This window comes from Pavona decussata, unplaced genomic scaffold, assembly GCF_977016875.1.
Source record: "Pavona decussata unplaced genomic scaffold, jaPavDecu1.1 SCAFFOLD_254, whole genome shotgun sequence".
NCBI lineage: Eukaryota > Metazoa > Cnidaria > Anthozoa > Scleractinia > Agariciidae > Pavona > Pavona decussata.
In genome coordinates, this window is record NW_028145657.1 from 713,412 (window position 1) to 785,330 (window position 71,919).

Below are 71,919 nucleotides of genomic sequence, written 5' to 3' on the forward strand. Positions count from 1 at the left end.
TCTACACTGCGATAATTATTATATGCCTTGGTTGAAATTAGATAAATAGATCCAAACAGAAGCTGTTTAGCAGTGCTAACATGGTGTGCTCTCTGTCATGCAATATCATTATGTAAATTAAAATTTGGGTGTTGGTTTTGTTTGTTACAGGTGGAAATGTACTCCTGCTTAACACCTGGGGCAAAAAGTCACGACCATATCTGCAAGCTCTTCATTTCCTGTTTGCCTTGGGTGCTTTTGTAGCACCACTTACTGTACAACCATTCCTTAGCGACAGCTACTCACCATCTAACTGTACTGATCCTAGCTTTCAGAATAACATCACCAATGGTCCAAACAGCACTGTTCACAGTACCCAATACACAAAACATACCAGTAACACCACCAGTGGGGATACCATGCCTGTAACTTGGGCCTATTGGATTAGTTCAATTCCTCTTGCCGCCACTGGCATAGGATTCCTAGTCTTTGTATTCATCAAAGCATGTAGTCTGCAGAACACTGAAACCCAGAAGGAGGAAGGTCCAAAGACCAAACAAGGTAGCTTGATGTACAGGATCATCGTTCTGTTTCTTTTCTCTGTATTCCTGCTGCTTTATGTGGGTCTAGAGGTGGCCTATGGGGGATACATCTTTACTTTTGGTAGAACAACTAGGAAAGCGATGAGCGAGGACAGTGCAGCATTCTTAACTTCTGCATTCTGGGGCAGCTTTGCATTAGCGCGGTTAGCATCTGTACCCATATCAAGGTACCTTAGACCATCAAAGATGCTGTGGATGGACATGGCTGGCTGCTTGTTAGGATCAGTAGTACTATTGTCGCAGTTAAAAGATGGTGACTGCAGAGCATCTGACATGACAAAGCTGTGGGTTGGAACTGTTCTTTTAGGCATCTCAATGGCATCAGTCTTTCCATCTACAGTTAGCTGGGCAGAGTACTTTGTAACAGTGTCTGGAAGGACAGCTTCTATTCTACTAGTAGCTTCAAGCTTTGGGGAGATGCTTATTCCTCTTGCAGTGGGGAACACGATAGGAAACACAATAGGACCATGCTCGTTAATGGCTTGTGCTTTTGTAATCAGTGTCTTAGTGTTGGTGACATTTCTGTGCATACTGGCTACTGGGCGATACTTCAAGCGCAACAGTACCTTTGCTGGAATGCTTTACCAGCGCAGCCAGAGGCAAGAAGAAGAGCGAGGGGCTCGTCAAACTGATGAAGTCCTTGATCTTTTGGAACAGAACAATGAATTGTTTAATAATGGTGATCGAGAAATGACACTTTAAATACCTGAATTATTTTATAGGTGTACGATTGAAATGATTTGTATGGTTTTTAAATTTGAATGCTGTGCTGTTGGTTTTTGTTTTTCTTCTTTTTTCGAGAAAAACAACCATTTTTTTGTAGTCGACATTGATTGCATTATTGCTCGTGTAAAGACAAAGTTTTGGCACCATTGAAGGAGAGATTTAACAGCACTTTCCACTGGTCATTCACTTCAATCTTCCACTCATTATACATACATAAACCTGCATTTCTATTCATGATGTAAAAAAATGGTTTTTCTACAAAAAAATTGGAAAGAAAGAACATCTTGGAAAGGAAAATAAAGAGTAAAAAGAAAAAGAGAAATATCTTAATTAAATAACTACAGCAGAACCTGGTTAACATGGACATCAAAGAGACACACAACAGTGTCCATATTATCTGGGTGTCCACAGTAAGTGGGCTCTTCAAATAGCGTCATGGACACGTTTTATCGATGTACATGTAAATAGACTAAAGCATGAAATTTACATGCAACAGAACGATGTTTCATGTCTTGGCTGTAACTAAGTCCAAAGTGCATTCAAATAGTCTCGCAATAAAATTAATGTCCTCTCAGTGTGTCAAACATGACTACATGACAATGTTATCATTTAAAATAGTCTGTGACTTTACTCTGTACTGACCTTTATCAGTTTGTGGTTTTTTACAGTGCTGGCTAATGAATGAGAAAAATACATTTGTGGGTTTTTGTTGGGACAAACAAGACTCTCTGCAATGAGCGGGTGTCCGTGAAACAGGATTCCACTGTATAAAAATTAAAATTTTCATTGCTATGTAGCTTGGCTGCCAAAACTTTGCCACTGCACAATCTAGGCTAGATTCTGTAGGAAGCTATCAAATCATTAGAAGTCAAAAGCTTATTACGGAATAATTGAGCCTGGCGATTGTTGAATTGTTGATGAGATTCAAAAAAGTAACTGCCCAACAAAATAGAACATGAAGATGCATTTATCTAGAAAGTGTATATAGTAGGACAAATTATAAGTAGGAAAGATCGATGTAATTGAAAGAGATTAGTTTTGGAAATTATTGCTGTGTCACTACGCATGCATTTGCAACTGTTGTTGTTTGAAGGATGTTGCACGATTGCCTTTGCATCAACGCGAATAGAAGTACATGAATGGCAGAACTTTCCTGAAGGAAAGCAATATTGGTGTATGATAAGAGTGTGCTCTTGGCAAATTGCATCACATGTGCATCTCAAATCGACAGACTTTCATGTTTATTAATTAGATGCCTTGAGGTTTATTTTCTGAGTGACGAGAGGGGAGACTTGCGAGGTTCTGCGACATATTTGCTGGGGAGGGGGAACACTCAAGAAAGTTTTATGTTAGGAGGCTCCGCCCCCAGGTCCGAACACTTACCCTTTTAAATAGCATTTTTGAAAGATAAGGTAACCTTTCATTATCTTCTATAGAAAACAGTACCCCTTTCACATTCCTGTTGCAGAAAAACTGCATCTCTATTCATTGCTTCTGTTCGAGAGAAATTGACAGGTCGTTTTACATAGTTTTACCTAAATGATCGTTTTCCTTACCTTTTTCTATACTTCAACCCTTTTATATACCTCCAGCCTGAAAAAGGTATCCCTTTCTGGCAGAGCCCCCATCCCCTCCCCGGCACATTTTATTGTTACTGTTTACAACGCATTTCTTGCCGAAGACGCAATAAATTTGACAGAAATCTTCACAGCAAAGATAAGTTCAATAAGAGGATTCTCTTTATTTTGAAATAAATATTAACTGTTTATCGGAATATTATCTTATTTACAGTAATCATGGTCTGAACAAATGGCACGCTCTCTCATGGCCCCAACACTTTGCATTACAGAAGAATTCAAAGTTCGCTTGGAAGAAGATAATAATTTTATGTCAGGCACGGTCCAGGTTTTCGAATTCAATTTTGTATTTCTTTAAACAATTATTATTTTGCACTTCGCACAGCCAGCAATTCAGTGCAGTAACACAAGCAAAAAGAAAGAAAATTTAACACCATCCTATTCAGACTATTACATCCATCCCGCGCGAATGGTTTAGAAAGCAAAACGCAAACAGAATCCGATCGCAGGTTGTGCCTGTGTGCTAGTCATAGTGTAAGCCAACCTGAAGTCTACAATGGCCTCTGTCGGAAAATTTTCTTAAGACGGTGCCTCACTGCACACACGCAATGCGCGTCTCGGATAGTCCGAGAAACTAAAACAAATACATTTGCGTGTTTGATGATTATTCGGGAAAAGCGTATCTTAGCAAGGGTTAGCGGAATTCAAAAAGAAAATAATGGGTAGCCACGCATTTTTTTGGCTACCCATAATCATGTAATTGCATGTAAATTTTCTCAGAAAATGCATGGTTGCCCCCAATTTTCTTTTTGGATTCCACTAGCCCTTGCTAAGATCTGCTTTTCCCGCATAGCTATAAACTGCGCAAAAATACTTCTGTATTAGGAGGCACCCTCCTTTAAAAAAAAAAATTTCTAAAAGTTTTCCACATGAAATCTGTACAATGTATTTTGGGGGAATATCGCATCCTCGGAGCCCCTGGGGGAGGTAGTTGGGTCAGGAGGAAGTCAAACCTAGCCGTTTGGACTTCGTCCTGACCCAACTATCTCCCCCTGGGGCTTCGAGGATGAGAATATCGAGGAGCAAGGAAATGGATAATTTGACATGCAGTCTTGTTACTGTGGTAACACTCTCCTCTGTTGTGCCACTAGACCTCTGGCAGTTGGATACAGAGAGGACTCGGATGAACCCTGCTGCTGCTGCTGACTTGACATCTGAGGACCTCGACTCTTGCGCCTAAGAAAAACAGTCATCAAATAAAATAAGCTCACGGCACACACGGCGAGTACAGATCAAACTTCTTACGTCTTTAATACAAGAACTCACGAGCCCGGCTACAGTGGAGAATATTTAAAACATTTTGTTTTATTTTATAACATGTATTTGCACTTAACGTTGGTTTCAAAAACACAACGAAGAACTGAAGTTACTTCAGTTTCTGATATCCGCAGATAAGAAGGCACAAAATGCAGGGTGTCATCTTATGACCACGTACTTATTTATCTATTTATTTATTTATTATTTATTTATTTATTTATTTATTTATTTATTTATTTATAATTCACAAAGGTTTCCCATCACTGTGAATGTGCATGTGAAAGATTAAAAATACAAGAAAAAAGCGGTACTAAACAATCGGAAGACGTAACAATTAGAAATGCTATTCAACAACACTTTGTTAAAACAGACAGTTACAAGCTGGTTATATACCCACCCGCAAATAGCTGAAGCTAGCCGAAGCGGGTAGGTATGTCTATACTAAACTAAATACAAATAACTGGTGTTTACAAATTGACTAAAATAAAAGTTAAATAAGCTATCCTGTGTCAAAACTTAACCTGAAAAACAGATTGGCCATTATTAAATTAAAGTCGATGTAGTTTAAGTCCTGATAAAAACTGCACACGCACCAGAAATTCCATTCTGTGTCAAAACTTAACATGAAAAACAGATTGACCATCGTTAAATTAAAGTCGATGTAGTTTAAGTCCTTTGTAAAAACTGCACATGCATCAGACACTTCACTTACCCTGTTTTTGGTCGCTCGCTTTGGTCGGGTCTATCACGCCGTTTTGATTTCACTTTAGTTTTGCTAAGAAGAGCACTAGGAAAGGAAATAAATAACGTTAAACTGGAGGCCGTCTTAGAAGTGAAATCGAAACAACTCATTGCAACTTCCTCGAAATCGTTTTCTCGGTGTTTGCACCAGTTAAACGTATTTTCTACACGCTAGTTATTGGGTTATTAGGTTGCTTCGCGTCAGCTGTGAATGGTTTGAGTTATAGCTTTGGCTTCGGTTAAACGACACTCAATTGAAAAACAGTCTATAGTCTCTCTTGGTTACTTGGGGATTCTACCATCGACTAACCCGTACAGGAATCAATCAATCATCCATCCACCCAACCAACGAATTAATAGTTTTTTTTTTACAATAACTGACAAAATTCCCTCGCGCTGATTGGCTCGTAGCTATTATCTTTAAGAGTACAGACAATAAAAATGACGTCAGATGTAACGTGCGCGCTGCTTCAACGGAAAATAAAGGCAATTCCGCTCGTACTTTTCCCATGTTATTGCAGAAAAACAAATCGACGGCAGTTTCCTGTGCTCAAATGTTCAAAACTTGGCAATCAAACTACTCGCCTGCGGCTCGTGGTACCACTTGGATTTTGAATATTTTTCTGACGTCATTTTATGGTCTATTTAACAATTATTCCACGAGCGCGCGTTGGATATGAGATGATAGATAGCCAACGAGGCGCGTAGCGCCGAGTTGGCTATAATCATCTCATATCCAACAAGCGCAAGTGGAATAATTGTTTTATTAAAAACAACCGAGAAATATTGCTAGATCTTACTGATTTCGCTGTGCAAGAACGACCAGAAGGCAATTTAATGGTCGCCATTTCTCGGCCATGGTATAATTGCTCATATACCATGGCCGCTAAGCCAATCAAATCCCTCGAATTGCATTATACAATGATGCAGTTTTTAATAAAACAGTATAGACCATAGAACACTGCCGTCGATTTGTTAATTTTACATGACGGAATAAACCAATAACCCTAGATAATCTATCGGTTACTTCTACAAGACCTTCCCAAATAATGGAGTCTATTTGCCCAAATGAATCAGTAACCGACGGCAGTGGACAAACAACAAACCAAGCGTGCACACTCACTCAGCATCTAACGTAAGATCGTCTTCATCCTGTAGAGCAGCATCCAAGGCAGCCTGTACTTTAGGTGCCACAGCAGGCCCTTCATAATCCCTGGTTGTCCTGTTCGGCATGTCCAGCTCGATCATAATAATGTTCTCGGCCTTGAAATAAGAAATTGAAGAAGATGTAGCCGGTGAGACTGTATTCACTTTGACACGAATGTGAATGTTCTATTAAACCTTTAACTCCCAACAGTGATCAGTTTCTAATTTCTCCTCAGATGATCACCACTTGATCAAGCATATTGGTGAAAAGAATAAGGCGAATAATCACCAAAAGGATTGATATTGAAACAAATTCTCACAAACTGTATCATAACAAATATAGGGAAGGGAGTAAGGAGAATATCCATGTTGGTACTGGAGCTTCACATAACTTGCCACGAGTCTCCCTGTGGATCGGTGCATGGTTACAAGGAACGGTGACCGCCAAAATGTTCGTTTTATTTGAAGGCACAGTAGGCTTGTGTCAAATTGGGCTAATTCCCTTACCTTGTATCGCATATGGCCTCCCATAGCCGCAGCCATTTTAGCGTACTCGGTTATAGGTCGCCTGTTACCAACAGCTGACACGGGTCTCTTGGCCATAGCTTGCTGGCTGTACAGTACAAGGCATATAAAAATGTTGAATCAGACGAAAGCGTTAGATTGAAATCTAAACATCTTTGACAACCTTGGGATAGAGTTCACGTCGATGTTCGCATTCCCAAATTGTCGTAAAATGGTCGAAAAATGTTCACATTAGGGACCTTCAGATCAAAGTACGAGGACAACTTTCAAATTTCAAATCAATCACTGATCCTCAGAACAGAACAGATAAGGAGACCTTGGAAATAAGATTGGTGTGATAAGTGGTTATCTAGTAAACCACGCAAACTAGATTCGAAAAGTCGTTTTCGTACTAATCTCGTACTCCTAGTCATATCTGAGGGTCCCTAATGTTTCAGTGGAAACGACAAATATATCAACACGGAGAAGTGTAGGGCATCCTGAGCGAAAACAAGGGTTCTTGCGTATTTGGTATAACAAACAAATTTATATCTTCGCATGAAAATAGACGAGATTAGTCATTCGCTAACATCCGGGTAACATGTTTTTCCCCTTCAAATGCAGTCTTCGGAAAGATTCACGTTGGCATTACCTTCGGAACATGACCGGAAATGTCCGGATGTTACAAGTTTTGTTCAAATATAATAATCGAATGGACGAGAAAATGAAGGGACGCTCGAAAAGTTTTTTATCTCAGGTGTTCCACACCAAATTTCACAAGTAATAACCAGAACACAGCAAAAGCATAAAACCGATGCTTCTTTAAAAAAATGTATCGATGCCTCTGTCAAAAATCGAAACTGAACTAAAGTACTTGTTTGCAAAGGAAATTAATAGCAACTCATTGAAAGAAGCCAAAACATTCCCATCACCTGGAATTCTGCGAGGAAGGTTTCAACTTCCATTCTTCATTTTCTTCGTCGTACGCCGCGCGGTTTGTAAGTTTCGTTCTTTCGTCTGGAGGAATGAAGTTCTCTATTATCAACGTTCTGAAATGGAAAGTCATCTTTGTTAATCAACAGTTGGAGAAGAAGCACTGTGAACTTTGTGTCTTTAAACTGCTGTTATTCCTTAAGTGTTTAGCTTTAAATCTGTTGAACGAGTAACACTACAGCAAAGTACTGTTCAGTAGCTTTCATTTGAATGGTAACCTTCTAGGATTTCCGAAACCATAGACTCAACGGTTAGAGCCAACTTGAACAGGATAATAAACGGCACTAAAGCAGAGTAAAGTATTGAAAAGTCATACTTAAGGATTTCCGCATAAACGGACACGAGTTAAAGCCACCATTTAAAACTGTGATTTCTGTGCTCTGTACCATGGCAGTCCGTGAAACTAAACAATGACCCAAATAATAGGCCATTTCCGAGTGGTTTTAAACCTCATCACGAAAGCGAGGCTACGTGCAAAGCTTATCATGCGAAAATCAATAGGACATTTTCACTATTGCGTCAGTTGACTACAACTACCAGAATCCTTCATTTTTTTGCTTTCTCGTGCAAATTAGAGCTATTGTTCTTTGCTGTCCACTGGGATTACAAAATTTGAATTTGAAAGGGAAAACGAAATGAATTCTGATAGTTGTAGTCAAATGGCGCCATCATGAAAATGGTTTATTTTGAATAAAACTATACTTAAAACTATCCAGGAGGCCTCCCTTTCACAATGAGATTCAAACCAACTCGGAAATAGCCTCTTGGTTTTGACCTTTGCTGTGAGGGTTTAAAATGAGCTCCGTCCTTTATTCTTTATCAAAAGAGAAGTTGGAGATTGATCAGCTACTCACTTCAGTTTCAGCTCTCTTGTGAGATCCTCCTGCGCCTGCTCCAACTCTTGTCTTTCTCGAATGTGCGCTTCTTGCTGGTCAGCGATCTCTGACCGGATGGTTTGCAATTTTACAAACAGCTGGAACAGAATGAACCAAGGAATACTCAGTAAAATGTTCAATACTGACAATCTGCGGTTAGTAAAACATTGTTACATGTTAGTTAAATTCAAAAGTGAGTTCAGAATAAATTCACCATACTGTCGTTTGCGGTTTCCACTCAAGCCTCGGAAGAACTTACATTTATGTGTGTTTACAAGCAGCTTAGTAAAAAACTCTTATGTAATACACGGCAAACCGTTGAAAAGGAGAGGTTAAGGTTTTCCGTAAAACAAGAAGCGAACACTCTCAATTTACGATCCCTTTGACAATGCTCACTGAGCGAGAGTCAACTTCACAGAATTTGTGTTGGACAGGTCAGTTTTCTCAGTTCAGAGCCTACCGAAATTTGATTAACTCAAGAAAAAAAAAACTCCCAACAAAATGATTAAACCAAGAGGTTTGGCGGATCTCATAACCAATGCTATTAACCTTTTTTTTTTAATCGACCTCAGAAATTCGCTCTTCAATCCTTCACGATCTGTCCACCGCTTGGTCACTCAACGCCAGTCAGGATCAGCATTTTACAATCTAAACACACTTACCTTTTTAAGCTTCTTAGATTTTGAATCTACTTCTTGCTGAAGAGATGAAAACGTTTCTTTTATTTCCACTGTGTTTTCGTCTTTTTCCTCGAGCTTTTGCTGCATCTCTCTTTCTCGCCGCTAAGTGAAAATCAATAAACGTTTAACGGTTTTAAAAAAAATTGTATCACAGGTGGTGCGATCCATTCCAATAGAATTGTCACAAAAGTGAAAGCATGTGCACAACTCATTTTTATTAAAAAAATAAACGCAGCGATGAAACATTTCCTTTTTTAACACGTTAGATAAATACATTAATACATTAATAGTGTCTCGACCGTTTGCTTTGTAAAACTTTTTTATTATTATTATTATTTTTTTTGCTTTTAATCACGGAACCTGGTTATTTTCGGACCCGAGGAAGAAGATACTTCCGTTACATAAACGTCAAACGGAGTATTACTGTTAGAGGTTAAAATGGTCAATAGTACGCATGCAAATACTTGCGAGTCATGGAAAGTTGAACGGAGCAACTCAGTCATGCAAACTGAAAACAGTTCCGCAGGCATTTTTTCTTTTAATATTTTTCAGGTGTCAATAAATTTCAGGGGATTATGATACGGGCGTAACATAACACTCTACGTAACCAAGGAAGCGAGAGGAACGACACACTAGTACACTCTTTGTAACTAGTTAGTTCATCAGTTATACCTGCTGTTCGGCGATAAGTCGTCTCTGCTCTTCCAGCGCTCTTTCCTGTTCAGTAGTCTTATCGATAATACTCTTCCCTCCAACCAGCAATTTGCTTTCCATCATCTGCGGGAGAAAAGGCGTATGACGATTATCTTCAGTACACTTGCAAGTTGAAGTGGATGAAAAGATGGAAACTGTATATTTTTCATATCTATTCATAGAAACCTGGTGTAGATGCCTTCGTGAATGTCTTAGGGTAAACAAAGATATTAAATTCAACGCATGCAAGGTAAGAAGTTTCACCTTGCTAGACTTGGTTGATCCAACGGTCCAAACAGACTCGCATGGGAGATGCAAGTGACATGCACGTTATTCACAAGGCCATGTCAATGCAGCCTCTCACTCGACGTTACACCAAAATATACCAATACAGTGGAAAAGCTTGCCTTGACTGTCGGCCGAATTTCAGCTTGTTCAAAGGAAACCAAACGCGTCGCAAGTCCTTGCAAATACCCTCGAGCACTGAGTGGCAGGTTGACCCAAGTTTCAACTTACAATATGCTGCCGGCGTCTTTTGTTTGTGTTGGGCTTAACGAAGCTCTAAATAAAGCTGATGTGGGATGAATGAGGAAACAGCTGAGCTCACCTCATCAAGAGAGGTTAACCTACCTTGATTTTCGCCTTCAAAGCCCCTTGTGCTTCTTGTTGCTTTTTTAACAGCTGTGCTCTCTTCTGGATTTCACCCATGAGCTTTTCTTTTTCCTTAGGAAAAGAAAAAAGGAAACCGAAACATAAGTGCTCTTCAGTTTCAGGAATATCCACACGTCCTTCGTTATACTGTATTTCATTTTTATTCCTAACTGCTAACGTTTTACATTCAACTGTAACGATCGACATCATGTAACATCACTCCACCCCTCTCTTATAATGTCTATAATCGCTTTTTCGGTAAGACGACGCTTTTCACGTGCAAAACAATAACTTGCTTACATATTCACATATTGTAGTACATTACATAACTTCAATAATCAAGCTAACAACAACAGTTTATTGAGGTATTCCCATATCTACACATGGCATTGTTCTAACTAAAATTATTTTTAACGCATTAAACAGCAATCAACCTTAGCGCAATGATCACGCCAATCATTCGGAATAATTTCCATCCTGCCAAAAGTTCCGGAAATTTCGGTTGGACATTCGGTCCGGCCGGAAAATTTCGGAAAGCAAAAGGACCACTTTTGAAGGAGGTCCACTTTGACGACGACCGATCGGACCAGTCGGTCGGAAATTTGCCGTTCCATTTTGACAAACCGTTTCGTTGCCCTACTTCTCTTCAGTTGATTTTCACTTATGTGAGGAATTGGGGAAAGGAATAAAACATGGTAAGGGCCACTTTTCTCGTTTGGTCTGGTTTGATCGTAAAATGTCGTTCCATCAGTTTACAGCAGTTGGTTAGACTGGTCAATTTGATAAAATGGAAAGCCCACTCGGTTTCTCATCGATCTCGCACAAATGGACTTACCTAGCGCGTTCGCTGGATTAAAAAGACTGAACTGTTTCCCGACAGAAATTAGAGAGATAGAGAATCGCGTTTACGGCAAACGGCAAACGTGACTGAGATTCGCGTTTATGTTTTCTTGAAAAAAATGAGTACTTAAATGACAATAGTGCAAAATACTTCTGACCTTTGATGCTAGGACAAAACAACTCAATTTTACTGAGAAACTGAAAACTGCGAACGGCAAATGAAGGATAAACATGGTGTAATTCTAAATCTCTCTACTCGATGTTGATGTTTAAACAGATACTCCCAACTTGTACCATAAGAGCGCTCGCGTGTTTCGCGTGAATAAGGGACTAAAACAGAACCTGTTGCAGCAAAGTCAGACACATGTACAGTAAGTTTGTTTGGGAGGTCGTCTGACATTGGCAGTGAAGCCAAGACATAAACATATCCTACTATAAACAATTCATGCTGATTGCTCCAAACCCAACAGGTATCTCCAAGCTACATTCAACTCGAAAAGGCTTTCATTATGCGTGCGGGTTCATGGTAGATACAAACCTCCGCCATCATACTGTGGTTATCCTGCAGCGCTTTCTTGTCCTCTTCAAGCTTGGTCTGTTCAGCTTTGATTTTATCATCTGCACTCTGGCCTCCCTCTTCGCCCTCTTCTTCGATTTCTTCATCTTCTTCGATTGAGCCTGTTGAAAAAAACAAACTTTATTGAACCATCAGGCCTTAGGTGGGTCACCGGTCATTTCGCCCTTAGTTGTTTTGTGTTAAATTAATGTGGAAGTTCAGTCCTAACTAAGCCCTTAGCCCAGGCTGCAGGCTTTTCTTGCCTGGTTTCCGGCTCCGGTCAAAGTCTTCTGCTGTCTTTATTATGACTTTATTATTTATTTTTTCTCGTGGGTTGGCCAGAACTAGCTGCTAGCTCGAAAACCTTGCGGTTATCTAGTTGCTAGGCATTTCCTTACCAAGAAAATATATTTGGTGTAAAATGTGACTAAAAATCTGTATGTAACAATTTCTAAATAATTATACAACAAATGCAATATTATTTGTACGTGTAAATGTTGGAAATGTGAATAAACTATGTATGTATGTACTTGTGTAGTCTGAAATGACAGCCGTCTCCACCCCTAACGGCTGACATTTTAGACTAGCCACTTGTGGTGTCGGCCTTCAGTCGACGACAATCGGCCTCCGGCTGATCCCGAGTCGTCGCGTCGCGCGATACTAAACCTCTGGTAACAAGGGTAAGTTCAATGGAGAAATAGATAGGATTCAAGTAGAAGCGTAGTATTAATTCACCAGACTGGCCCTGTACGTCCTTGCCGTTTAAGCTTACTCTTTGGAAATTACAATTAACAAATCTTAGTTCTCACCGTTTTCTCGTTGCCTTCTCCTTTTAACCTTCTTTCCTCCGCCCCCGCGCCTTTCCAACTCTCTTTTTAATCTGTAAGAAACAATCAAGAAAATATTTTCCACGCAAAAAAACACGCGCACATTTAGATTACCGCAAACAAACAAAAAATTAACTACGTCATGTTTAGAAACGGTGTCAGGCATAGGTCTTCCTCTCTCTTCATTGGAAGCTATACACTACATGTAAGCTCAACTCAACTGTATACTGTATTAAGCTCTATCAAGTCGCATATCTCTTGTCTGCCCCTATCCATGATTACTCCCCTACGGCAGAAATGGCGTATCTACTATACATGATGATCATACTTAGCGATCTCCTCCTGAAATTCTCTCAGCAAGGCATCCTTGGGATCTTCGTTAATCTTTGGTTTGTTCTTGATGTTCTTCGCACGGTTTGCGTATCTGTTGTAACATTGAAAATCATCACATTTTAATCAAATTAATTTTTCTGCCTTCTAAAAGGAGAAGATAACATGCAAAGCTTGAACCTGGTTTGGCTTTGTAGAACGGGACCAAAATTCATGGGAGAAGCCAGGGGTGGCCTAATGGTTAAGGGCGTCGGACCCCGGATCAAGTGGTCCAGATTCGAGGCCTGGGCAGGGCTCACTGTGTTGTGTTCTTGGCAAGGCACTTTACTCTCGCACCTTCTCTCTCTCCACCCAGGAGTACAAATGGGTGCCGGGAAACGTGAATTGTGATGGACTAGCATCCCATCCAGGGGGAGTAGAATGCTCCTACCCACTTAATTCTTGGATAAGCTCCGGCAAGGTGAGCCACGAGTCTCGTGAAGGCTTAAACAACCCAGGGGGGTGGGGTACACCTCGGAATTTTTGGTGGTGATGTGGGGCTCAGTTCTTCAAACCCTGATCCTATTACAGAACAAAATATGTTATTTCCCGGTGCCCTTTTTTTAGACCTGGCCTCTAAAATTCATACTCAATTTCAGACTTGGTTTCTACAATCTAGACTTTCAGACAAAAATGGAATTTATACCCTATTTTAGCCGAAAACAGCTCAAAAACCATATCCTTTGGCACTGCACATACCAGTACAGCTTATATATTAATGTATTTATGCAATCTAACCTTAATGTTGTGATAGTTTCTTCAAAATTGTAGCTTGCAGGACCCTGAATAACATCATATAGAAATGCGTACACAATCATGATCAACATATGCAAAAACCTCATCAAAATCAACAGAATCCACAAGTAAAAAAAATCCCACAATAGTGACGTTATTCATCACAAAGAATTGGTATAGACTGTAATTGAAATCTGGGTAAACAAACAGAAATAGCTCATAATAAAACAATTGCTACTTACAATGTTCGCGACCATAACTGTTCTGGCATTTCCACCTAAAGAATCTGGACAAAACAAAGAAAGGTCGACAAACAAGTACATTTTCACAAACTTGCTCTCCCCAGAGATTTACATTAACCAATCAGAAAATTCTAGTTCAGAGATCCAGTTCTTAGAAGGTTTACCTTGTAACAATCTCGTTAACTTGGAGTCTCTGTAAGGAATATGTGTACTTTTACCATCCACCTAGGAAATAAAATTAATGAATTGAAATAACAATTTTTTCCACCCATACAATCTTTTCGTTCACCACAATTTGAATGGAACAGGCTACCAGTCATCAATGTTACACTGATCCCATAACAGTTCAGGGCACGGTTGTTAGAAAGGCGATTAACGCTAATCCACGATTCAAAGTAATTAGCTGATTTTTTTTTTTAATTCTCGCTCGTTGAAAATGTTTCTAAAAGTTATTTTGAGCTAGAAGCAATCAAAGACGAAAATCTTTTGGAAAAATTCATATCGATGAGTTCTCGCAAAGTCAGCGATAATCATCATCTTCAGCTCAAGGTTAGCTGTCAACAACGGATTTCACGCATCGTCTGCGTCAAAAAAAAAACCCTGGCTTATACATTGGCTTAATTGTGCTTTGAACAACTGGACCTAAATTAGTTACAATAACGCCTTGCTTGGGTAAGGGTAAAAAAAGTTAGTGAGAAGTTCAGGGTATGTTCATGATTAAGACCGACGTTTAGCTGAAGAAAAAAAACTTTTTAGTGAAATGACCGATAACCGTTAATTGGGTGATTTTTTTCTGGGTCAGTTGATGTTGTTCAAGATGCTACTTACCAGGGCAGATATGACATTGCCGAGTGCAGAAAGAGATAAATTGATTTTGGTGGCTTCCTTGAGTCTTTCCCCCTAAAAATAACAGCAGAAATAAGTTACACACATATTAATATTTCTTTTAGAACTATTGCCTGATGGATCCACAAACTCTGCTCGCAGTCCCTTCAAGTGACAACTCAGATAATGAGAAAGAAAATCAGGACTTTAAATGAAAGCAGCTTTAATTTTTTTTTTTTCAAAGCCGTTGTTAACTAAATAAGTGACATTTAAGCACTGAAGAACCTTCAATAATACATGTACAGCTGTACTAAGGTTCAAAGAGGAAAGAAAAGGAAGATTGAGTCCCCTCAAATGGACCAACATTTTATAGTACTCGGTTTTTTTTTATCATCACAGGCCTGTTTATCAAAGCTACATGGAACTGCAGTATCTGATAACATGCTGTTGTTATGAAATTAGTACGCAAGTAAAAGAAGTACATACCGTAGCTCCAGTCTTGGCCTGCCTTTCACTGCCTGCCAAGTCCACCATGTTCAATTTACCAACACGTATGTGACTCTCACCATCTGCCCCAGGCTGCAAGATCAAATAAACTCATGTCATGATGCAAGAAGACAACAAAGTAGAAATAGAAGCTTTGTTCAAATGAAACAGTGATTTCCATTCCAGTCGGTTGGAACAGAAAAAGTAGAGTACCTCCAAAGGTTGTCCGCTTGTTTCAGAAAATTTCCGTTTGACACACACGCATCATTTGCATTTCAATTGGTTGAACCAAAGATTTTTTTTGAAAACTCCCCTGGCAATACACTAGTAAGGCTGACCCCAGCCCCATTTAGCGGTGACAATTAACAAAGGTTTTAAGTTAAAACTGTTAGAAAAATGCCAAAAAGTGTTAAATATGAAACTGCAGAATGCGCTACTACTTGGGCAAAACATAACACAAGTGCCAAAATTATTCAAAATAATTATGTCCTACCCCTTTTTCCATTAAGTTTCCTCTCTCAACCTGCCCTTGAGGTATGAGATTATGTAAGTACAAACCCCAAGGGCTTTGAAGGGCTTTTACAGTATGTCTAATATTATAATAAAATTAATTCCAATTACCTGACTACATTCAATTGTGATGATGAAGATTGCATGGGACCTGGACGAATGCTCATTCATGTTGGTTGCCCTTTTGAAAAGAAAAACTATGCTATTCAGTATTAATACTCAGTAATTAATACACTTAAGTATACTAGTAAGAACAATCTGATTATTTTTGTTATGGAGAGGGTGGGTTTCATGCCTTACATTGGGTTTCCTAGGTCACATTCTCCAACCAAGTACTTAAAACACCTCTTTAAACTTTTCCAGGGCTACAAATGTTGAAATTCTTCAATGTATTATACAATCCACTGTACGGAAAAAAGTTGGGAGCTGTACATTTTACCACAATACCTTGCAAACATAACACAGCCAAATTAGGCACATAGAAAGTCATGTTTTTGAGAAATTCGTCCCCGTACTAACAACATTGAGTATGCTAGAGGTTTGAAGTTTTTAGAACCTTTCTGTGCATTTTTAGGCTTTTTGTATGCTGAGAATTATGGGTAAAATGTGCCAGTCACCATTTTTTTTGGTACAGTGGATTGAGCACATACTGTTCACATAACAAACCTCAAAAACTTACCCTACTGCTCGGTTCTGATTGCCAACATTCATGACATGCTCAATCTCTTTCACACTCTTACATACAAATGACTGAAGATCCTATAATTAATGAATATTTAATATCTCTGTGAATCAATAGAAAATTTATGCATGATTAACACTGCCCTTAAATGAATATTTAACCATTGCAAGTTAACAACCACAAGCTTAGCAGTCCTGTCCTGTCAGTGGTACTCTCATCAAAGTGGCCAGCGGTCTACTAAGTTAGCAAGTGCAGGCTAGTGCATCATAGGCATAATAACACATTGTAAAAAAACAAATTGACAAGCACTTCCTGTTTGATTTTTTTCAGTATTTAAATTATTTTTACTTGAGTAGAAAGTAAAATAGCAGAGTAGTTTTTTTTAATGGACACTTGACTAACTCAACTAACCTTGACATAAACCCCAGTATCAGGTCTTTCCTTGAGTTCCAACCTTTTACTTTGATCTTTGGACAGCAGATCTCTGATGTCTTCCTACAGAGTAACAAAAACATAAAATTTTCAAGACTGAATGACTGTCAACAGGACTGCAAGATTTTATTAGTAGTGCCAGTAAAAAGTGAGTAAGTGTCACATTACAAGGTTGACACACCCATGTTAAAAATACAAAATGAAATGAAAGTGCGGTAAAAGCTATAATGAAAAATAATTATTATTAATTTTAGTACAGAAATCTTGTAGTACTACATGTACTTATTTGACCAGTCAAGAGGGTGGCTATTTGAATAGACTGCAAGCAAGTTCTCAAGCCTGCAAATCAAGTACTGAGAATGAAGTGATCTATAATTATAATTTATTATACTGATTGTACCTGGTATATTTCAAGGTATGATGCTCTGACAAGATACTGCTGGTTCTGTGTCCTGGCAATGTGGGTAAAGATATGATCAAAGGAGTTTGGTATGACTCCTCTCATTATAGGATCTGATCGCACACCTGTAGTCACAACAGACAGTTATTATAAATTCACTGAAAATACAGTTGTACTTCAAAATCAAAATTTTTAGGGAGGAAAGCTTCATAATCTTAGCCCAGGTGATTTTCATACAGGATGAAACATCAGAGAAACCCTCAGACTGATGTTAGTTGATTACAACTCAGTTGGATGAAGATCACTGATTATGGCATGGGCATTTCTGAGAGCACAGACAGCCTAATCTCAATCTAAGAGCATGGTAATGAATGTGACCATCGACAATTAAAAGGATTTGTATGGGATTACCATCATTACTGGGAAGACCAATAAAATAAAGTCAACGCTCACTTCCCCCCCCCCCCCCCCTCCTGCCCCTTCCATTATTTTTACCTTCACATTTTGCTTGTACTTTTTTCTAATCACCGGTAATACCCTGCATATAATCATTAACACATTCAATCACTCAATTACCATTATGAGCACTAGACACATGTATGCATTGTGGACCTATTTTTTTTTTTTTTTTTGTATGGCTGCATGGTGTCTCAGGGAGGAAACAGCAGGATCAAGATAATAACAATTTACCACTAAAACACCAGTACCATAAATACAGTATACAGAACATGTACATGTACAGTAGGACTTGAAATAGACTTGTAACCAGGCTTTTAGCCAGGCGGCCGTCCAGCCGTCCAAAGGACGGCCACTTCTCAGAAATGGGAGATTTTCGACGGCCTGTTTTGGGCGGCCATTTACGAACTTCTGTGCTTAACGTAACAAAACATTGTCTATAAATTAATAAAATTTAATATTTTTCTTCTATATTAACACTTTTTCTAGCGAGTTTCCTTTCTGTTTTGATCTCAACCGCAAAGAATATAAAATCCAAATGACGCACAATTTAGGCCCATAAGCAGTTCGACAGTTTAGACCTTTATTAAACTGACTTACAGTTGTAATTGAGTAGATTTGTTTTCTTCGAAAAGGTCTTAGGCTTTGCACTACCAATTGTCTGAATGTAAATAATGACTACGCAACACATAAATTAAAAGTCTTTACTGAAAATAATAAAAGATGTTGCATTTCTGAAAAATTGGGAGACTGGCACTTGTAGACCAGAATGCAGTTCGACAAACAAAGCCACGCATATCTGTTCTTTCGTGTAAATCATGGCTTGACAACTTCAAATTTCAATCACTCTTCATAACAACTGGAGTTCCTGTCCCAAATATAATTCAATCTTAAACAAGGTAAGTTGAGAGAAGGATAGATTAGTAAAATTATCAAGGAAAAACAGCGGTTTAATAGGTAAATTGAAAGACGTTTACAGCTGTCAGAATCGCGGAAATCACGTCTAAGAGGCTTCAATTTTTCAAAATTTTCTGGGGGAGCATGACCCGAGACCCCCCTAGCAGCATGGCGCCTGCGGCACCATGCTATGTGGGCCAAAGGCCCACATAACATTTGGACTCCCACTTTCAAAATCCTGGCTAAAAGCCTGCTTGTAACTAAGATGTTCTTTCCTAATCCTGAAACTTAACAGGATGATTCAAAAATAAAATGCTACAACAGAACTTGCAACAGACAACAGGAAATAAATAAAGGCAGGGGTGAGTCTATTAATATTTATTTCATTTTTATTGATCTTTTGACTTTCAAACTAACATACAGCTGTATGGCAAAATCCTATCAGACTATAGCTCCCACATATACATGTAAATCCTTATCTGTCCATGGTCAAATGCATCGCCATTCTCATACTATGAGCTTGGACCAAATATCTTGCACAATCTACCTATAGTATTATAAAATAAAATAGTATAGATCTTTGTACAACTGAACCAATCACCAGTCAGTACACATACCTTCCATAGTAAATGTTTTCCCTGTCCCTGTTTGGCCATAAGCAAATATTGTACCTGAGGAAAATAAAAAGAATCCAGTCAATTTAAGGGGTGCCTGGAAAAAAGCCCTAAGTGACTTCTGATAAACTGCTAGATTCTCCTTCCAAATTTTCTTGTTTTTGCTCGTGAAATAAAAGGAGAATTTGACCTTACATCAAAAGTCACTTAGGGTCTTCTTCCGCGCACCCCTTCAATTGGAATAACGTTAATACAACTCTGTACATGCAATTTATACGGCATGTCACACTTCACTGCCATTATTATTAGCAACTTATGGCATCTGATGCAAGTTCACTGTCATTACAGTGTTCCAGATAACTTTCAAAGTCAGGGAGTTCATGAAGAATTTTAAGGGCTCAATTAGCATGGGTCTCTGCAAATTTTCTTAATTAAAAGTGTAAATGATAGACTTTCAGCCTTGAGTGATCTTCTAATGTGCCAAAAGATTGACTGACAAGCAATGAAGTCACGAAGCTGACTGGACTCCCATGAAATCAGAAAATGGACTTTGAGAAAGTCTAGTATGTAATAACAGAATTTTTTTTTTTTTTTGCTTTATCAAATGTTAATGTTTTTCTACTATGAAAATTTGAAAAGAAATTTCTGCACAAAAAAGGAGACTGGGGATACTAGAGCTGTGACAACTCAATACAGGAAACAACTGACAGAGGAATAGAGAAATCACAAGACTAGCATTTACTGTATTGATACCACAGCCCTACTAAATTCCCCAGTCTTCTGTCTTGTGGAGTATTGACTGCCCAAACAGAAGTGAAATTTCAAACTTTTAATAAGTCTCAAATGCAGGGAAGAAAAATTAATAAGTAATTTTTTTTTTTCAATTTCCATACATCAGGCCAGGAAGCCAGCTATGTAAAGGGTTTTTGACTTGAGATGCCTCTCTTATTTGGGAAATCTCATTATTGTTAGCAAAAGAAGATTTAGTTCATGTACCATTATGTCTGAGGTGTTAACTCACCATTGTAGCCTTCGAGGACAGAATCCACTAATTGCCTGAATGTTTCATCATAGAGATCTAACTGTTTCGAACTATGATAAACAAATTGAAAAAAACAACAACTTACAACAAGAAAAACTCTTAGCCAACAATCCAAATGATACACAATCAATAGGTTAACAGGGTACAGTTGAGTTACTCGATACATGTATTAGTAAACATCTTCCTTTTAAAAGCCATCATCTTAATGAAATCCCATTTGAATAATTTCTCTAACTGCTCAGACGAACACGTTCTGTAAGAGGCCACATGATTGCACAAGCAATTCAATCTCAAAAGAGAAATGCTGTCAGTGTTTTTTTATGTCTTTTTTTTCATAGGAGACCCTCATCTACATGTACAAATGGTAATCTCTCACAAAAGATTAAAATATGAAATAAAATTAATACTTATTTTGTTCAATTGAAAGGATTTTTAAAGCAGCTTGCTATTGGTGGTTACTTTGTGCATCAAAATTAGTTCAGCAAATCCTAACAGTCATGTACCAGCTTTAATCTAAATATTGAGATGGTGGGGTCTGGGGATGAGGTTGTATTGAAGGTTTTTAAAATTACAGAGGGGCTTACTTGTACATCCACAATTTTTCAGTATTACAAAATTAGAAACTTGTAGAAGAACAGAGAATGGTTTGGTGTTCAATGCCATGCCAAAATACTCTTACTAGTAACAATGAGTACAAAATACAACAATTATTTTGAATGATTTCATCAGACAATGCAATATTAATGGTTGACTCACTTCCAGTCATAAACTGAGTCATAGGTGAACATGCGGGGAACTTCTTCTTTCTTGGCAGGGTTGGTAATCTCAATTGTTCCTTTCTTAACGTTCATCTCTATTATCCTGGAAGAGTAAAAATCACTTTAATTCAAAATACTGAAATTGACACAGTTATTAGTCAAAGTGGATTTAGAGAGACAAGGATAGTCATGTCAATCACAATGACTCCCTTCTCTCCTTGAGGTGACTAATATTTGAAGGGCTGACTGCATAACTGTCTTATGTCACGAAATTTTAAGCAAATTTAGCTAAAAAGTGCCTGAATGCTTGCATGTGGTTTCAACTTTGTAAGAGAACATTGCTCTGTGGTCTTCTTTGCTAGTTTTAAGCCTTAGTTAACAAGAAACACAAGGCCAAAATAGGGTCAGTGATTAATTCAACACATTTGATCATTATGCACTTGGTCCTTCAATTATTCAGTATTTCTATGCCAAAAATTGAAGTTTCTTTCCTCCTCTGTGTTACAAATGGATGTTGCTACTTACCTTCGATGTCCTTGTGCTATTTCCTTTTCATTCATTGGGCGACATCTTACAACCACCTTCACAGACTCACCAGCCTTTTTACTGGACTGAAATTAACATAATTTAGATATAACAAACTGATAAGAGAATGTGATCTACATTTACATCACTGAAAATAGCTACTAAATGTACAGTATAGTTTATTGTTGAGTGCTTTACCACAACAGAGGCATTGGGTGAATACTTTTGATCAACTACATACTTTTGTGAGTAATTATTACCTGCAAGAAAAAACTGTATAATAATTTTTGTAAAACGTTGCTTCTGAAAAATTCATGAATTGGGAACTTTTGGCACAAGGAAAAGGATTTTAACAAAAAAAATTGGAGGGATGTACCTGTGCCAGAAAGTGTCCAGTCATGTTTTGAACTTTCCATACATTTCCCTGTATTTTTTCCCCACAAACTATTTTTAGTAGCAGTTCACGGCTGGTTCACTATACAGACAAATGTATTGAAATGTCAAAACGCAACTAGATGCTTTCTAGCACAGCTACATTCCTCAGTTATTTTCTGTAAAATCATTTTCATAGTGCCTAAAGTAAAAGGTTTCCAATTCATGAATTTTTCAGAAGCTATGTTTTATGAAAATTATTTGACATCAGATTTCAATACAAACACTGTTATTTCAAGATGTGTTTGCCTACTCGTCTAAATGGCGTCAACAACCATGATAAGGCCTATTGAGGTATGAAAAGCCAGCTCCATGAGGAAAGTCCAACTGATCATGTGTGACCAGCCCTTAACAATAGAAGGTCTTGTGGTATTGTGCTTTGATGTGTTAGGCTTGTGAGCTTTTGTGACCCCCAGAACTATGCCAGCAGGAGTCTTTTGCTCTTGGCAGGTTCAACCATGCTGGACTGGTCTGTAGCATAGGGGTCAGACAAAAACACCCTAGTCCATTACGTTGGGGGTTCGGTATGGGGCTTGGTCTTCACACTAATAATTATTGTATATTTGTTGTGGTTTAAATTCATTTTGTTTAATAATTTTCAAACCAGTTCAATTTTTATTTTCCTTTGTGCAGTACTCACTACCATAGTCTGAGACAAAGGGAAATAAAAATCAAACTGGTCTGAAAATTTTTAAACTGAAAAACATTTTGAACCACAACATATACATGGACATGCTAAGTTATCTGATAAACACTCAACTTGAAAATATTAAACTGTTGGACGATCAAAATGCCATTCGCTTTTAGCAAAAATGCTCTGAGCACCTTAATTTTTGCAGCAGCACATAAAACTTCGCATGTTGGGCTCCTAAATTTATCGCCTTTTGGTCTTGTGGGCTCCTTGAGATTTTTCTTAGGCAACAGCCTTGAGTTGAATTCATCGGTTAAACATCTCTTGGATAATTTTCTACCGGATTGACGATCTCCAGTAAAAAATTAAAACTTAATTGTTCAACTAAGCTTAAATTGAAGTAAATAAGCCCATAATTAACAAGCGTAGGGCTAAGTTGGGAATTTTTACGACGCTCGAATAATTTATAGGCTTACATCGTATCGTTCAAAATTTCCACATTGCAAAGTGAAAGATCCGCTATGGGCAATTTATCCTTTTCTTTACCAGCGAGGGAAAAAAACGTTTAACCATAATAACGGCAATAAGGCGATACGAAGCTTTAAATATAACAGCTAATGAGTTCATTTCATAAAAAAATAAGTTATGATAGTTTACGTTTGCAGACTCACCATGGCGACTGCTTTGAAGTTCTTGACACCGTCTTGTCTTCAAAACCAACCGTTACGCATCCACTTTATCACCAGGAAAATAAATGTGCTCCCTTTCGACCATATCAATGTTAACACACTGAACAATACAAACCTACGTATCTTCGTTTTCTTTTCGGCGAAAAAATTGACCGTCAATCCAGTAGGCCGCCATTTTCCCTTTTTAGTATCAAGTCCCTCTCGGCCGAGTACAAGACTGTACCCAAACCTTCGCGGTTTGAGACCTCGCCATACCTCAAGAGTTGCAAGTTGTGCAAAAATTACTGACCCCAATAGTGTTTGAATTTTTTTTACCCTTGAACGCACATTCGAATGTCTGTATACTGATTCATTTTCCTTCGTAAATTCTCGGTACCTTCAGTGATGTCGGAATGATCGAAAATTAGAGAAAATGTATGACGAGAAGGAAAACAGATTGTAGGCGTCAGTGTCAACGGTCAGATACCTTCATCTTTATATCTAATCCAAGTACAAATTTTGCTCTGGCTTCCTAATAATCTCTGAACAGGCGTTAGACTGGGGTAAAGTGAACTGCAAATACTTTCACAAAAATTCGGCTTTATTACTAACATTTTATCGCAGTGCAACGGCCACCGTGAACCATTCACAATAAAAATAATTAAAACTAAGTCCTCACTGGCGCATTGACCATTAAATCTCTGTAAATAAATTTAAAATAGTTCAGTTTTAGTATTGAAGTTAAATTAATAGTTTATTATTGACTGCACTAACATTTAAGAACATGTAACATGATCCAGGCTGAGAGACAGTTAAGCACAATTTTATTACGACCAAACAGTATAGAAATACGGATAAACAATGCACGTAAAACTTCAGTCTATATTGTCTAATTAACCCAAGTAACAGGTGTCTTGGTCACGTCCGCGTATATTTATTGAAATACTATAACATATAACTTACGATAGCTTAAGAACTTTCGCAGGCTCAGATTGTCAAAAATAATAAAAACGTTCAGCCTCAGCCCCAAAATTAGACATAGTCATAAAAAAGATTGTACTGTTACGCCACGTGTCATGATCTCATCATCTGTACAGTAGCGCTACGCAGTATCAGTTTTGCAGTTATTCAATTACTTAAATGTTTATTTTTGGCTGATTAGATCTTTCACAAATCCTGCGTATGCTAGCAGTATTTTTATTCGCGGTCCTTTGACGTTTATTCTTGTCTACCTGCATAAAATTTTTAAAAACTGCAAAAGCCGTGAACGAAGATCCTGCTTGCTTGTACGTTGGATCTCACAGGAGATCTAATCAGCCAAACTTGAAAAATAGACGATGAGAAGTCCAAAGACTACTGCAAAGCTGACACAACGTAATATATTTTAAAACAATATTTCGGCTGGCCAAACCAGCCTTCTTCAGGTTTAGATGTTACTAAATTATATAAATGAAATTACAATATTATATTATGGAGGATGTTACAATACATGGGAGCGGCGGAAATGACGTTTACAAGGTGGTACCAAAGGATGAGGAAATAAGTAAAATAAAATAAAAAAATTACAATTCAAGGCATCACGTCTATTCAAACCGTGGGGTTCCAAGGTCCCCGCTAAATCTATAAGAAAAGACTCTCTGGCTTTTCTGATTGAATCACGTGAGGAGTGGATAACTTCAAGTGGTATTAGTTGCATGTCAGTGTGGCAGTGGTTAGGTTGAGAAAGAAAACCACTGTTTCTGAACATTTTCTTTCTTCATTTTCTTTTCTTTCTTCTCCATTTTCAACATGGATGCGCAGCGAGACGGTGCTGATCATGGTCTTCCCGCTAGTTGCATTTCTCTGCTTCAAGAGGTTAAACTGACCTCATCGAGGCGCACGCGTCGGAGAACGCAAGTCAATCAGTCGGCGATGTGCGTTCAGGCCCCTCCAGCTCGTCGTCTGAGGCCACTGACCAGACAAACCAGCAGCGCGTAATGAGCAACTTTCGCTTGCTGTTTGCTCCATACTCGAGCTCCGCCGGGGCATCTTCCTCCTCAGGATCACCGCCTGCCAAAAAAGAGCGCACGTTCTACAAGGTGAAGGAGACGTGGACGCATGACTTTTTTGTCTTGCGTCCACAACAACTACTTCTGTACGCATGCCTTTACGTGCACAAAAGCTGGAATTACAAAATGCCGCTCTGGGCCCAGTTGCTTGAAGCATGGTTAGCGCTAACCCGAGTTAAATATTATGACAACCTATAGGTTTTAATACCTTTTAACCAATGGTTAGCGCTAACCATGCTTCGGGCAACTCAGCCCTGGGGAGGTGGAAAGTTGTTTTCTCTTGCAAAGGATCCGCCATGGACGTAAAAACAACGTTAGAGGGAACCTACCCGAAATTAAAAGAAAGTGGAGGCTTTGAGTTACTGAGAAGTGGTGCACCAAGTTCAAAGCTTCTGTTAATCGCTACTCCTCCTGAAGCTGATACTCTGTTCCATTTAATTTTCTTTGAGCGCGAAAAGTCTTCATAAGTTATAATGTGCAACTGGTTCATACCCAGGTTCCTCTCGGTTCGTTGTACAACATAGCAGAATATTAATTTTGAACAGCGTCAATTTCTGTTCTGTTGCTCTAATTTCTGTCCCGCTGTGCTTTCGATGTTTAAATTCCGTTCTGTTGATTCAATTTCGGTTTTGATTTCCTAAATTCTATTCTGTTTGCTCAATTTCTATTCTACTGGCTTGAGAAATGAATTTGATGAAACGTAATAAAATTGGAAGGTTCTCCATAATAGAATTTGAAACAGGATTTTGGCGGAGACAGATAACCCTTCACACCTAAGGGGCATCTGCCCAATGCCGACATTAATAACCCCCACAGGTCACGTCAAGAAAATACTGTAACTGATCTGATAACATTTATGTGTCCCTATGCACCTCAGTAGATAAGTTTACAAGCCTAAATTCTGCGAAGGAGGAGAACCCAAACACGGTAAGCGTCCCAGTTTAGCTATTGTAGGATAGTTATCGTGCTACTGCTTGTCACCTGCGGGTGATCTCTGCACGGAAACTACAAGAACAACAATTTAACTAGTGTAAATGACAGCTTGAAGTGACTTTAGTGGTTATTGCAAAGACGGCAAACGACAGCGTCGCGTTGAGTTGGGCTCAAGCCCTGCACCAGCTATATTAGTGTTTTCGTGTTCAAAAGTCCGATTTTGTGTAGCTGAAGCAGAAGACGGTTACATCCCTAAGCCCTACAATCGTATAGTCAGTAGGAGAGACTGGATTGGTTTACATCTTCGAACGGTCTAGTTAGAGAATCATTTCGTGCATCGATCGAGAGTGCATCGATCAGGCAGGCAAACATTTTGTAGCCCGGTAGAAAGCAATTTTTTTTACTTGGGTCAACCCTCCGAGAAAAAGCTAGGAGATCTAGATCTAACTGAATATCTAGATATCTAGACGGATAAACTTTCATATATGTCCTGTGTATGTCGAGAGTTATTTATCTTATCAGAAAATAGCCTCCCAAGCAGTCGTTTTTGGGGGACTCGTATTACCTCCTCCAGGTAATACAAGTCCCCTAAAAACGAAAGCCTGTTCCATAGCGTTCATGTGTCGGTGTCCAAAGTAGCAAGAAATCAGCTAGTTGGACACAGCCACGGTCAAGTAAATGGCAGCATAAACTCAGATTAAATCAGTAATGACATCGTGCAAAGCAGCAGTAAAATCAAGTTTGATTGATCAAAAGGTGATATTTCCATTCTTTTTTAAACTTATTGTAAGGGTATCAGGCATGATAAGGGACCGATCGTTTATTACGTCCTAGGGGGGGGGGCGGTGTTTTTTGAGGGGGGGTAATTTTTTTAAATGAGCTCTTTTTGGGGGGGTAATTTTTTACCATGTACGAAAAGTGAGGGGGGTAAAATTTTAAGACATACAAAAGGTACCAACTAAATGTATTTAGCAATCATTCTCATCAATCATAGAGTTGGTAAAATCGACTAGAAACTTCTCCATATCGCTACTATTCTTCAGAGCGACAAAGATCTTGCACGTAATAGGTTGAGTAATGACATGGACATGCAAACCGTGTATTTCATCAAGCAGTTTATCTCTGAAGGCTTGTTTATCTGGGCAAAAAAATTGACTAAAAGACGAATAGAGATGGTAGGCTTCTTTAAAATCTATATATCCACATCCATACATCGAATGCTCCTGTACTGCTCTCAAACCCCGAGCTGCTTTGACCTTCTGTGTACCTTCTTTTGACGAGTGAAGAATAGACTCCAGCAATAACAAAACATCGTTATTATCAAGACATTCAAGAGATATTGTAAGGTACATTTCCTTACTTGAATTTCGCCTAACTTCTGATTGTTTCTCTTGCCAGTTCAGATTCAGAGAGCTAGCGACTCGCATGTAACCAAGCGTTGTGCCCAGGAACTTCTCAACAATTCAACCACAAGGCCAACCATTGGGGGGGGGGGGGGGGGTAAAATTTTCAAACTGTCATTGTAGTAGGGGGTAGAACTTTTGTTTAAAAAAATTTTGGGGGGGTAAAATTTTCAAACACTCGATTTTTTAGAAAACCACCGCCCCCCCCCTAGGACGTAATAAACGATCGGTCCCTAATGTTATCGATTTGATGATGAAAATTACGGGTAGAATCATGTTTAAGACAACGTTTCGGTGTCTTCATGACACCATCATCAGGTCAAAATATAATATCCAACAGATAACAAGAATATTAAGGTTCAATATCGTAGGGTCACATTTATATGTTTAAGGGGCACAGTTTCCCAAATCTTTGAACCTCTGTGCGTTTGAACCCACGACATATCAGTTCTAACATACTTGGTGAAGACTAAACGACTGAAACAACCACGCACCGCAACACCAAAGGCAACCCACATACTTATTTGTAAACTGCGGACGAAATTTAATAAAAAGATAGAAATAAACTTAACTGTTTTGTCGTCCTCTTGAATGGATCAATGGAAAAAATGATCTGGAAAACATAATATCTAAAAATTCCCCAGTTAAGTTATGTTCATGGGACTGAGGTTTCATCAAGTCTATATTCCAGTCAGCCATAATATAGCACGCTTTATTTTTACAATACAATACAATACAATACAATATTTATTTTGCCATATACAACATTTACAGATGGAAAAAAATGAAGAAAATTGATGTAAGAAAATAAATGGCGAGAAAACCGAAAATAGAAATAGAAATTCGAGAGATAACAGAATCAAGACCACTAACGAACTGTTGTAAATTGTGTCTAGGCGCCCTATAAATAACACCCGCCGATGACAAGCTTAGATCGACCGAAGTTCAGGCATCTTCGCTGCTTAGTCACTGCTTAGGGCAAAATTTTTTCCCTTTAGCCCTGCTGTGCAGTCCAAGAGAGGTGTTTTAATCCAGCGTTCCTCTAAACACATTCAAATTGAAACCTTACCACATTTGACAGAAATGTCAGCAATTATGATCAGTCGCAGATGGGGTTTCAATTACGAACCACTCAAGACTGCTTTTTTGTGTGCTACTGTTTTGGCGCGCTACATGTGAAAACGGTAAAAGCGCCCGGGAAAAGCGCAGAGTGCTCGTTAGAAAAAGAGGGGCACGCAACGGATCGTTTCGATAAATTATCTGTTCGGAAGGCCCTTAATCCCCTACAATTTTCTAAAAATAATTTTCGCCTCCAACTTTCGTGATATGGGAAATTTAAGGCCTGGTGTTTTCGGATTGATAAAAATGTCGTTTTGGGTACCGCAAAAAGGTCAGCTAAGATTTTAGGAAAGGAAATAAGACCTAAGTTTTTTGGGAAATGGACAAAAATGCCCTAGTAATTTCGAAAAGACTCAAGTTTCCCTAGAATGACCGAACAGATAAAAATATTATAGCGCAGCTTTAAATGAATCTACAGAGCTTTAAAGGCACTCCAGATAGCCTAAAATAGCGTTTCAAAGGATCTGAAAGAAACTCCCATTGGGTGCCCCTGGAAAAACTCATTTATTTTTTAACCGTTCCATCCTCTGTAAGATATCTATCACATTTACGTTTACAATGAACGATGCTGTTTTAATCAATTCAAACCAAGATTTAAAAACTTACGACCTCGAATCAATCACTGATAAACTTGCCTCAGGGCCGATTATATATAATATTTTTTTACACCATAGAATCACTCGTTCTATTAATACGTTCATTTTTATGTTCAGAAATTGAATTCTCAATGCACGTGCAAATCTCCGTTTCCACTCATGCATGCAGTATTGGATCTAAAAACTTTTTCAAGAGTGTAACATGGTTGGAAATTTACAAGCCGGTGTGCCGCCAATCTCAAAATAACAAGCTACGATTGAAAAATTCCCGAACATTATATGTGTCATTGAATCAAAATATTTTACAACAATTAATCTATACTCGTCTTGTTCCGCTTATTTACCAAAATCCACAATTTACACGTTAACTATTACACGCGAGCAAAATTATGCCGTTTTCGTGTAACATTCTTTAAAAGCTTCACGTCAGAAAATTTAATAGACAAAATACTGAGCATCTGAACATACTAATAACTGAAGACCAAGTCAATTTGGAGAAAACATTTGATGCTCTCCACAACGAATTTTTTTTTAATTGTTGGTCGGAATCGAACATCAAAAATGGGAAGTTTCGGGTTACTCAGAGCACCAGAATTCTTGAAATCATTACTTGAACAATCCAACGTTCATAGATAAATCTCTCTCTATTTTTTTTTTCTTAGCGTTGGAAATTGTTGAGATCATTCTCAGTTGACAAAATTAGCCGGTGATTTTTGCGGCATTACGATCGAAACAGTTCCGTGAGTGTTGGCCTTTTGATCGGGTCAGGGCCAAGAGCACTGAATGACTGACTAGCTGACTTACTAACGGACTGACTGACTGAATAACCGACTGACTGACTGACTGACTGATTGACTGACTGATTGACTGACTGACTAACTGATTGACTGACTGACTGACTGATTGACCGACTTACTAACGGACTGACTGACTGACTGACAAACTGACTGACGGGCTGACTGACTGACTGATGACTGACTGACTGACTGATGAATGACTGACTCACTGACTCACTGACTGACTCACTGGCTGACTGACTTACTAACGGACTGACTGACTCACTGACTCACTGACTGACTGACTGACTGACTGACTGACTGACTTACTAACGGACTGACTGACTGACTAACTGACTGACTGACTGACTGACTGACTTACTAACAAACTGACTGACTGACTGATTGACTGACTTACTAACGGAGTGACTGACTGACTAACTGACTGATGAATGACTCACTGACTCATTGACTGACTGACTGACTGACTGACTGACTTACTAACGGACTGACTTACTGACTGACTGACTAACTGACTGATGAATGACTGACTCACTGACTCACTGACTGACTCACTGGCTGACTGACTTACTAACGGACTGACTGACTCACTGACTCACTGACTGACTCACTGACTGACTGACTGACTGACTTACTAACGGACTGACTGACTGACTAACTGACTGACTGACTGACTGACTGACTTACTAACAAACTGACTGACTGACTGATTGACTGACTTACTAACGGAGTGACTGACTGACTAACTGACTGATGAATGACTCACTGACTCATTGACTGACTGACTGACTGACTGACTGACTTACTAACGGACTGACTTACTGACTGACTGACTAACTGACTGATGAATGACTGACTCACTGACTCACTGACTGACTCACTGGCTGACTGACTTACTAACGGACTGACTGACTCACTGACTCACTGACTGACTGACTGACTGACTTACTAACGGACTGACTGACTGACTAACTGACTGACTGACTGACTGACTGACTGACTTACTAACAAACTGACTGACTGACTGATTGACTGACTTACTAACGGAGTGACTGACTGACTAACTGACTGATGAATGACTCACTGACTCATTGACTGACTGACTGACTGACTGACTGACTGACTTACTAACGGACTGACTGACTGACTAACTGACTGACTGACTAATGGACTAACTGACTGACTAACTAACAGACTGACTGACTGATGACTGACTACATGACTGACCGACTGACTGACTGAAAGATCTTTCGTTTTTGGAGTGAAGTCTTAATGTTTAATAATAATGTTTAATAATGCTTTGCCATGCTAGTATATGTACAATAAAAAAAAAATGAAGTTACAAAAGTTATAAAAAGCGCATGACCGGAGAATAATTGGGGGAAACTAAATTCCTATTCAAAGAATATTCTCCAAAAAAAAAAAAACATGAAACAAATATTAAATGCGGCTAAAAACTAGCTTAATTGAATTGCCTATTAAAATTGATGCTAAAGGGAGGACGTCGGATGAAAACTTTCTATAAGAGGGTTTGGTGGAGGGGGGAGGAAATCTCAATTTATAAAGGTGTACAACCAGTGGTGAGGTACTCAGGTATTTTATTGACAGGGAGGTACGATTGAGGTTAACTCAGTTTCAAGCCTCCAAAAGTCTCTGTTAGGCTAAAACTGGACCAGTAATAGGCCGACGGCCCAAAACATAACGCCACAAAAGGTGAGGACCCCCCTCCCCTACCACCTTCGACCTTACAACCACCGGATGCCATCCGTGGCACGGTTTATTTTTCGGACGTTCTTGTTGGTAGAGCAAGGTACGTCCTATTTCTACATGAATTAAGACGCTCGGAGCATGGAAATGCCGCGCACGATTACCAAAAGTTGCACGTTCTGATTCTAGCTGTCGCACGCATGACTTTCCATTACAAGGTACATCACGGTCCGCAGATTACGTACATTAGCGCATACAGTTGACAAATAAGCGTGTGGGTTTCCTAAAACAACATTAACGTTTTACTCTTTACAAACACAGCGATGTCAACTGCCGATCAGGTCTTAGAGAAAATTGGAAGCTTCGGTCGCTACCAGCTGATGTTGTTGATCTTTGCAAACTTACTTGCTTTCTTCTGGTATGGATGGCCACTGTTGATAACCACGTTTATCGCCGCTGAACCTGGCTGGCGTTGCGTTAGAAATAGCAGCGAGTGTACGGTGAACGGGACCGTACAGCCTTGGGCAGACAACTATGATGACAGGTGTAATATGTCCAGAGGCGCTTGGACATTTGATGCTGAATACACATCAGTTGTGACGCAGGTAAGTAGGACATACAGTGCACAATATATACTGGGTTGGATTGGCAGAACATGGACTTGATTTGTAAATGATAGATTGGTAAAACATGGACTGATGGATTTATAGTACACGTAAGTAGAGCTTTTCATAGTAAGCACACAACTGACATACTATTTATTTTGCATGCGGTAATTTTAACTCATTTCTTGGGAGAAGCCAATATATATTGGCTTCTCTGATATAAATAATAAATAAATAGATAAAAGATTCGTTCTGGAGTCACGTGATGACACCGAACTAAACGGACCGGTAGACAGAGCGTATTGGTGACTTCAGTTAAAAGCGTCCAGGAAATGTTTTCCTGTTTGCTCATTAATTGCAATCAGACATTTTGTAGCTGAACTTTACATCTAATTGCAATGATATTATAAACAGTATGATTTTTCTCTTGTATATCAAATCTTAAACATGGTAGGAAAAAGCGAAATGTTAGTCATATTAACAGGGTTTGGTAGTCTCCATCCCCTTTCCTCTGACCCTCACCCCACCACGATAGGGATGAAAACTGACTAAAGATCACCAAAAGGAGAGAACGCTCTGACGACAAAAGATTAGTCTCTTGGTCAAGCAAATTTGAGGTGATACTACATGTAGTAGTCTTTTGTTCCTTGCTGAACTGCTAGTGAGTTTTCTTGTCACCTGAGATTTAAGCTTGAAAAAAGAATACACGCATTACAGGTTAATTTTTTTTTTAAAGTTATCGTCGTTGTGTTTTGTGCTTTTAATTTCCAAATAATCATCTGCCCTTCATCTACCAGATAAGATCCCTCAATTAACATAAACTGTTGTTGTTCAGTTGTTCTTCTCAGTTTCACTGTTCAGTCTTTCAAACTAAAACCTCCTTTCGATCAGACCTGCAGAGCGGTTGGGTGACATAAAACCAAAAGTAAAGCAGTCATTCTAACCGATCACAACAGACGAAACTAGTGCAATGAACCAATCAGAGCTCGAACCAAATACATTCAATGGCGTCATGCGCGGTAAAACCTGTGAGAACTGGTCACGAATGGTTTCGATTTTGCTTCTCATTGGTTGAGAAAGTAGCGCGAGTTTTGTTAACCGACCACATAATGCGGCAAAGCAAAAGCGAAATTACTTTTGATATTCAATTTAAAACCACTCTATGTAGCCTTGGCATATATTTCTACAAATTACTACTTCTGCAACCATCACTTTCAGAGCTCGCTGTTTTTCTTACTACATTTGTATTTCTAACATAGCAAGCAATAATTAGTGCTAAAAAAATCATCTACATTCTTATTTCCTGCAGTTTGACTTGGTTTGTGACAAAGCACTCTATGGAACCATCGCTTCGTCCATGGTCTTCCTTGGTTCGCTTTTGGGTAGCATGGCTTTTAGTACGTTGTCCGACAAATTTGGAAGAAAAATTGTCATATTCCTCCATGGCGTTTTAGTTTCTCTGTTCAGCTTGCTGTCGGCGTTTCCTCACGCTTACTGGCTGTTCGCGATGTTCCGTTTTATTGTCGGCTTTAGTTTGGGTAAGTAGTTTTAATTACATTGAATTCATGAGTTTCTGCTCGGGTAGATCATACAAGTCAGTATAGGCCATCCCCATTAACATCTTTGTTTCCCAACGCCAGAGGCAGAAATTAAAGTTTCTTATTTCATTGCTGGCTCCATTTTCTCGGAGTTACCCAAGATTGTTTTACAAATCAATGGTCTATACTAAGATGCTTATAAAACTGCTTTCGATTTGTTTTTCAATAACGTGGAAAAAATACGAACAGAATTGGCTTCATTTTTTTTTCGAGAAAGCGCACGCGTTACATCTGACGTCATTTTTATTGTCTGTACTCTTATAGACGTACAATAGCTACGAGCCAATCAGCGGGCGAGAATTTTGACAATTATTTTAAAAAAAATGGAAGTCACGGTTTTACGGCCCAGGTTTTACGGTGACCTATGATTTTTTTTTCTCATCAGGTGGTGGAGTTAGCATATTTATATTAATCTCCGAGTTTGTGGGTGTCCGTCACAGAAGCATGATGGGAACGTCCTTATGGTACTGTTGGACTTTGTCCCTAGTGGCCTTAGCTGGTATGGCTTACCTCATTAGAGACTGGAGAACGCTGTGCATAGTGACTGGGGCGCCAGCGATACCATTTGTTATTGGCTACTTGTAAGTAAATGAATTATGGACGGCAAGAGTGACCCTTGCGGCAACCAAAAAAAAGCCGGAAACAAAACAGTTGGATACTGATAAACTGAAAAAATAAATGTATGCAAATTGCCCGATATTACGGCTTGGTAAAACAAACCTTTTTCGGGGACTAAAAGAATAAAATGAGTAAGTTCACTGATATAAAATAAATGAAGCTGATAGGTCAATAGCAAGCTATATAGATTTTAAAAATGTCATCAACACTGCTCGCTGCTTACCAATTGGCTCTGTTTTGACACCGAAACTGGAGAGAGAATCCCTCCTCCCTCACTCTCTTTTGCTTTTTTTTTTTTTTTTTTCATATGCATTGCAATTTTCTTCGCGGCGCTCTGCCCTATCTGAGCTCATGAACAGGCTTTTGTGGCTAAAAATAACGGAGTCATAGTTACCGCTTATGCATATCCTTGTTTTCATTCACTAACCAGTGTTGGCGAAAAGTCTTACACAGCACAAGGTGCAACAGAGAATGAAACAAAGATTTCCCTAAATTTGCACATGCGTATGCGTATCCTGACAATCACTGAAACACTTTCATTTTAGGTTTTCGCCAGAATCTCTTCGATGGTTGATAGTGAAAGGCAAGACAGACGAGGCCTTAGAACTGTGCCACAAAGTTGCAAAGTTCAATGGGAAAGAAATCTCCGAGGAAGAATTGAATCTAAAACTCGGCGACGAAGAAGAATTACAAAGACTCGGAGACATTCGCGATTTGTTCGGGTCTCTGCAAATGGCCAAGAAGACCCTGATATTATGGTATTGCTGGTAAGCAATGTTTCTTTTATCTTGCTTAGTCACCGAGATCAAACGTTTATATTTATTTACAAAATGAATCCTTATCACAACGAGTTTCAGAGGGCCGCCGGGAACGATCCTTGAAACGAAAATCCAGATCAACAAATGACATAAAAGGAGTAAACAAAATAAAATTAATGTTTAGTTTTAAGATGCCCTATTTAAACCACACTGTTAAATAAGTACTTCTACCAAAACTTTGCTTCGAAGAGCCAGGTCTTTGTCAACATAACTTTCAGTCGCCGGCCGCAAAAATTTCCCTCGCAAGAAATTCAAAGCAAACCATTGCAACATCCTCTTGTTCCGAAAATTCAAAAGTTGCAAGTGAACGTCAGAAATACATAAAAAAAAGTACGAAAAATGCGTTAAAGACAAGGTTTCGACGTTAACAGCTCACAGCTTATCAGCCTTTTGGAAGTCTGAGACTTAACTAAAATCATTTAGCGATCTCAAGTTTTTGAAGCGAACTGTGTGGAGACTGGTCGGCGTCAATGTGGGGCATTACGTTTTTCATCTAAAGCAAATTCTCAGACGTTTAACCCGGCGGTGGACCGTGAACTACCAACTGATCTGATTTGTTACTCAGTTTCAATCATCATGTTCAGCTTCGTCCCAGGGAACCTCTTGGAATTACAAATGGCGGACATCGCGGAGTGTTTGTCCTTGGCCAGCGCCATTCTAGTCCTCGGGAGACGAGAATGGTTCAGCCTAATACAACAACAAAACTAGTCCTCTCTTTCCTGTTCTCTGGATCATAATTAAATGTCTTTCCCTTTTAGGTTTGTAAATGCCCTGGTGTATTATGGCGTATACCTTAGTACCCCCACCGTGGGTGGAAATATGTACCTCAATTTTTTCCTCACCAGTGTCGTGGAGATTCCAGCAATCCCAGCAGGCATTTGGATTTACAACAGGTTAGTCAAGCAAACAAAACCCAATTTGTGTGATACCGGGGTGGTTACAAAGTAGGGTTTCGCTTTGAAACCACATACTTCTAGAATGAATGATCTCGACTAACATTTTAATGCACAGGTTTGGTCGCAAGAAGGGTGTTATCATTCCCATGCTGATAGCCGCTGCTGGTGCCGCCGGCTCAGTTCTTTTGACAATTCAGGATCCGGACGAGTCAAATAAATGTAAGTTATGTTTACTCTCTAAGAAGTCCTCTGACCACAAGGTTTAGTTTGGTCCTCAAGCTGACCTTTGTCTGGTCGGTAGACAGGCAAAGGTTATTTTGCGCATGCTTAATTGATCTCTCCCCCCCACCCTCTCCGGTTTTATGGTGGCTATTAAATTAGCCAGGGGACGCATTCACGAAGCCTTCCTAAGATGTATCCTAAGAATTGACATGATAGTTAACAAAAGCCCATTGTTAGTCCAACTATAGACCAACAATACCTAGGATACATCCAAACGTTTGGAAGGCTTCGTGAATTTCGCCCCAGGGTCCCAAAAGAGGCTTAAAGCTCCAGGGCTATAAGTAAACTCGTACCCAGATCTCATTACAGGTTTTGACCGTGGAAGATCTGGGAATGAGATTAGGCCATGAACAGAAAAATGCATGGATCCAGGGTTTAAAAAATATTGCAGATTTAGCACTCTGTGGCTATACTTCTGCGTTTCATTTAGCCAGGATCAGCATTTTTGGCCTGGTTCCAAGGGAAAGTAGACAAAGGCGTCTGGGGTAAGATTTACGAAGACCTCCAATAGTCTATTAAACAATGGTCTATTGTTGGAGTAACAATAGGCTATTGCTTTAAGGACAATACTTGAGAGGCCCCAGGGCCCCACCCAATAGCAAATTTGACATGCGCATTTTCAGTTCAAATGTTCACATAGATTTGACCAGTTTGGCTTCTAGGTTGATTGTTGATAACCATCAACCAGAGACGTATATACCACCTACTGACGTTCCACAATTCACTTGACTCTGAAGATGACTTCCGCTCAGGTTGTCGAAACGTCAGTCAAAGTCACCACAAACAGTCCTTCTCAGGACTACACTCACCCGGATGATCATAATTTACGTACTTATGACATGACTCCTGGGTTCAAACCATTTACAATGTTGATAACCATGTCGTAAATCCACGACTCACTATGCTCAGTATCATTGGTGTCTGACTAAAATAGCAAGAGGCAATTTTTCACAGTTCCCTTTCTTTATAAAATAAGCACGTTAGATCTCTTAAGAGAATCCGAATATCCAAAGTATGTTGGCTCATCATTTTGACTAACATAGACCAGTTTCCTTTAATTCCTTCGCAAAACCAAAACTTAGGTACACTGATAAATATGGCTTGAAATCCCAGATCGTCAGGACCTTGACTATTTTTAAAAGAAATTTTCTAACTTGTTTTAAAACCTGTTTACTCTGGTTTGTTAGATCTCTTCGAGGGAGTTAATGTTTTTTTGTTCACTTCCTGGGAGACCTTAGGCCAGATAGTCGGGTCGACGGAAAGTGAAAACAAGCCTGGGAAATTTCGGCTAAGAAAAGTTTGCCTCACTTGATCTATCGGCTCCTGGGTCTGCCAGGTTGTTTTTGCCAATTATTGTAACTAGAAACGGGTTTTGATATCTTCAGCTATCGTTACTTTTATTGTATAGGGTATCTCGTGGGTAAAATCATCATGGCCATGATTTGGGCAAAGTTTTGGATTATGGTTTCCTTTGATGGCATCTATGTTTACTCAGGAGAGATTTTCCCCACAGTTGTCAGGTAACAAATAAACACTATATCGACGATAAATATAGCTTATATTTTCGGGACGGGGAATGAACTTGCAATAAATACGCACCTCGCAAATTTCTAATCAAATTTCGCAGGCCTCACAGTCGCGATTTTCGCTCGAAACCATCTCTGAGTCACGATTTCTTTTGCAAGGCTAAAAGCATTCGCCAAAACTGTTCTTGTCCGCAGAAAAAATGTTATGCTGCCTTAGGAACAGTAATTAACTAAATTTAGCCCCAGGATGTTCATGATCGCAGTTTTAGCACTCGTCTCACTAAAACCAGCATGATCCCGTTCAGCAAAAAAGTTGATAATGTTGAGGAATTTATTCGGTCGACAACTTGGCTCCACTTCTACTCAGCTTCTTATACTGGCATCATAGACTTTGTAGTTTCATTCACCGGTTCTTTATCATTTTCAACTTACGCTCTGTTCTTAGGAACATTGGCTTGGGGACATCGGAAGCTGCAGCAGCGATCGGTTCATTCTGCTCTCCCTATATTGTCTACCTGGTGAGTTTTGTTTGGCTAAATTGGTAAACTATAAACTAGTCATCAGTAGGAGAGTTAGTATATGAAAGGCTTTATTTTTCTGATCAAAAGTTTGGACATATCTGGCACACTCATCCATCCATCCATCCATCCATCCATCCATCCATCCATCCATCCATCCATCCATCCATCCATCCATCCATCCATCCATCCATCCATCCATCCATCCATCCATCCATCCATCTATCCATTGATTCATCCGTCTGTTCGCTCGTTCGTTCGTTCTTTCATTCGTTCTCGCGTTCGTTCGTTCGTTTTCACCATTAAAAACCACGCGAGTCATGTTTTTGAGTGATTTGTACTGTCGCTATCAATATATTCTTTAATCGAAATTAGTTCAGAAGTATTTTTAAGAGGCGCGCTAAAATGGTGTGAGTAAAAATATGTAAAATACAGAAACAAACAGGAAAAGAAAAGAAGAAAAAAGCTGATGGTTGCTCTTGTTTTATTTCAGCAACGGGTTCATCCGATTTTACCGTATGGCATCATGGGATTAAATGCCTTAATTGCTGGGTTACTCTGCATCCTTTTGCCAGAGACTCGGTACCAGCCCACCCGGGAAACAACGAAACAGAAGGAGGTCAACTAGACTGAAGAGGAGATGGATACAACTTTGTACTGCAACGTTTTCACAAAAAATTGTTACGCGTTTGTTTCTTTTTCTCATTTCAGTCGAACGTCTTTAAGGACGACATTCTCGTCCCCAGAGCCCCAACGGTTACCAAAAAATCGTTGGCTCTGGGAACGAGGATGTAAGGGCGGATTCTCCTTTTGCTACTGCGCATACGTTCTGCGCATCTCGGAATAGCCCGAGAAACTCGGATTTCTTAACGGCAATGCCTACTAAAACAGAGATATTTTGCACGGTTTTATACGCGGGAAAAGCAGATCTTGACAAGGGTTATCGGAATTCGAAAGAAAATTAGGGGTAACCATGCAGAGATAGTTAAGCTTTAATTTGGGAAAAAATGCCATGCATTATTTTGTATTTTGAAGATCATTAAAATTTACACTATACTCGGGCAAAGTTTAGACTTCTCAGCTGACAGTTAAAATTTTTGTCAATAGGTTAAATCCAACTTGATATCGAGCTCCAGAAGACAAAGGCAACAAAAATGAATAAAAAAGATTATTCGATTTCCTTTATTTGTGTCCTCATTGTCAAGCCGAATTTTAATATATCGAAAGGAGCCTATTCTCAACTATCAGCTAGCCCCAAGCAAACCCTTTACCTCACGGACCCCTCTGTAATGCCGAAAATTGGGTTTGTCCCTTTGGTGTCCATATTAAGGGCAGTGCCTTCAAAGACAGAGGTGTTTTTGCACAGTTTATGACCACACGGGAAAAGCAGATTTTAGCTAGCGTTACTGGAAATTCAAAAAGGAAATTGGGGGATTGGGGGAAACTCAGAGATAAGAAAGCAATAATAATTTTACTTGCAAATAACTTGCCAATACTGCCTACTGTATAGTAAATGTCTGAAGATGGTTTGGAACTCCTCACAAGTTGTTTTAAGAAGTCGCGTAAGGTCGTCAGAAGTTGGCAAGCAGTAAACGTAAATTTCCAAAAGAGACTGGAGTCACTCGAACTTTCTTCAGAAACCTTTGGACGATTGTCGACACTGTTTGGCTAAGTAGAGGGACACGGTGATGCCATTCAAAAGCGCAAAAACACGTGAGAAGTAAAAGTTAACTGAGATTCGGCATAATTAAGTGGTAACTGATAAATGGACGAAATTTAAGCTGATGACTGAGCAGTGGATTGAATTTTAACTGATAGCTGAGAATCCAGCACCTCCATGCAGACCCTCAGAGGTAAGTGATTTTATGAATTTTGGTATCTTCGGAAAATAGAGAGATTAGAGATATCTCCGTAACTAGAGGTTCGACTGTATTTCGTATGTGCAGCATGTTTTTGGGAGCTATTTACTATTTTGTACGTTATTTCGGTCTGTCCTATTATGCAGGTCGCTGCTGATTTCAAAGTTATTCACCCAAGATGTTAAGTAGATGCGTCGTTAAATGTTAAATTACGGAAATTGTAAAGCAACGACAACGGTGACGGCAACCAAAACGTCACTTAAAAATATAACTTCATTTTATTTGCACTACTTCGCAGTTATTTCAACTCATCCAACTTTTACAAAAACAGCCATCTATCTAGGAACCAAACTGCTAGGCGTTGCGTTCGAGTTAAGAAAGAGAATGAAAAATTCACCGTCGTGTGCTCACGTTCTCCACAAAATCTTGAATTTGGTCTTTTCACGTTTAGTTTTGCAGAGGACGGCAAAGAATTGTGCCAAAATTTAAAACACACGTGCAGGGCGGTTGTTTTTGCTCATTAAACCTATGTTGTACGGCGTTGTCATTGCCATCGCTGTCGTCATCGCTTAACCTCCCTATTTTCTAATAATAGAGCATTGGGACTGTTGACTTCATCTGAAGCGGAAGGAAGCAGGTAGGTAGGTAGGTAGGTAGGTAGGTGGGTGGGTGGGTGGGTGGGTGGGTGGGTGGGTGGGTAGGTAGGTGGATGTTGATTCTGCTTTACAAAGTAAAAGAAATATTCAATATTTGGAAACAAGAAATAAATAGCAATAAACCAAGTTGAAGGTAGTTTGAATATCAACACACAAGGATGTTATTGCACATAGTGAAACATCATGTGGTATACTGAGTCAGTGGTTGTTGCCGGCACTAATTAGATATATATCTATACTAATGTATTTCGCTTGAAATCGTAGATTTTCAGTGTGTTTAGTGTATCTACAATAAAACACAACAAATAACAACGATATTTTCAGAAAAAGAACTCCTGACTGTTTGAAGGACGAGGGTAAAATTCAACATTTAAGGCTACGCCTGGCTGGAAGAAAAAGTACCACAACGCACACTACCTGTTTAATTAGCTGGGAAAATCCGCGAAAAAAATGGTGCGTAAATATAAATGAAAGAGAAATCCATGGAACATATCAGTATATTCGGTTTATTCTACTGGAATTGAAATTATCTACATATTAAATCTTTATCAAAGTAGATTACAATATTGGAGACAAGTTTGTTTGTAGCTTGAAAAGTTATTCTTAACAAAAAAGAAAGAAAAAAAAAATAGAGAAAGGAGGAAAGTGTCGCAACTGTCTCTAACCCATACCACAGTACGAAATTCACAAATAATAATGTCCTCATCTTATGACATCGTTGTTATGCCGTTTTGGTCTAAAATAGGTTATCGATTTTAACTGATTCAATCACGAGTTGGCCTGAAAGTCTGAAAACGGGTTGGATTTTACAGCAACGGGTATGAAAATGAGTATGAATTTCAGAGGCCAGGTCTAATCAAGGGTACCGGAAAATTAAATATTTAGTTTGGTGCGTGAAATAGGGCTTAGGATTTGAAGCCGCACACCCCGCGTCAAAACTTCGGAGGGCTGACAGTCCTCCGGGTAATGACAATGCACTCTTGTTTTCTTTTCTTTTTATAAAAACTCTTTTATAAGAACGTTGAGGCTGAGATTAAGTGACAACAACAATAATAATAACTTTATTTATCCACGGTAAAACTGATCATCAGGCAATGAGAAAAATTAATAAAAATTAACTCATACTAATAACAAACCCATGGAGCTCTAGTTATAAAGAAGAAAGGTTCCTGCTTTCCATGAATGCCGTGCAACATGCTAAGGATTAACGTTCATACTTCTGAAAGAAATAACTGCAGCCGGATTTGGAGGACGAGGGAGTTCGCGCTTGCGCAGTTCAACAGGTAGACTATTCCACAGCACCGAACCTCTATAACAAAACTGTTTTTTACATAATTGGTTCGGGGCAGTCAGTGGAGTAGCTAGCTTGCCCTCGGAATCCCTAAGAGAATAATTAGAAATTTCGTTTCGATAACTAAACATAGAATGCAAATGTTGCGGGGCAAGGCGCGCCATTTAGAGACTTATAGACCATAGTTGCTGTTTGAATTTTTCGTTGAGTCTCCAGTTTTTTCCATCCCAAAATAAAGAGCCGGGACGTCAGCACTGGTATCATAAGGAGAATAGGTCAAAATACGGGCGGCGGGATTGTGAAGTTTCTGCAATTTAGTTGAAAGGGATTTGTTACAATTCCCCCAAACACACTGTACTAACATTTAAGAACGTACTAAAAACATCATCCAGGCTGAGATTCAGTTAAGCACAATTTTATTACGACCAAATCTTTTTAAAATTAATCATGAACAGTATAGAAATACGGATAAAATAATACATGTAAAAATTCAGTATACATTGTCCAATTGATCCAAATAATAGGTGTCATGGTCAGGTCCGCGTAGATTTATTGAAATACTATAACGTATAACTTAAACCATCTTAAGTACTTCTCAGGCTCAAATTGCCAAAAATAATAAGAACGTTCAGCCTCAGCCCCAAAATTCTAAGACCTACTTATAATAAAGAGAGTGTACTGTTACGCCACGTGTCATGATCTGTACAGTCACACCACACAGTATCAGTTTTGCAGTTATATCAGTTATTTATATGTTTTTTTTTTTTTTTTTTTTTTTGCTGATTAGATCTTTCACAAATCCTGCGTATGCTAGCAGCATTTTCATTCGCGGTCCTTTGCCGTTTATTCTCGTCTACCTGCATAGCCCGTGACAGTAGACACCTTTTCTGGTTCAGTTTTGTTTCATCCGGCGGAGAAGGCGTAGATGCTCTCGCAGGCTTAACTAACCCACAGAACTGACAAAAAAATCGTTCCTTTGGGTATGTGCTAATTATCACGTGATCCTAAGCGCAGTGGGCGAGATGCACTCGTGACAAGTCCAAAGGTCGTCTGGTTGGCTGCCCAACAAAATAGCATGCGCACTGGGGGTCTACTACCATCCCATCCACCGGAAAGTATAGTATTGCCCTGGACCCGGCCGGCATCGTCAACAAAACAATTATTTTTAGTTTCCCAATTAACACGATATCAACGAGTGGGTGGGAATAGGGGGAAAGGGAGATAGTAAAGCTCCCTCTAAGGGGCATCTGAGATAACCCCTACGTGGAGGACACGATAAGAAAATACTGTAACTGATCTGATAGCATTTATGCGTCCCTATGCACCTGAGCGAATAAGTTTACAAGCCCAAATTCTGCTAAGGAGGAGAACTCAAACACGGTAAGCTTCCCAGTGTATCTATTGTAACATATTTATCGTATTACTGCTTGACACCTACGAGCTGATCTCTGCACGGAAACTAGAAAACGTTTTGCGTTTTCCTATAACTAGTGTAAATGACAGATTGAAGTGACTTTAGTGGTTTTTGGAAAGGCGGCAAACAACAGCGTCGCGTGAAGTTGGCTCAAGCCCTTCACCAGCTACACTAGTGATTTTGTGTCCAAAAGTCCGATTTTGACGGATCTAGCTGAAGCGGAAGGCGGGTACATGTTAGCCATGCGATCGTATAGTCAGTAGGAAAAACTGGATTGGTTTGTAAACATCTTCGAGTGCTCCAAAAAGCTTGAAGATCTTGATCTAGAATATCGAACGCTCTAGTTAGAGAATCTTTTCCTGCGTCGAGAGTGCATGACACCCAGTAAATTCATAGCCCGGTAGAAAGCAATTTTTTTTTACCTGAGTCAACGCTCCGAGATAAAGCTAGAAAATCTAGACGGATAAACTTTCATATCTGTCGAGAGTTATTTATTTTATCAGAAAAAGAACTACCAAATTAATTAACGATTTAAACTATTATTGCATACTAATGTTATGGCGGGTATAATGTATACTGAAACTTAACTCGAAGACCACGATCTTGCTTTCGTAACGGTGTGATTTGGGAGTTTTTATTCAGTAATGGCGATTATCAGGACCTTGTTTTCTTGATTTGTCTTCACTAGTTTAGATGCTCTCGTAAGCTTGTAATTAAGGGGTTACGAGCATAACTGACCTTTGTTGATTTTGTGTTCCAAAAAAATATTATTTTTTTGGGGGGGGGGGGGGGGAGAAGAAAGGAAGAGGGAGGGGGGTTAAAAATGCATGAACATTTATAGGACAATCAACAAAAATGTTTCAGTCACAAAAAGCCACTTGTTTCCTCAAACTGTGGAGCTAATTTTTCATGAAAAGCAAAGATCAGCCTCAAATTAAACATAGGTTTGTTATGCTCTCACCGCTTTAATTGTTTCAGTTGGGCAGCAGCTGCCATTGTTTTGAGGGTTGGGCGTATTGTGCTGTTGTTTGTTCTATTGTTTTCTAAAAGGCTTGCAAGCCAATCACGTGAGACCTTATTGGAGTTGGCACATCGCCCCTATTTTCACAACTGGGCATCAAATTACAATGAATACTTTACCATTTTTTTTCCTTTTGTGATCAGTTTATTGTTTCAGAGACTGAAGTGATAATTATCGCCTTAAAAATTCCTCAAAGACCCTGAAAACGAAATTTGCGTTACAAAGAGCGAAGGAAAATTATTTAACCTGAATTGAATTCAATTCCGCTTTGTTCACACTAAACAGAACATTTAATATATTATAAATAGAAGAAAGAAAGAATAAAGGAATAACATTGAGCCATGAAGAGATATCATGTGTGCGGCGTTCAAGTTTCAAGTTCGAGTTCAAGTTTTATTTATTCACAACAGAACCTTAAGTTATAACTAGGCTGGCTTGTAAATAGCGAAGAGCTAATCGCGGCAAGCCAGACTGTACACAAAATAATTAATTTTTTTTTAACATTACATACAACAATAACAATGATAATGTGTGAAGAGGAAAACTAGACAATAACGAAGTGTAACAAAGAAGACTAAGTCTTCCAAACTAGCAAGAGCTTTCTAGTTGGACAGTGCCACGGTCAAGTAAATGGCAGCAAAAACTCAGATTAAATCAGTAATGAAATCAAACAAAGCAGCAGTAAAATCAAGTTTGATTGACCAAAAGGTGATATTTCCATTCTTTTTTAAACTTATTATAGGGGACACATTTATATGTCCAAGGGGCACAGTTTCCCAAATCTTTGAACCTCGGCGCGTTTGAGCCCACGACATCTATTCTAACAAACTTGGTGAAGACTAAACGACTGAAACAACCATCCACCACAACACCATAGGCAACCCACACGCTTTTTTGTTACCTAAGTATGCGCTGCTATTTGCATGCGCTGCTAACTGTTCTGTTGTCTTCTTGAATGGATCAATAAAAAGAAATGATCTGGAAAACATAATATCTAAAAATTCTCCAGTTTAGTCATGGGACTGACATTTCATCAAGTCTATATTCCAGTCGGCCATAACATAGCACGTTTTGTTTTCCTTAGAAATTCGAGAGATAACAGAATCAAGACCACTAACGAACTGTTTTAAATTTAGTGTTTAGGCGGCCTATAAATAACGCCCACCATGAAGTATTTTTTTAGTGTACTTGAGTCTGCTTTTTTATCTTTTAGTTTTTTCTTTCTTTTTGTTTTTACTTTTCACTTCTTTTTTTATCCTATGATTATTTTCGTATATTAGAAATATTTATATATTAAGATAGTCCTGCCGATGACGGACTTCTTAAATTATTTTTTAACATTAGAATTATCCAAGATAATCCGTTACATAAGCCTTATCGGCTTCCTAAGGCTACCTTGTCTCGTTAATGCATGTTTAATTTGTTAATGTGTGAGGCAATCAATAAACAGAAACTGAAACTGAATCTGTCTCGGAAAAAAGTGGGGCAGATTTCGTAGTTATGTTTCGTAGTTTCGTAGTAATGTAGTTATTAGAGGCACGGCTCCCTGGAAAGAAGGATTTTTTGGTTATTGTTGTGCTATTTCAAATTTTCCATTGTTAGTTACTTCACTAAGTAGAATAGGTAGAATATTGCAATAGGAAGAATAGAGTAGTATACGAATATTTGTTTGTTTATATTTGTAACGACCTGATGGATTTATACTCGGCGTGCATAAAGTATGATTGACTGACTGACTCACTGACTGACTGACTGACTGATTGACTGACTGACTGAAAAACTGATTGTCTGAAAGACTGACTGACTGACTGACTGGCTGATTGACTGACTGACCGACTGACTGTCTGACTTACTGACCGATTGACTGACTGACTGTCTGACTGACTGACTGACTGACTGACTGGCTGAAAAACTGACTGTCTGACTGACTGATTAACTGACTGACTGAAAAACTGACTGTCTGACTGACTGACTGACTGACTGACTGAAAAACTTACTGTCTGACTGACTGACTGACTGAAAAACTGAGTGTCTGAAAGACTGACTGACTGACTGACTGACTGGCTAATTGACTGACTGTCTGATCGACTTACTGACCAATTGACTGACTGACTGACTGACTGAAAAAATGACTAACTCACTGACTGACTGACTGACTGACTGACTGACTGAATGACTGACTTATCGACTGACTGCCTGACTGAAAGATCTTGCGCTTTTGGAGTGAAGTCTTAACGGATGGTGAAAACAATTGTAAGAGAGCGTTTGGTGGAGGAGGGAGGGGGGAGAGGGTAGGGAATATCAGTTTATAAAGGTGTACACCCAGTGGCGAGGTACTTAGGCATACAGTTGACAAATAAGCGTGTGGGTTCCCTAAAACAACACAAACGTTTTACTCTTTACAAACGCAGCGATGTCAACTGCCGATCAAGTCTTAGAGAAAATTGGAAGCTTCGGTCGCTACCAGCTGATGTTGTTGATCTTTGCAAACTTACTTGTTTTCTTCTGGTATGGATGGCCAATGTTAATAACCACGTTTATTGCCGCTGAACCTGGCTGGCGTTGTGTTAGAAATAGCAGCGAGTGTACGGTGAACGGGACCGTACAGCCTTGGGCAGACAACTATGATGACAGGTGTAATATGTCCAGAGGCGCTTGGACATTTGATGCTGAATACACATCAGTTGTCACGCAGGTAAGTAGGGCATACAGTGTACAATATATACTGGGTTGGATTGGCAGAACATGGACTAGATTTGTAAATGATAGATTGGTACTGAACATGGACTGATGGATTTATAAAACATGTAAGTAGAGCTTTTTATAGTAAGCACAAAAATGACATACTATTTATTTTGCAGTAATTAAATTTTAACTCATTTCTTGGGAGAAGCCACTATATACTGGCTTCTCTGATGTAAAAAAAAAAATAGATAAAAGATTCGTTCTGGAGTCACGTGATGACACCGAACTAAACGGACCGGTAGACAGAGCATATTGGTGACTTCAGTTAAAAGCGTCCAGGAAATGTTTTTTTGTTTTCTCAGACATTTTGTAGCTAAACTTCACGTCTAATTGCAATGATGTTATAAACAGTATGATTTTTCTCTTGTATATCAAATCTTAAACATGGTAGAAAAAGCGAAATGTTAGTCATTATCAGGGTTTGGCACCCTCCATCCTCCTCTCTCCTCCTTGAAAAAAGAATACAGGCATCGTAGGCTAACTTTTTTCTAAAGTTATCGTCGTCGTCGTCGTTGTTGTTGTTTCGAGTTGTTGTTGAAATGCGGCAAAGAAAAAGCGAAATTACTATTGATATTCAATTTTAAACCACTCTATAGCATTGGCATATATTACTACAAATTACTACTACTGCAACCATCACTGTCAGAGTTCGCTGTTTTTCTTACTTCACTTGTATTTCTAATATAGCAGGGAATATTTAGTGCCAACAAAATTCTTCATTCTTATTTCCTTGCAGTTTGACTTGGTTTGTGACAAAGCACTCTATGGAACCATCGCTTCGTCCATGGTCTTCCTTGGTTCGCTTTTGGGTAGCATGGCTTTTAGTACGTTGTCCGACAAATTTGGAAGAAAAATTGTCATATTCCTCCATGGCGTTTTAGTTTCTCTGTTCAGCTTGCTGTCGGCGTTTCCTCACGTTTACTGGCTGTTCGCGATGTTTCGTTTTATTGTAGGCTTTAGTTTGGGTAAGTAGTTTTAATTACGTTGAATTCATGAATTTCTTGTGCTAGATCATACAGGTCAGTATAGGCCATACCCATAAAAATCTTTGTTTTTCAACCCCAGAGGCAGAAATTAAAGTTCCTTATGTCATTGCTTGCTCCATTTTCTCGGGTGTTTCCCAAGATTATTTTACAAAACAAGGGTCTATACTCCTATGGACAATAAAATCGCGTCGTAAACAAAAACAATATGTTCAAAACTTGGCAGTGAAACCACTCGCTTAAGTCTTGTGGTCCACCTGATTTTTGAACATTTTATGTGTTTTAAGAGTAAAGACCTTAGAAAACTGCGTTTGATTTGTTTTTTCAATGACGTGAAAAAATACGAACAGAATTGGCCTCATTTTTCTTCGAGAAAGCGCACGCGTTACATCTGAGGTCATTTTTATTGTCTGTACTCTTATAGAGAATGGCTACGAGCCAATCAGCGCGCGAGAATTTTGACAATTATTGTAAAAAAATGAAACAGAAGTCATAGTTTTACGGTGACCTATGATTTCTTTTCTCATCAGGTGGAGGAGTTAGCATATTCATTTTAATCTCCGAGTTTGTGGGTGTTCGACACAGAAGCATGATGGGAACGTCCTTATGGTACTGTTGGACTTTGTCCCTAGTGGCCTTAGCTGGTATGGCTTACCTCATTAGAGACTGGAGAACGCTGTGCATAGTGACTGGGGCGCCAGCGATACCATTTGTTATTGGCTACTTGTAAGTAAATGAATTATGGACGGCAAGAGTGACCCTTGCGGCAACCAAAAAAAAGCCGGAAACAAAACAGTTGGATACTGATAAACTGAAAAAATAAATGTATGCAAATTGCCCGATATTACGGCTTGGTAAAACAAACCTTTTTCGGGGACTACAAGAATAAAATGAGTAAGTTCACTGATATAAAATAAATGAAGCTGATAGGTCAATAGCAAGCTATATAGATTTTAGAAATGTCATCAACACTGCTCGCTGCTTACCAATTGGCTCTGTTTTGACACCGAAACTGGAGAGAGAATCCCTCCTCCCTCACTCTCTTTTGCTTTTTTTTTTTTTTTTTCAAATGCATTGCAATTTTCTTCGCGGCGCTCTGCCCTATCTGAGCTCATGAATAGGCTTTTGTGGCTAAAAATAACGGAGTCATAATTACCGCTTATGCGTATCCTTGTTTTCATTCACTAACCAGTGTTGGCGAAAAGTCTTACACAGCACAAGGTGCAACAGAGAATGAAACAAAGATTTCCCTGAATTTGTGCATGCGTATGCGTATTGTAGCCGCTGCTAATTACACTCAGCTCTCTAGTTATCACTTTATTCGATATCTTCACCATTGCAAACTCATCCCGACGGTAAACAAATCCGTACCAGAACGGTTCTTGAAATACAAAGATTAAATAAAAGATGTTAAAAATAATACTACAAGTAACGACATGGAATAAGCAACTGAGAAACAATAGAAAACGAACGACTAACATAAGAACGTACCTTATCGGTGATTTTACAGAAAATTAACCATGCAGGACGGGAAGAACGGCGAGACCCAACTAAACGATACTGAAAATGATGCGCACACTAAAAACTTATGCAAAGAGAACTGGCTTAAAAAAGGGTAAACGGAGTGACAGAAAGGCTATTTACATACATAATGATCTATAAAGGTGTGGGGGCGAAAGGTATGAAAGACGTAGCATACACAAATAAAACAAAAGTACAAGTAGGTGTAAACTAGGCGCGCAGAAAAAGCTAAAACTCGCTGTAACACGTATTCTGAAAATCACTGAAACACTTTCATTTTAGGTTTTTGCCAGAATCTCTTCGATGGTTGATAGTGAAAGGCAAGACAGACGAGGCCTTAGAACTGTGCCACAAAGTTGCAAAGTTCAATGGGAAAGAAATCTCCGAGGAAGAATTGAATCTAAAAATCGGCCACGAAGAAGAATTACAAAGACTCGGAGACATTCGCGATTTGTTCGGGTCTCTGCAAATGGCCAAGAAGACCCTGATATTATGGTATTGCTGGTAAGCAATGTTTCTTTTATCTTGCTTAGTCACCGAGATCAAACGTTTATATTTATTTACAAAATGAATCCTTATCACAACGAGTTTCAGAGGGTCGCCGGGAACGATCCTTGAAACGAAAATCCAGGTCAACAAAGGACATAAAAGGAGTAAACAAAAGAAAATTAATGTTTAGTTTTAAGATGCCCTATTTAAACCACAGTTAAATAAGTACTTCTACCAAAACTTTGCGTCGAAGAGCCAGGTTTTTGTCAACATAACTTTCAGTCGCCGGCCGAAATAATCTCCCTCGCAAGAAATTCAAAGCAAACCATTGCAACATCCTCTTGTTCCGAAAATTCAAAAGTTGCGAGTGAACGTCAGAAATACGTAAAAAAAAGTGCGAAAGATGCGTTAAAGATAAGGTTTCGATGTTGACAGCTCACAGCTTATCACCCTTTTGGAAGTCTGAGACTTAACTAAAATCATTTAGTGATCTCAAGTTTTTTCAAGCGAAGTGGTCGGCGTCAATGTGTGGCATTACGTTTTTCATCTAAAGCAAATTCTCAGACGTTTAACCCGGCGGTGGACCGTGAACTACCAACTGATCTGATTTGTTACTCAGTTCCAATCATCATGTTCAGCTTCGTCCCAGGGGACCTCTTGGAATTACAAATGGCGGACATCGCGGAGTGTTTGTCCATGGCCAGCGCCATTCTAGTCCTCGGGAGACGAGAATCATGGTTCAGCCTAATACAACAACAAAACTAGTCCTCTCTCTCCTGTTCTCTGGATCATAATTAAATGTCTTTCCCTTTTAGGTTTGTAAATGCCCTGGTGTATTATGGCGTATACCTTAGTACCCCCACCGTGGGTGGAAATATGTACCTCAATTTTTTCCTCACCAGTGTCGTGGAGATTCCAGCAATCCCAGCAGGCATTTGGATTTACAACAGGTTAGTCAAGCAAACAAAACCCAATTTGTGTGATACCGGGGTGGTTACAAAGTAGGGTTTCGCTTTGAAACCACATACTTCTAGAATGAATGATCTCGACTAACATTTTAATGCACAGGTTTGGTCGCAAGAAGGGTGTTATCATTCCAATGCTGATAGCCGCTGCTGGTGCCGCCGGCTCAGTTCTTTTGACAATACAGGATCCGGACGAGTCAAATAAATGTAAGTTATGTTTACTCTCTAAGAAGTCCTCTGACCACAAGGTTTAGTTTGGTCCTCAAGCTGACCTTTGTCTGGTCGGTAGTCAGGCAAAGGTTATTTTGCGCATGCTTAATTATTCTCTCCCCCCCCCCCCCCCCCCCACCCTCTCCGGTTTTATGGCGGCTATTAAATTAGCCAGGGGCCGCATTCACGAAGACTTCGTAAGATGTATCCTAAGAATTGATAGTTAACAAAAGCCCATTGTTAGTCCAACAATAGACCAACAATACCTAGGATACATCCCAACGTTTGGAAGGCTTCGTGAATTTCGCCCCAGGGTCCCAAAAGCGGCTTAAAGCTCCAGGGCTATGGGTAAACTCGTACCCAGATCTCATTACAGGCTTTGACCGTGGGAGATCTGGGAATGAGATTAGGCCATGAACAGAAAAATGCATGGATCCAGGGTTTAAAAAATATTGCAGATTTAGCACTCTGTGGCTATACTTCTGGGTTTCATTTAGCCAGGATCAGCATTTTTGGCCTGGTTCCAAGGGAAAGTAGACAAAGGCGTCTGGGGTAAGATTTACGAAGACCTCCAATAGTCTATTAAACAATAGTCTATTGTTGGAGTAAAAAGAGGCTATTGCTTTGAGGACAATACTTAAGAGGCCCCAGGGCCCCACCCAATAGCAAATTTGACATGCGCATTTACAGTTCAAATGTTCACATAGATTTGACCAGTTTGGCTTCCAGGTTGATTGTTGATAACCATGTCGTAAATCCACGACTTACTATGATCAGTATCACTGGTATCTGACTAAAATAGCAAGAGGCAATTTTTCACAGTTCCCTTTCTTTATAAAATAAGCACGTTAGATCTCTTAAGAGAATCCGAATATCCAAAGTATGTTGGCTCATCATTTTGACTAACATAGACCAGTTTCCTTTAATTCCTTCGCAAAACCAAAACTTAGGTACACTGATAAATATGGCTTGAAATCCCAAATCGTCAGGACCTTGACTATTTTTAAAAGAAATTTTCTAACTTGTTTTAAAACCTGTTTACTCTGGTTTGTTAGATCTCTTCGAGGGAGTTAATGTTTTTTTGTTCACTTCCTGGGAGACCATAGGCCAGATAGTCGGGTCGACGGAAAGTGAAAACAAGCCTGGGAAATTTCGGCTAAGAAAAGTTTCCCTCACTTGATCTATCGGCTCCTGGGTCTGCCAGGTTGTTTTTGCAAACTACTGTAACTAGAAACGGGTTTTGATATCTTCAGCTATCGTTACTTTATTGTATAGGGTATCTCGTGGGTAAAATCATCATGGCCATGATTTGGGCAAAGTTTTGGATTATGGTTTCCTTTGATGGCATCTATGTTTACTCAGGAGAGATTTTCCCCACAGTTGTCAGGTAACAAATAAACACTATATCGACGATAAATATAGCCTATATTTTCGGGACGAGGAATGAACTTGCAATAAATACGCACCTCGCAAATTTCTAATCAAATTTCGCAGGCCTCACAGTCCGCGATTTTCGCTCAAAACCATCTCTGAGTCTCGATTTCTTTTGCAAGGCTAAAAGCATTCGCCAAAACTGTTCTTGGCCGCAGAAAAAATGTTATGCTGCCTTAGGTACAGTAATTAACTAAATTTAGCCTCAGGATGTTCATGATCACAATTTTAGCGCTCTTCTCACTGAAACCAGCATGATCCCCGTCAGCAAAAAAGTTGATAATGTTGAGGAATTTATTCGGTCGACAACTTGGCTCCACTTCTACTTAGTTTCATATACTGGCATCATAGACTTTGTAGTTTCATTCACCGGTTCTTTATCATTTTTTAACTTACACTCTGTTCTTAGAAACATTGGCTTGGGGACATCGGAAGCTGCAGCAGCGATCGGTTCATTCTGCTCTCCCTATATTGTCTACCTGGTGAGTTTTGTTTGGCTAAATTGGTAAACTATAAACTAGTCATCAGTAGGAGAGTTAGTAGATGAAAGGCTTTATTGTTCTGATCAAAAGTTTGGACATGTCTGGCACACTCATCCATCCACCCATCCGTCCATCCATGCATCCATCCATCCATCCATCCATCCATCCATCCGTCCGTCCGTCCGTCCGTCCGTCCGTCCGTCCGTCCATCCATCCATCCATCCATCCATCCATCCATCCATCCGTTCGTCCGTCCATCCCTTCGTTCGTCGGTCCGTCTGTTCGCTCGTTCTTTCGTTCTTTCCTTCTTTCTCGCGTTCGTTCGCTCGTTTTCACCATTAAAAGCCACGCCAGTCATGTTTTTGAGTGATTTGTCGCGATTAATATATTCCTTCAATCAAAATTAGTTCATTTTAGGCGCGCTAAAATGGTGTGGGTAAAAAATATATACATAAAATACAAAGAGAAAAAAGAAAAGAAAAGAAGAAAAAAGCTGATGGTTGCTCTTGTTTTATTTCAGCAACGGGTTCATCCGATTTTACCGTATGGCATCATGGGATTGAATGCCTTAATTGCTGGGTTGCTCTGCATCCTTTTGCCAGAGACTCGGCACCAGCCCACCCGGGAAACAACGAAACAGAAGGAGGTCAACTAGACTGACAAGGAGATGGATACCACTTTGTACTGCAACGTTTTCACAAAAAATTGTTACGTGTTTGTTTCTTTTTCTCATTTCAGTCGAACATCTTACAGGACGGATTCCTTTTTTGCTACTGCGCATGCGTTCTGCGCATCTCGGGATAGTCCGAAAAACTCGGGTTTCTTAACGGCAATGCCTACTAAAACAAAGATATTGTGCGCGCTTTATAACGACGCGGGAAAAGCAGATCTTGACAAGGGTTATTGGAATTCAAAAAGGAAATTAGGGGTAACCATGCAGAGGTAGTTAAGCTTTAATTTGGGAAAAAAATGCCATGCATTATTTTGTATTTTGAAGATCATTAAAATTTACACTAAACTCGAGCAAAGTTTAGACTTCTCAGCTGACTGTTAAAATTGTTGTCAGTAGGTTAAATCCAACTTGATATCGAGGTCCAGACGACAAAAGCAAGAAAAATGAATAAACAAGATTATTCAATTTCCTTTGTTTGTGTCCTCATCGTCAAGATGAATTTTAATATATCGAAAGGAGCCTATTATCAACTATCAGCTAACCCCATGCAGACCCTTTACCTCACGGACCCCTCTGTAATGTTGAAAATTGGGTTTCTCCCTTTGGTGTCCATATTTAGGGCAACAGAGGTGTTTTTGCACAGTTTATGACCACACGGGAAAAGCAGATTTTAGCTAGCGTTATTGGAAATTCAAAAAGGAAATTGGGGGATCGGGGGAAATTCAGAGATAAGAAAGCAACAATAATTTTAGTTGCAAATAGCTTGCCAATACTGCCGACTGTGTAGTAACTGTCTAAAAATGGTTTGGAACTCCTCACAAGTTGTTTTAAGAAGTCGCGTAAGGTCGTCAGAAGTTGGCAAGCAGTGAACATAATATATATTTCCAAAAGAGATTGGGATCACTCGAACTTTCTTCAGAAACCTTCAGACGATTCTCGACACTGTTTGGCTAAGGAGAGGGACACCGTAATGCCATTCAAAAGCGCAAAAACACGTGAGAAGTAAAAGTTAACTGAGATTCGGCATAATTAAGTGATAACTGATAAATGGACGAAATTTAAGCTGATGACTGAGCAGTGGATTGAATTTTAACTGATAGCTGAGAATCCCGCACCTCCATGCAGACCCTCAGAGGTAAGGGATTTTATGAATTTTGGTATCTTCGGAAAATAGAGAGTACTCTGTATTAGAGACGTCTCCGTAACTAGAGGTTCGACTGTATTTCGTCTGTGCAGCATGTTTTTGGGAGCTATTTACGATTTTGTACCTTATTTGTCTGTCCTATTATGCAGACCGCGGCTGATTTAAAAGTTATTCACCCAAGATGTTAAGTAGGTGCATCGTTAAATGTTAAATTACGGAAATTGTAAAGCAACGACAACGGTGACGGCAACCAAAACGTCACTTAAAAATATAACTTCATTTTATTTGCACTACTTCGCAGTTATTTCAGCTCATCCAGCTTTTACAAAAACAGCCATCTTTCCAGGAACCAAACTGCTAGGCGTTGCGTTCGAGTTAAGAAAGAGAATGAAAAATTCACCGTCGTGTGCTCACGTTCTCCACAAAACCTTGAATTTGGTTTTTTCATGTTTAGTTTTGCAGAGGACGGCAAAGAATTGTGCCAAAATTTAAAACGCACGTGCAGGGCGGCTGATTTTGCTCATTAAACTTATGCTGTGCGGCATTGTCGTTGCCGTCGCCGTCGTCATTGCTTAACCTCCCTATTTTCTAATAATAGAGCATTGGGAATGTTGACTTCATCTAAAGCGGAAGGAAGCAGGTGGGTAGGTAGGTAGGTAGGTAGGTAGGTAGGTAGGTAGGTAGGTAGGTAGATAGGTAGGTAGGTGGGTCGGTGGTAATCTCGTACCCCGATCTCAGTCGTCGGTTCGGGAATGTCGAAATGTGAGATCTGGTAAAGTTCGATATAACGCCATTTCTGGTTGGTTACCAGAATTAAGCAATGCCTTATTCTAATCTGCTCTGTGATTGGCTCTTTCCTTCTGTGTTTGGTTTTCGCTCAGTTCGGGGAAGAAACAAAAACACGGAAAAGTTTTCGCTCCGATTAAGATTGTCATGCGACGTTTTAATACATACATGCCCTTTGTGTGGGGAGAGAACAGTGAGAAATTGTTTTTTCGGAAGACAACAGCGACTTTAACCGAAAAGAGTTTGCAGTAAGGTTCAAACGGCCTTGCCAAATTACACAAGTTTCCAACACGATGGATATAAGCTTGCTTACTTTTGGGGATAAAATGGAGGTAGGTCATATATTTTTTTTTGGTATTTCTTGACAAAAAATGATTTTTTTTAAAATGATTATTTATTTAGCAAACGCAAATTAATTTCCCCAAAATACTTTACCTTGAGTTCCTGAACACGCGCGCCGCATTTGCTAGCATATTTTCAGTTTTTGTCTTCTGCTAAAAGACTATTTTCCTTCTATAAATTGAACTGGACTTTGAGTAAGAGACTTCATAATATAATATTAGTCCTTTCAGACCAGTGTGCTTATTCCTTCAAGATCCATACAACATCTCTCATAGGACTTTGGAGAAATTGATAGAGTGTCCACACAATATTATTATCCATCTGCTGGTGAGATCAATATCCCTCCTACCCCTCAGCTAAGAGAAATGAAAAATGTCCGACTTATGACCGCCAAAATAATAGTAATGAAACCCGTACTACAACAGAGAACACCTTGTCTGAACCGATTAGGGCTCTTTATGTAAGTGTAGTTAGTTTAATTTTATCCCCTCTCTCCCACCTACTGAGTTAAAAAAAAATTTGGATCCAAAATATAAAACTAGCCTTCCTCTAAAATAAAAATGGGGACATTGGTTTACATGTCTGCACCACCTAATGTTTTGCAGGTCTATGCTTGTGATAGGCTTTAGAAAAGAAGTAGTTTTAAAAGGAGGACATGCCTCTTTGGATTTGACATCACTTATAGTTTTTAGAATCTTTTTGCCATTGTTCTTTTCTTTAAGATAGGGGAATTTCTCCATTGTTTTATCATTAGTATGGAGTCCTTGAAGTACTAAACACATTTCATTTACTACTTCCATTGTTAATCCTTAGCACATTCTCTGATACAAATAGTTATCACTGGCCTCAGTTTCTCCTTTATTTCTTGTTAACTCTGCCTTAATTTCTTCCACCTGATTTCTAGGGAGAAGCAAGTTCCTAAAGTTCCTATCAGTGATGTGAATATCTTCAAGGGCTAAAACAGCTGGACACAGCTCAACACATAATTAAGAGCAATGACAGTCATTTCGGACAACAGATATCACAACAGCTGCATTTCTCACACAAAAGCCAAAACCAAAGTGGTTATAAGTAAAAATTTTCCCTTGCACAGATTTCTGGGGTATTTACACTAATCTGTCATGATGGGTTGCATTTCTTCAATATTTGCACCAATATGATTGTTGTTAAAGTAAAGTTTTGATGTAGCAGGCTTCCCATCTCTTCCACTTTCTTGGAAAAAACTTTCCATGGTTTGCGGAAGACCAAAATGAATAAATTATTATCCTTCCAACACAATGAGAATCAAACCCCATTCCGAAAGATTGTGGCAAATAATATTCATTGTCAGTCTGTAGAGAATGAGACTGAGCCAAAAGTGCATTTTGAGGAATTTGGGGAGTAAGGTAGAACTGGTGATCCCCAAGCTTTCCACCCAAAAAGGCACCCCCAAATCCACACAGTACTAATGATGAGTAAATAATAGGCTGACAGGCTTAATTTTTGACATTGGTGGTGATAAGTTCATCTGCTATGGGCGAAAATATGTAATCAAACTGGTCAACATTACTTTGTGTTAAGATAGGAGGGCCTTTGTAGTACTCCATAAATCTTTCATATTCAAACTTTGTATGATTGTAGTTTGGTTGTTTTTCTGTTGCTGTTGTTGTCATGACAACAATCTTCGCTGTAGGGAATACTGAGGAAAGTGTTCCTCATTTGCTGTACTCTGAAGTTGTGCCCCCTGAACAAAGATGCAATTAATTAAGAAAAAACTGTAGTCATTCACTGGGATGTTGTTATTCTTTCCATTAGAATAAGACAATATAATTACCAGAAAATGGATAATGAGAAGGCTGAATAAAAAGGGATTCTCATGGGGTGGTGGAAGGACGAAGCATAAAAGAAGCTGCAATAATCACCAACAATATGGCTCTGTATTTATTAGCTTTTAACGTTTAAGCCTCAGTGTCAACATACAGTTTCTCCTTACTGGTCTCTACATGTCCATTTTTCATAGTAGCATTATAGGGAAGTTGTTGAAATATCAAGAAATTTCACCACTGGTGATCTCATGACCTCTCCTTGATTGTGTATTGATAAATATTAGGAGAAATTTTGATACTGATCACTACTGGGGCTTAAAGGTTCAAGGTTCACTGTTCTGATATTTTTTGTGTACTTGTGTGAAAAGTCCTTGAACATAATTTTGTGTTGCTGGTCTTAATATTAAGAAAAGTTAGGACCTGACATGGGTGCAAATATCAATACAAGAAAATTTTTTTTGCTCAAGGAATTGGCATCAACAAGGAATTTTCATCCAAGACAGACACTGTTTTCAAAGTTTCTTTTCCCCACCACTTCTCTGCAGTGGGTTTGTGTCTGACAGTTTGATTAAATGTTGTTTCCTGGCTATGGAAGGCCATGGTTAAGGAATACTTAGGAATTCATGGTTACTGAAGATCAGCTTACTGTGAAAGCTGTTGTTTTGCTGCAGAAATGGGTGACAGTTCATTAGAACACACAGACATGCCACAGGAAAACAAATAGTGGAAATATTTTTTATTTCTTTTCTATTTATCTGCCATTTGCTACTTTTATGAGCCCAAAAGACCTTCACACCTTCCCTATTATTATTGTTATTATTTTTTTTTTTGGCTGAAATCAAGGATCCCATCAGAGGTGAGTGCCCAAGCACCAAGATAGCTGCTTTGGACATAAAGAACCTTGTATTATTCTTAGTGTATCATCCTCTATGCATGTACAAATAATGCAATGCTCAGTACAACAATGATTATTTAAGCAGCTCATTGTGCCTTGCAAATCAAATGCAGATAATGACCTTTGTTCTTCATATCAAGAGTCAAATATTATTGGACTTGTGTATTATGTGGTTCTAATTTTCGAGTCTGTGGACTCCTATGTGTAAAATTATAACCTTTATTAACTTGTCATCAAGAAGCAGTCGAGGGGGCATGTCCCCTAAACTTAACATAAATTTCAGGTGAAAACTTTTCAAGTGTTATGTGATAAAGGTGAATCAAGAACCACTGAAATGGAAAGCTCATCACTACCAAATAAAACTCTAATGGGAAACTCATAGGGACTTGCTCCGTTTGCTCACATGTTGCAAGTAACCAAACATTCTTCAGATCTCAAATCCAGATGTGGTACCTCCATTTCCCAAAAGAAATTCAAACTTCCATTTTTGAGAAAAAAAAAAAACCCTTTAAAACAGCAAGGGTGTACTCGGTATTTTAATGTTGGACATAATTGGGCGCCTACTATTTACACGGACAGGTCTTTCTGGTTTGCTGGTATATAACCAAGACAGCAGCATGGTGTTAGGGCTAGGATGGTTCATGGTTCATTTATTTCACACTATTTACACAACATTAACATAGAAAGAAAAGTATTACAACAAATGATTACAAGATAAAAATAAATACAGTACAAATTATAAAATGTGTGTGGTGGTCAAAGTAGCAAAGGCTTTCTAGCTGACCACCACCTACTTTTAAGTAAACAAAGAAATGACACTGAGCTTTATTGAGATATTAGAAAATGCAGGAAATGTTTGTAGAGCCTAGGATGTACAAGAGAGAATTACATTTGCGTAAATTAAGGTATGTTCGAGATTAATCTCGTACCCCGATCTCAGTCGTCGGTTCGGGAATGTCGAAATGTGAGATCTCCCCTCCGCCTGACCGTGGGAGATCTGGGTACGAGATTAGTTCGAGATATACTGAACCGAGCAAGAAATCTAAACAGGACAAGCTTAAGAAGAAGAACAAAACAATAAATAAATAAAAACAAAAAAAAAGCAAAAAAACAACATACAAACAAACAAACAACAACAACAACAAACAAAAAGAAAGGAAAAGGACAACACATCATCAGCAGCAACAGCAGCGACAACAAAGATCAAAACATAAGCAGACAATTATTATTATTATTATTATTATTATTATTATTATTATTATTATTATTATTTTTAACTCTATTATTATTATTAGATAGTTACATACTATTATATTTGATCATTAATAATAAACAGAACATATATTATTTGATTGACAAGAGATCAGGTGGGCCTTATAAAGTTTCTTAAACCTGTTAAAAGTTTTTGTTTTTTTCAATGCCATGGGGACAGTTTCCCATATGACAGAAGCAGAGTACTTAAAAGTAAATTTTCCTATGTTAGTTCTAACTTGTGGTCGGTGGAAATTAAGCTTGGCAGAATTTCTGGTGTTATAGGAATGGACAGTTGTTGTAGGTAGGAGGAGGCCCTGTTTAGCTGGTTCATATAAAATTATATTATTACAGTGACCTTGAGTTGTGTCCTTTGGCCTGTAAAAGAAACCTGCCGCATTTACACAATCCATTTGGTTTGGAAATTTAAACCATTAACTTATGGAAGAAGGAGAATTTGTGTGACCAAATCAGCTGAAAGACTACAAAGAGAAGAAATAATTTTTACGTATCACTGGTAGACCACAATTTCTGAAACTTTGCAAATGAAAATATGACATGAACCATTTGACTTTCCAATGCGAAATTTAACACCAAGATGCCAATCAGTAACTCTATTGTGCCTCATCTACAACAACGACCACAAAATTTTTCTGATAAAGCTTCGACAACAAAAACTCTCTGCACTGTCTGTTGCTACCTTTACCTTGGGGTGCACAAAAATGATGTGACATTTCCCTGCCTGTAAATTACAGTATCTTCAATACAGTTACCATCAAAGGCGAAAACTGGTACAGCTTACTCCGGTTGACTTAAGTGTTTTTAATTGATCGTCGATAAGCACGTTGATCTTGAGTGGAGAAAGCACAATTACGATGGATTTGTTCTTGGAACAGTTTTCATTACAAAGATGGTCTAGATGGTCACAAAGGGTAGGAACTAATCTTAGTAAAAAAGTGATTTACCGCGCTTGTTGATTGCAATCTCTCCTGTTGCCTTTTTCGTTTTGGTTTAAGTTTCAAGTTTTGTTGTCCTCTCGACCGAAGAACGTTTCGAAGAGCACCCTCGAAAGCGAAAATGATCACAGTTACGAGCAGCACGGTGGACAAAGGATGATGGGCAGGCCCGTATTCCGGGCCTCAAATCGAACTTTACCAGATCTCCCCTCCGCCTGACCGTGGGAGATCTGGGTACGAGATTAGGTCGGTGGGTGGGTAGGTGGATGTTGATTCTGCTTTACAAAGTAACAGAAATATTCAATATTTGGAAACAAGAAATAAATAGTAATAAACCAAATTGAAGGTAGTTTGAACATTAACACACAAGGATGTTATTGCAGATAGTGAAACATCATGTGGTATACTGAGTCACTGGTTGTTGCCGGCACTAATTAAATATATGTCTATACTAATGTACTTCGCTTGAAATCTTAGATTTTCAGTGTTTTTAGTGTATCTACAATAAAACACAACAAATAACACCGATATTTTCAGAAAAAGAACTCCTGATTTTGAAGGACGTGTCATCATTTCATATACTTTACATCATTGAAAACACTGTCGCAAAAATTGCCAAGCGTAGAGTACAAAACGGAAGGTCCTTGTTCCACTTCTCAGATGCTTGAGAAATACAACCAGCAGTTAAATCTACGCCTGGCTGGAAGAAAAAGTACCACAACTCACACTACCTGTTAAATTAGCTGGGAAAATCCGCGAAAAAAATGGTGCGTAAATATAAATGAAAGAGAAATCCATGGAACATATCAGTATATTCGGTTTATTCTACTGGAATTGAAGTTATCTACGTATTAAACCTTGATCAAAGGAGATTACAATATTGGAGACAAGTTTGTTTGTAGCTTGAAAAATTATTCTTAACAATAAAGAAAGAAAAAAAAATAGAGAAAGGGGGAAAGTGTCGCAACTGCCCCTAACATACAACAGTACGAAATGCACAAATAATAATGTCCTCATCTTATGACATCATTGTCAAGTTGAAAAGGAGAAAAACGATCTCCAAATACAAATATAATTCACGTACTGCTGTTTCAAAAGAATAGCTTATGTATGAATAGTTAGCTATGGTTTAAGTGTAGATTTGAGTTCCTGAACGTATATGTCTAGCCTCGTCCCCAGCCTCGTTCCCAGGCCTAACTGTACTTATCGAGCGAGCGGAGCTGGGCCGGCTGACGTCACTTTCGACCCCGCGCGCAAAGGACGACCGGAATCGAGGCTGCAGCATCTCATTAATAAATGGAGTAATCCAATTTGCCGGATTTGCAATTCTTGTCAACAGAGACGAATTTTTCCATTTTGCGTAAACTGGAGTTTCGCAATCAGCTCGACTGACGTCAAATTCTGATTGAGCGCCGAGGACGAGGGCGTAAAATTATAATATGACTGGCTTTTCGTTCCCTTTATTATTATTAGTATTTGCTTATGTGCACAAATGTATTTTCCAATTGTATTTCTGATATAAAGGAAAACAAACCATCTTTTTTCTTTTTATAATTGTAAAATTATCTTCATACAGACAGCGTTTATTTATGCGCGATAATAACTTAAAGCTCGGCAGCTTGTAGAGTCGGGCGTTAAAATTAAGAACTAAAAGTAATCACAAATCATTCCAGGCCATTAAAAAAAAGAAAAGTACAGTACAACTCACTAATATCTTACATCCAAAAACAGCTCTCATGATACCCTCAAAACATCGATACCTTTTCAGCTATTTTATATTGTTAGGACAACAATTACAATTTAAATTTTAAAAGAAATCGTCGGGAATGAATCAAGCGTGGCACCATTAAACGGATGATTGCAGCTGGAAATTGAAATCAAAGTTGCAAAACTGAATGTCAGATTTACAGGCTAGGTATTTTTGATCAATAATGGAAATTATTTACGTTGTCGACTGCGGGGAGAAAAACATTGATTTTGATTGCGGACTTGATTTGTATCATGATCAACTAACGAGAATATTAATGCAAAATATTTAAAATGTTGTTAGTTTTTGCATTGTCACATCATTGTGTGATATTTTCAAAACTACCTTTGTGTAAGCTAACATAGTTTACTATTTTTCGAATTTCCAAACTGCTGTTAGCCTTCCGAAAATGCTAGCTGGCCTTTTTTCACACTCGTAACGGGAAATTTTCCTCTTCAAAAATAAAAGGGATTATAATTAGGTTTTTAGCGTTACGAAAGTTTGAGGTGACCTGTCACAAAAGAAAGAAACGCTAGATTTCTTCACTGAACTGAATCCAAATTTCTTACGCTGCTAACAGCTTTCCGAACGGATACTCTACAGAAACGAACTGTTAGGTACCCCTGCCGTTGTATCACAGTGACTGTTTAAGAATTCAAATTCTGTGACACACACAAATCGATTTTGCCATTAAAATTTCTAACCATTAACAATAACTGTAAGAATGAACTGTAGGGGACCCACTTTTAGCTTAAAGGTTTTGAAAATATCACCTTTTTCTGTCGACTCCAAACCCAACAGCGGTACCTTCGAATTCGTTTGTTGGTGAACCAACATCAGTACTTCCCGGCCGACGCTGTTCCCTGATTCCTGCTTGTCTGCCTTCTTTGTTTCCTCCACGATCGCTGCCATAGCTCGTTGCTGGGGAAGGAGACTGGCTGCTGTAGTTTTCTGCTGACGAGGAGGAGCAGCCCTGCTCGTAATTTTGCCTTGGTCTGTTCTTTGTAGGTAACTGTGCCGGATGCTTCCACGTTTTCATGTATCCCTCGCTGCTATATTTATTGACGATACTTTTTGTACCTTTCCCTGTTAATGGTTGCTTCCCTTTAGCCGACTTGCGCTCGAGTCGGTCAGTACCGGTTTGAAAATTAACTACCGGCGAAGAGATCAACCATGAAAAAGATGGTCCTGCGACTGGTGCCGAGGCCTGTTCTCCTAGGCCAGTGCGAGTACCAGGTTCATCGTTGGTTTCAACTCTTTGTGTTCGAGATTTTTCGGTATCTGATACTAAACCTGGACTCAACTGATCCGCTTTGCCGGGTGAACCACCAGAGACATTAGTTTCGCTCTGAGAACGAGCCACAGAACAAGCAGTCCCCATTTCATCGATCTCTACCACTTACAAAATTAATGCATTGAACTTGGTATTTCAAACTGCCTTCTTTCCGGATGTCGTCATAGACATTTTCCGATTTGCTAGCGGCTTTTATCAAAGCGGAAATTTAAATTGCCAATAATTAATCGACTTGTAAATGCGAAAATCAATTTCAGCAAAGCTGCGGTGCGTTTCTCAAAATCCCGCGAAATCTTTTCGCGCTCGAAAACGTACCGTGACATGCACAGAATTGATTATCAAAAGATTTTTTGTTGATAACTCTGGAAACAAAAACATTTTTAGTTTTCCAAGACTAAAGAAACACGATGAGTTAGTTTGTACAAAAATCCCCAGCAATCTTTAAAAAAGGAATGAGAAAATTACTCGGCCGGGCCCGAAAGCTCTTCGGGAGCTAAAACGCATAGTACGTGATTTGATCCTCAAAATATAAAGGTCTCCAAAGTATTCTACATCACACAATATTAAAGCAAACCAAATGAACTAAATACTGTCCTGGTCAGTTTTTTCTAACACTTTACTCCACGCCGCCATCAAACGTTAGGCTCATCATTGAAGGGAGAGGAGGGTAGAAAACATGCGTAGGTGTACTCTAAATTTTTGGCCAAGAGTTAAAAAAACATAAAAACAAACAACATTAACAACAAAACAAAAAAACAAACAAAAGCAAGAAGCAACAACAACAACAACAAAAACCGACAACACTATTTACGACGTTATTTACGCCGATCAACTTCAAACTTCAACATATCCCTACCCCCAGGCAACCCACCAGGCATTTGAACTTTTGAAGATTAGATTGTCCTTAGGCCAAAAAGCCGTTCAAATGCCCGACCCTTTAATAAGTGCCCCGGTCCAAGGAAAAGCTTTTACTGTTTCAATCAATCACTTTTCACGGTTTGCAAACGGGGTAAAACATATTAATGGCGCCTTCAAAAAATATTTTGAAGCCGTTTTGAGTGACGCATTCACTCACAAAGGCGAAATTAATTCTGTCCTTGAAACCTACTCGCGCGCAAAAACCAGGCAAAACCCACCAACAAATTTCCCACACCCCGGTACGTATATACAAGGTCAAATGCCTGGAAGGATACTGAAGTTTCGAATTGATCGGTACATGTATTGACCGTGAAGCTGTCTACGACTGTGGTTAACGTATAATTTCCTCGTACAATATCCTCCAGTGATGTCAGCAAGGAGCTCATGATCAGCGATTTCTCTCTCCATCCAAGCATATAAATGGCTCGAATGCTAAAGCATTGACAGCAAATCAAAATAGAAAGCTGGGGAGGGGGGTCTTGTCGCTCTCTATCGACAATCTGGCGACTTTTTATTCGTTCTATCGATCATGATCACGTTCAAGCATTAACAGTGTTCCTAAAAGATCAGCTGTCCCTGTAACCAGTTGCTATTTGAATTTTTGTTATTAAAACAACATTCTTGTTCGCACTGGTGCCTTATTTGTCCCGTGTAGTCCTGTTTTGTTAACTGAAACACTTCTGATATACAAGACTGATTTAATTACAAACTTCGTTTCAAATGTTATGACAATCCATCACAAACATCAACAACGATAAATAGATTTAATACATCATTGGTTATTTTACTGTTGGCGATAAAAACTGTGGTTATAAAAAAGTAAGGTTTTCTTGCAGAGTTTTGAAGGTAATTCAAACTTATACAAAAATATTGCTTTATTCGGAAAGGCATAGACCGTTTCCTAAACTTAAGTTTGTGACTATTTAAATCGTCGTACAACACAAAAAAACCTTCCTGTGTTGAAAAACTAATCACAAATCATTCCAGTCCATCCAGCTCTCATGATACCCTCAAAACATCGATACATTTTCAGCTATTTTATATTGTTAGGACAACAATTACAATTCAAAGTTTGAGAAAACGTCGAAAATAAATCAAGCGTGGCACCATGAAATTAATCGGATAATTGCAGCTGCAAATTGGAATCAAAGTTACAAAAATGAATTTCAGATTTACAGGCTGGGTAATTTGGATAAATAACATTGTTTTTGATCGCGGACTTGATTTGTATCATGGTCAACTAACAAGAATATTAAAGCAAAATATTTAAAATGTTGTTAGTTTTTGTTTTCTCACATCATTGTGTGATCTTTTCAAAACCAAATTTGTGTAAGCTAACATAGATTCCTTTTTCAAGAATTTACAAACTGGCTTTCTGAAAATGCTTGCTGGCCTTTTTACGCGGCTTTTAACTGGAAATTTTCCTCTCCGAAAGTAAAAGGGATTATAATTAGGTTTTCAGCGTTACGAAAATTTGAGGTGACCTTAAGAGAAAGAAACGCTAGATGTCTTGACTGAACTGAATCCAAATTCCTTAGGCTGCTAAAAGCCTTTCGAATGGATACTTCACAGAAACGAACTGTTAGGTACCCCTGCCGTTGTATCACAGTGACTGTTCAAGAATTCAAATTCTGACATACACAAATCGATTTTGCTATAAAAATTTCTAACCAACAACAATGATTGTAAGAATGAACTGTAGGGGACCCACTTTTAGATTAAAGGTTTTGAAAATGTCACCTTTTTCTGTCGACTCCAAACCCAACAGCAGTGCCTTCGAATTCGTTTGTTGGTGAACCAACATCCACAGTACTTCCGCGCCGACGCTGTTCCCTGATTCCTGCTTGTCTGCCTTCTTTGTTTCCTCCACGATCGCTGCCATAGCTCGTTGCTGGGGAAGGAGACTGGCTGCTGTAGTTTTCTGCTGACGAGGAGGAGCAGCCCTGCTCGTAATTTTGCCTTGGTCTGTTCTTTGTAGGTAACTGTGCCGGATGCTTCCACGTTTTCATGTATCCCTCGCTGCTATATTTATTGACAATACTTTTTGTACCTTTCCCTGTTAATGGTTGCTTCCCTTTAGCTGACTTGTGTTCTCGGTCAGTACCGGTTTGAAAATTAACTACCGGCGAAGAGATCAACCATGAAAAAGATGGTCCTGCGACTGGTGTCGAGGCCGGTTCTCCCAGGTCTGTGCGAGTACCAGGTTCATCGTTGGCTCCAACCGTTTGTGCTTGAGATTTTTCGGTATCTGTTACTCTACCTGGAGTCAACTGATCCGCTTTGCCGGGTGAACCACCAGAGACATTAGTTTCGCTCTGAGAACGAGCCACAGAACAAGCAGTCCCCATTTCATCGATCTCTACCACTTACAAAATTAATGCATTAAACTTAGTATTTCAAACTGCCTTCTTTCCGGCTGTCGTCATCAGAGACATTTTCCGATTTGCTAGCGGCTTTTATCAAAGCGGAAATTTAAATTTCCAATAATTAACATTTGTAAAGTAAACCCTAAAACTGATAAATTCCAGCATAGCTGGGGTGCGTTTCTTAATATCCTGCGGAAAGATTTCGCGTCCGAAAAAGTATTAAGCGAATGTAAATGCATGAAACATATATTTTTGAACTGCGGATGAAAGATCAAATATAGAAGAAAGATCCTCGCTGCGAGGATCTTTCCTCTATTTGATTTTTCATCCGTAGTTCAAAATATGTTTCATACATTTACATTCAATTATTCATCCTTCACGGGTATATTACGAACTCACAATATGACCAGTTCCCAGTTGGCTTGATAGCTCAGTTGGTAGAACACTGCACCGGCATCGCAGAGGTCATGGAATCGAATCTCGTTCAAGCCTGAATTTTTGTCAGGTTTCTTTTTCGACTAACTGGGAAGGGATCTTTCTTCTGTTCGAAAAACTATTGTTGCATGCAGGGCAAAACTGATTATCAGAAGTTAATTTTTTGATAATTCTGGAAACAAAAGCATTTATGTTTTCCAAGACTGAAGAAACACATTGAGTTTGTTTGTACGAAAAACAAGCAGCAATTTGCAGTAAAGGGATAAGAAAATTACTTCCAGGTATTTGCCACACCACAAATACAATGTAAAATACAGATAAAGGTCTCTAAGGTATTCTATATCAAAAATTAATACAAACCCAATTAACTAAATACAATGGTCAGTTTCTTTTAACGGCTTTACTCCACGTCGCCATCAAATGTTAGGCTCGTTATTGAAGGGAGGAGAGAGAGGGGAGAGCATGCATAGGTGTACTCTCATCTTTTGGCCAAGCGTTCAAAACACTAAATACATAAATAATAATAATAATAATAATAATGATGATAATGATAATGATAATGATAATGATAATCTCTTTATTAAAATATTCCAAGCAAAATTGATATTTACAAGTTAAAAGTAGAAAAAAGAACTATTAAAACCAAATAATAATAATAATAATAATAATAATAATAATAAAAATAATAAAAATAATAATAATAATGATGATGATGATGATGATGATAATAATAATAATAATAATAATAATAATAATAATAATAATAATAATAATAATAATAATAACTCCATAACTTCAACATATCCCTCCCCCCAGGCAACTCGCCAGGCATTTGAACTTTTGAAGATTAGATTGTCCTGGGGCCAAAAAGCAGTTCAAATGCCCTACCCTTTAATAAGTGCCGCGGTCCAAGATTACTCCTTGAGAACAAGCTTTTACTACTTTAATTAATCAATCAATCAATCAATCAATCAATCAATCAATCAATCAATCAATCAATCACTTTTCACGCTTTGCAAACGGGGTAAGAAAAACTTCAAAAACTATTTTGAAGCCGTTTTGAGTGAGCCAGTCACTCACAAAGACGAAATTATTTCTGTCCTTAAAACCTCGAGCTCCTTACTCTTAAAAACAAGGCAAAACCCACCCCGGCACGAATTCCGCTTGGCCGAAAAAAAAGTGCGGATCAAAATTCCCCACCCTCCGGTATGTATATACAAGGTCAAATGCCCGGAGGGATGCTGAAGGTTTGAATTGATCGGTGCATGACCGTGAAGCTGTCTACGACAGTGGTCAGCGTCTAATTCCTTCGTACGATATCGTCTAGTGACGTCAGTGTTCAAAGAGCTCATCCAAGCATGATGGAATTCTAAAACATTGACAGGAAATCAAAATAGAAAGTTGAGGGAGGGAGTCGCTGTATATGGACAATCTGGCTACTGCTTATTCGTTCTATCGATCATGATCACGTTCAAGCACTAACTTAGTTCCTAAAAGACCAGCCGTCCTTGTAACCAGTTGCTATTTGAATTGTTGTTGTTAAAACAACATTTTTTGTCCGCACTGGTGCCTTATTTGTCCCGTGTAGTCCTGTTTTGTTAACTGAAACACTTCTAATATAAAAGACTGATTTATTTACAAACTTCGTTTCAACTGTCATGACAGTCCAACACAAACACCAACAACGATAAATAGATTTAATACATCATTGATTATTTTACTGTTGGAGATTACTGTGGTTATAAAAAAAGTACGGTTTTCTTGCAAAGTTTTGAAGGTAATAAAAACGTATATAAAAATGTTGCTTTATTCGGGAAGGCATAGACCGTTTCCGAAAAATTTGTGACTACTTAAGTCGTACAAAATAAAAAATTGCCCGTTCCGTAGTTCAAATGGAGACTGGGGATGAGTTTTTAAAATTTCATTTAATCAGAAATTAGAGTCCATCACAAGAAAGATCACATTAAAATTAGTCAGTTTACCAAGTTTGAGGTTCAAGCGTTATATTGCAACCATGTTCTTCGGAGCGGGCAATTGGCATCAGACACATGCAAGAAAGAACGATTAGGTTTAGATTGGTTTCTTATTGGATGAGGAAGTGGCGCGAATTTTCTTAACCAATTGGATAGCGAAGTAAATTAAAACCAAAGTAAACGGATAATCACTTTCCATACTTAATTGAAATCAGTTAAAAGGCCGGCATGATCGTTAGATTTCAATTGTTCTTTTCAATTAAAACTAAGTTGAATATTGCCGAAATATTAAGTTATTAGAACTGAGACGAAAAACGTTACATTTGAAATTGGCTTGTGTTGCTTTTCCATTGAATCTCAACTCCAATTGGTTCAATAATGTAGCCCTCGAGAGGTATAATTAATAAATATTCACTTAACAATAACAGGGAATTCTTACTTAATTCGTGAAACAGCACCAATAATTGACAAAGAAAAGCAAACAATTTAGGGAGCAGTAATATTGTCTAACTCCACATTTTATCCTCTAAACGAACTCGTCTAAATATTTCTCTACCTTAGGAAACTAACGATTAAGCTAATATTAACGCAACTTAAATAACGAATTAAGGGGGGCATTTAGGCTGAAATAAAGAAATTTAACGCAAACGAGAAGGCTACATTTCCCACTAAAAGAAGGAAATTAACGCGAGCGCTGAGGCCTCGAATTCCGCGATTTCTTGCCTCGTTCCCCCCTCTGTCTTCTGTAACACAATCCCTCTGTCGCACAATACTTGTCTTTCAAACTGAACTTACTTAAATTTTGCGGTGTTGCACATTAAGTGAATTTTCAAACTACAAATGAGTCGAAGTAAGCTATTACCAAAGGAAGGGAACACAAAATAAGGACTTTAAACATCAACCAGACTATTCCAATCTGGTATTCAGTTTCCATCCCAGCCACGGCACATCCGTAGCAGGAAACATAAGGGAGTTTAAAGGGCCCGAGTCAGCCACACCTTTGTTTTTGTTTATGTGCGAGAGTTTGGCTATTATATTTTATTCGGAGCATGTCGAAATGAACGAAATGACTGTGAAACTACTAAAGATAATGAAACATACTTTCAGGAACACAACTTACAGTAAGGCAATAAGATTTCGCTTCACTATGCAATATCAATAATTTCAATGGCATCGAAAATGGCGGAGGCTGACTAGGGTCCTTCAAAGTAAAAAAATTATCTTTAACGGATCTTTCTTATTTCTTACGTTTCACCTCGGTTAACATCTGCGGAGACAGCAGAACTACTCGCGACTTCTCTCTCTGAATTTAATTAACTGGCCTTGAGACGTGCTAGAATTTATTGACTCGACGATGAGGTCACTTGGCCCTTCCTACATTAGTTGAGTTCA

At 38.8% G+C, this 71,919-nt stretch overlaps 5 protein-coding genes and 1 long non-coding RNA gene across 6 annotated transcripts in view; 4 read left to right on the top strand and 2 right to left on the bottom strand.

The window, feature by feature from the left end:
* LOC146456444 (sodium-dependent glucose transporter 1A-like) overlaps window positions 1-1,629 on the top strand; it is a 4,982-nt gene extending 3,353 nt beyond the window's left edge. The window contains exon 3 of the mRNA XM_085092835.1: window positions 151-1,629. Within this exon, the coding sequence (XP_084948961.1) occupies window positions 151-1,283 (1,133 nt within the window). The 3' untranslated portion in view covers window positions 1,284-1,629. The remainder of the gene's footprint in view (window positions 1-150) is intronic.
* Window positions 1,630-3,026: 1,397 nt separating this feature from the next.
* On the bottom strand, window positions 3,027-23,642 carry LOC146456445 (kinesin-II 95 kDa subunit-like). The gene is made up of 26 exons (XM_085092831.1): window positions 23,415-23,642; window positions 21,681-21,766; window positions 21,154-21,258; window positions 20,377-20,447; window positions 19,359-19,412; window positions 17,389-17,513; window positions 16,968-17,051; window positions 16,554-16,633; window positions 15,986-16,055; window positions 15,365-15,457; window positions 14,882-14,953; window positions 14,218-14,278; window positions 14,054-14,097; window positions 13,815-13,858; window positions 13,036-13,131; window positions 12,690-12,760; window positions 11,863-12,002; window positions 10,464-10,556; window positions 9,813-9,917; window positions 9,123-9,242; window positions 8,440-8,558; window positions 7,525-7,641; window positions 6,596-6,701; window positions 6,066-6,205; window positions 4,914-4,988; window positions 3,027-4,120 (listed from the first exon to the last, which is right to left on the bottom strand). Exons 1-26 carry the CDS (start codon window positions 23,415-23,417, stop codon window positions 4,000-4,002), a joined length of 2,295 nt encoding a protein of 764 aa, XP_084948957.1. The 5' UTR covers window positions 23,418-23,642; the 3' UTR covers window positions 3,027-3,999.
* An 8,693-nt stretch (window positions 23,643-32,335) lies between these two features.
* On the top strand, window positions 32,336-39,599 carry LOC146456446 (organic cation transporter protein-like). Its single transcript, XM_085092733.1, has 9 exons — window positions 32,336-32,619; window positions 33,929-34,157; window positions 34,603-34,798; window positions 35,381-35,602; window positions 36,412-36,546; window positions 36,665-36,768; window positions 38,240-38,351; window positions 38,803-38,875; window positions 39,369-39,599. The coding sequence occupies exons 1-9, from the start codon at window positions 32,338-32,340 to the stop codon at window positions 39,501-39,503; spliced, it is 1,488 nt and encodes a 495-aa protein (XP_084948859.1). The 5' UTR covers window positions 32,336-32,337; the 3' UTR covers window positions 39,504-39,599.
* A 4,216-nt stretch (window positions 39,600-43,815) lies between these two features.
* Window positions 43,816-55,047, top strand: LOC146456447 (organic cation transporter protein-like). The gene is made up of 10 exons (XM_085092840.1): window positions 43,816-44,061; window positions 47,528-47,811; window positions 48,598-48,826; window positions 49,375-49,570; window positions 50,648-50,869; window positions 51,670-51,804; window positions 51,923-52,026; window positions 53,305-53,416; window positions 53,870-53,942; window positions 54,463-55,047. The coding sequence occupies exons 2-10, from the start codon at window positions 47,530-47,532 to the stop codon at window positions 54,595-54,597; spliced, it is 1,488 nt and encodes a 495-aa protein (XP_084948966.1). The 5' UTR covers window positions 43,816-44,061; window positions 47,528-47,529; the 3' UTR covers window positions 54,598-55,047.
* A 1,438-nt stretch (window positions 55,048-56,485) lies between these two features.
* Window positions 56,486-58,654, top strand: LOC146456448 (uncharacterized). Its single transcript, XR_014858802.1, has 2 exons — window positions 56,486-56,877; window positions 57,792-58,654. It is a non-coding gene; the product is annotated as an uncharacterized LOC146456448 (long non-coding RNA).
* Window positions 58,655-70,165: 11,511 nt separating this feature from the next.
* The window catches only part of LOC146456449 (uncharacterized), a 19,622-nt gene continuing 17,868 nt past the window's right edge, over window positions 70,166-71,919 (bottom strand). The window contains exon 9 of the mRNA XM_085092836.1: window positions 70,166-71,919. This exon is cut by the window's right edge and continues 92 nt beyond it. The gene's annotated coding sequence lies outside the window, so the exon portion shown is untranslated.

Coding starts and splice junctions, on each gene's coding strand:
- LOC146456445 (XM_085092831.1), bottom strand. Junction 21,259..21,680: donor ATAGCACAAGGACATCGAAG/GTAAGTAGCAAC, acceptor TTACTCTTCCAG/GATAATAGAGATGAACGTTA. Junction 12,003..12,689: donor GAGAAGGCAACGAGAAAACG/GTGAGAACTAAG, acceptor TTTTTTCAACAG/GCTCAATCGAAGAAGATGAA.
- LOC146456446 (XM_085092733.1), top strand. CDS start 32,338: ATGTCAACTGCCGATCAGGTCTTAGAGAAAATTGGAAGCTTCGGTCGC. Junction 36,769..38,239: donor TCCGGACGAGTCAAATAAAT/GTAAGTTATGTT, acceptor TTTATTGTATAG/GGTATCTCGTGGGTAAAATC. Junction 38,876..39,368: donor CTCCCTATATTGTCTACCTG/GTGAGTTTTGTT, acceptor GTTTTATTTCAG/CAACGGGTTCATCCGATTTT.
- LOC146456447 (XM_085092840.1), top strand. CDS start 47,530: ATGTCAACTGCCGATCAAGTCTTAGAGAAAATTGGAAGCTTCGGTCGC. Junction 52,027..53,304: donor TCCGGACGAGTCAAATAAAT/GTAAGTTATGTT, acceptor TTTATTGTATAG/GGTATCTCGTGGGTAAAATC. Junction 53,417..53,869: donor ATTTTCCCCACAGTTGTCAG/GTAACAAATAAA, acceptor CTCTGTTCTTAG/AAACATTGGCTTGGGGACAT.